Raw genomic sequence first — 72,089 nt, 5'->3', positions numbered from 1 at the left:
GCAGAGTTCCAAAGAATAGCATGGAGAGATAAGAAAGCCTTCCTCAGTGATCAGTGCAAAGAAATAGAGGAAAACAATAGAATGGGAGAGACTAGAGATCTCTTCAAGAAAATTAAAGATACCAAGGGAACATTTCATGCAAAGATAGGCTCAATAAAGGACAGAGATGGTATGGACCTAATAGAAGCAGAAGATACTAAGAAGAGCTGGCAAGAATACATGGAAGAACTATACAAAAAAGATCTTCATGACCCACTTCATGACCCAGATAACCACAATGGTGTGATCACTCACCTAGAGCCAGACATCCTGGAACTTGAAGTCAAGTGGGCCTTAGGAAGCATCACTACAAACAAAGCTAGTGGAGGTGATGGAATTCTGGTAGAGCTATTTCAAATCCTGAAAGATGATGCTGTGAAAGTGCTGCACTCAATAAGCCAGCTCATTTGGAAAACTCAGCAGTGGCCACAGGACTGGAAAAGGTCAGTTTTCATTCCAATCCCAAAGAAAGGCAATGCCAAAGAATGCTCAAACTACCACACAATTGCACTCATCTCACATGCTAGCAAAGTAATGCTCAAAATTCTCCAAGCCAGGCTTCAGCAATACGTGAACCATGAACTTCCAGATGGTCAAGCTGGTTTTAGAAAAGGCAGAGGAACCAGAGATTAAATTGCCAACATCCTCTGGATCATCAAAAAAGCAAGAGAGTTCCAGAAAAACATCTACTTCCACTTTACTGACTATGCCAAAGCCTTTGACTGTGTGGATTACAAAAACTGTGGAAAATTCTGAAAGAGATGGGAATACCAGACCACCTGACCTGCCTCTTGAGAAGCTTGTATGCAGGTCAGGAAGCAACAGTTAGAACTGGACATGGAACAACAGACTGGTTCCAAATAGGAAAAGGAGTACTTCAAGGCTATATATTGTCACCCTCTTATTTAACTTATATGCAGAGTACATCATGAGAAACGCTGGGCTCGATGAAGCACAAGCTGGAATCAAGATTGCTGGGAGAGATACCAATAACCTCAGATATGCAGATGACATCACCCTTATGGCAGAAAGTGAAGAAGAACTAAAGAGCCTCTTGACGAAAGTGAAAGAGGAGAGTGAAAAAGTTGGCTTAAAGCTCAACATTCAGAAAACTAAGATCATTGCATCTGCTCCCATCACTTCATGACAAATAGACGGAGAAACATTGGAAACAGTGGCTTACTTTATTTTTGGGGGGTCCAAAATCACTGCAGATGGTGACAGCAGCCATGAAATTAAAAGATGCTTACTCCTTGGAAGGAAAGTTATGACCAACCTAGACATCATATTAAAAAGCAGAGACATTACTTTGCCAACAAAGATCCATCTAGTCAACGCTGTTGTTTTTCCAGTGGTCATGTATGGATGTGAGAGTTGAACTATAAAGAAAGCTGAGCGTGGAAGAATTGATGCTTTTGAACTGTGGTGTTGGAGAAGACTCTTGAGAGTCCCTTGGACTGCCCTTGGAGATCCAACCAGTCATCCTAAAGGAAATCAGTCCTGAATATTCAGTGGAAGGACTGACGTTGAAGCTAGAACTCCAATACTTTGGCCACCTGATGTGAAGAGCTGACTCATTTGAAAAGACCCTGATGCTGGGCAAGATTGAAGACGTGAGGAGAAGGGGATGACAGTGGATCAGATGGTTGGATGGCATCACCGACCTAATGGACATTGAGTCTGAGTAAACTCCAGAAGTTGGTGATAGACAGGGAGGCTTGGCATGCTGTAGTCCATGGGGTCGCAAAGAGTCGGACACAACTGAGCAACTGAAATGAAACATATGAATCAGATAAATTGAAGCATATGACCACAGGCTATCACTCTACTTTCTCTATGATAAATTGCACTGTTTGAGGAATTCCTTTATGTTCAGAAGTTGCAGTAAATAAACATTATGCAATTTCATAAGAAGCTCTATATTGAATAATGGAAACAGATAACTTTAAAAGTAGTGCAAGTGATGAGGCCTAAATCCCATTTAACATGAATTCTACATTTCCCTCTACTGAATTTGTAGTCATTCTTCTTTCATTTAACTCTTTGGGGATTAGAGAACCCCAACCTGTCCTGGAAGAAGTCCCTGTTGCAGTGTGGAAGGCTTCTGTGCTCTCTATGTCTGTTTAGCTTTCAGCTGTCCTGAGATCCTGCCAAGTGTCAATCAGGGCTGATTGGACACCTGTGTCCAGGGACCAGGGCAGAGCAACTCACCTCATTCAGGTCATCAGACCATCTCCAGATGGCAAAGAACCCCTGAAGTTATGAACAAATTTGCTTATGATGCAAATTAGTGACCTTCACTTAGATGCTTCATTAATGCTCTGTCTCCCCTGAGCCACCAAGGTGTCAGAAGTTGCACTGTTTACTCTCACATTTTTTTTCTCTCTGTAATATATGTTAATAAACATTTATTCTCATAGAAATGGTTTCATCAATTACTAATGGCTGGGTAACAAACCATCAAAGCAGAGATGAAAATTAGATTCCATTTAGAAAAAAAAAATTACTTTTTCCTGTGGAAATGTGTGACAAAACTTCAGAAAATTCTGTTATCATATGAGGTCTTTGAAGAGACTGTGATTAAAAATAATGAAAGAGGAGAAATATGAGTTTCTATCTAGATCACTATTTTGTTTTTTTATCTAAAAGTGATGAGAAAAATTATGCGAATCCATGCATTTGACCTGAGTTATAATTGTATTATGTTAACCTCAGCTGACAATATTCTATACAGACTTTAGTTTACTTACAATTCTGTCTCTTGGGTTTAAAAACACATCTAAAATTGACTCAACTCATTTCTTTCTTGCTGAGATCACTTTATCAGTTACTCTCAACTACTGACCTTATTTTATGTGTTCCCTTTTTCCAATATTACATTCTCAAACTTTTGGCACCTGGGAATTTCTCTCTGTGATGATTTTATTACTGAAGTCAAGATTTGTAGTTATTATTAATTATTATGGCTAATAAGATGTTAAGATGAGTTGATAGGGTTTTGCTGCTGCTTTTGCTTAATATTGATGGAATGATACTGACTACTGTGGACAATGCCCAGGCATTTGCCAGTGAAGTGGGCCCATGAAGAATGAGTTGTCTTTTTCATGAATAACCTCAGCTGAGAAAACAATGCTTGACAGTTTCCTGTGGCTGTGGTCTTTGGATTTAGGTAGCTCGTACAGTAGAATGGATCTTAGCAATATTTGAGAAAGATACTTCCAGAATTTCACCACTAAAAAGAACAGGCACTAATAATAAATATATGGAAAGAGTAAATATTTGAGAATCTGTTTTATGTCCATGAGGATCATTTGCTTAGTTGTTTTGCTTTTCAGTAGGATGTGTTAGGTCATTTAGTGTCAGATTCTGAAACCATGGAGTGTATTTTCTTTTTTTTTTTATAGGTCAGTAAAAGATATATATTTGTAAACTTATGCATATTAACAATTTAAAAAAAAACAGGAAAACAATTTTTATTTATTTATTTAGTTTTTTTTTTTTAATTTATTTATTTTAGTTGGGGTCTAATTACTTTACAATATTGTAGTGGTTTTTGCCATACATTGACATGAATCAGCCATGGGTTTACATGTGTTCCCCTTCCTGGACCCCCCTCCCACCTCCCTCCCCATCCCATCCCTCTGGGTCATCCCATTGCCCCAGCCCTGGGCATTTGTCTCATGCATCGAACCTGGAATGGTGTTCTGTTTCACATATGATAATATACATGTTTCAATGCTGTTCTCTCAGAACGTCCCACCCTCACCTTCTCCCTCAGAGTCCATAAGACTTCAATGCATCTGTGTCTCTTATTCTGTCTCGCATAGGGTTATCGTTACCATCTTTCAAATTCCATATATATGCATTAGTATACTGTATTGGTGTTTTTCTTTCTGGCTTACTTCACTCTGTATAATGGGCTCCAGTTTCATCCATCTCAGTAGAACTGATTCAAATGCGTTCTTTTTAATGGCTGAGTAATATTCCATTGTGTATATGTACCACAGCTTCCTTATCCATTCGTCTGCTGATGGACATCTAGGTTGCTTCCGTGTCCTGGCTATTGTAAACAGTGCTGTGATGAACATTGGGGTACACGTGTCTCTTTCAATTCTGGTTTCCTTGGTGTGTATGCCCAGCAGTGGGATTGCTGGGTCGTATGGCAGTTCTATTCCCAGTTTTTTAAGGAATCCATGGAGTATATTTTCTATAAAAAATGGGAAGGTTCACTTTCTGTTCAAATTGACTGAATAAGTTACTTCCAGCAGATATTCGAGTCCTGTGGAATTATCCTTTATTGTATATCAGGTGGAGAAAAAAGAAAGGGTTCAGAGAAAAGAGGCATGAGTCATTATGTGAGTTTTGGGGAAATGTGCTGCTGCTGCTAAGTTGTTTTAGTCGTGTCTGACTCTGTGCAACCCCATAGACGGCAGCCCACCAGGCTCCCCCGTCCCTGGGATTCTCCAGGCAAGAACACTGGAGTGGGTTGCCATTTCCTTCTCCAATGCATGAAAGTGAAAAGTGAAAGGGAAGTCGCTCAGTCGTGTCTGACTCCTAGCGACCCCATGAACTGCAGCCTACCAGGCTCCTCCGTCCATGGGATTTTCCAGGCAAGAGTACTGGAGTGGGGTGCCATTGCCTTCTCCATTGGGGAAATGTGAATACTGGTTAATTCTTTATTCTAGTATGAGCAGTACTTTGAAAGATTAAGACTAATCCTCTTCAAAAGTTCATGATACCAGAGGCTTGGGGTTCTAATTCTATCAATGAAAAATCATTTTTGTGTAGTTCTAAAAATTGCCAATTTAGAATCTGAAAATTATGAAAACAACAGTTTAGCTAGTGTCCATGAATGAATTCAGCATGCTATTAGATACATGCTTCTTTTTAGTTTCTTGACTCACTAATCATAAGAGTCCTCTAATTGTTAGAGATGAGCTACTGAGTTATGATACCAGTGCAGTTTCTACAATTAGTTTGATAAAATGGATATATTAAGTTAAGTACAACTTCAGGTATATGGAAATATTAATTTGTTGACAGACATTTGAAAATTAAACTATTTCCTAAATGTCATTTGAATATTTAGTTTTATAAATTTCCTATTTAGCATGGAAGACTATGAGGGTTAGATTCTCTTGATCCCTGTACAGATCAGTGAAAATTAGATATAATAATGTATTAATTCAGTTGAAGAAAAGCTTTTACTGGAAGCTTAGAAGTCATTTGAGTTTTTAAATTTTGAAATAAATGTGTAGTTCTTATTAATTTTAAATTATATATACCCTAAGGAATTTCTACAAGTATAAATTTAAATTAGGAATAATTTAGCTTCACCTAAGTCAGAAAAAGTGGAGTTTTAAGAATAAAAATCGATGACATGGAAAATAACTATTACTTGAGCTGATGAGGTACAGTACATTTCAAAGCAAATGCTTTGCTGTAATCTTGATGCTACTGAATCAGTGTTAAAAACTTCAGCTGCTACCAGGTAAGAGGAGAAAATGGTGAGGCAATTTAATACACAAAGTACCTGCACAGAATGTCCTCTAAGGTAGCTTGTATTTTTGAAAGATGTGATGGAAGGCAGGACAAATACCTGAGAATGAACTTGGAAGAGCAATGCCATGGCCAAGTGGTAATTAACCACATAAGAAGATTTTTAAAAAGAACTGAAAATGATTTCTAGATGGTAGACTGAGAAAAATGACTTTCTAGGGAAAGTAAACATGGTTGGGAAGAGGGGAGTTGCCTCTTATTTACAGAGTCTCTATTATGCTTAAAGGCTTTAGTCTGTTTTTTCATTTAATCCTCAGAGCAATACACAAAAGGTGGGTATTTAATAGATAAGAAGGCAGAGGCTCAGAAAGATCAATAATTTGCCTCAGTTAATATAGTGAGGATCCAGATTCGTTTGGCTCTAAGCTCATGTTCTTATTCATGGTGCATAAGAGAGGTACATAACTGAAAACTATTGCTCCTAAACTTTTAAAAGTTTTATTTTGCTTGAATTATTTTTACATTATCTTCTCATTTAAGAATTATTTCTGAATTTTCCGTTGAGTTCAATTTTAGTAATTTTTTGATACATAATTTGTTTAAATAGTAGCATTGCTCACTGTAGGGTCTTATATCCCCAGATTTTTCATGATTGAGCTCTTTCTTTGATTCTTGGTCAGATGAGTGTGTCCTGGGTAAGTATTTCAAATAAAGGTACTTGGATAATATGTTTTGAATCTTTGCATATTTAATAATATATTTTTTGTTGTCTTCTCAAATAAATGACAGCCTGATGGAAATAGATTCTTTGGGAAATAATCTTTATTCCACTCCCCCAAGTCTGTAATCATTATCCCACTGCCTTCTAGGTTTTAATGTTGTTTAGAAGCCTGAGGAAAACCTGATTTCTGTTCCTTGCAAATAATCTTTCAATGTTCTTACTAATCTTCCTTGATATTTACATGTTTACCCCTGTATCCTTTGAATTAGAAAATGTCAGTATATGTTTGACATTTACTGTTTGACCCCCCACACCTAGTGACCTAGGAGAGATCAAACTGCAGATCCTGTGATTTTAATTTAAGTTTTAATCTATTAAGTTTTTGCCAATTGTATTTTTAATTATTCCTTTTACCTCATCTTTGCTTTCACTCCTGTATTAAAAAAATCTATATATTGGATTTGCTTTTTGAATTGCCTCTAAACTTTGCAAAAACAAAAATATTGGAAGAGGCATCAGAAAAACTGCAAATAATTTTCAAAAAGAAAAATTGACTGTAGAAATTATTAACTGATCAATTTAACATTGATAACTTTTTGCCAATCTGTTGGAGGGTTTGAAGAAACTGATTATTAAAGGAAAAACGGATTAATGACAAAGAAACTGGTTATTAAACATTTGCATTTAAGAAAGAATAGGTTGATGACTTCTATCTATCAACATGCTGCTGCTGCTGCTGCTAAGTCACTTCAGTCATGTCCGACTCTGTGCGACCCCATAGACGGCAGCCCACCAGGCTCCACCGTCTCTGGGATTCTCCAGGCAAGAACACTGGAGTGGGTTGCCGTTTCCTTCTCCAGTGCATGAATGGGAAAAGTGAAAGTGAAGTCGCTCAGTTGTGTCTGACTCTTAGCGATGCCATGGACTGTAGCCTACCAGGCTCCTCCTTCCATGGGATTTTCCAGACAAGAGCACTGGAGTGGGGTGCCATTGCCTTCTCTGATCTATCAACATGAGCCCGTGTTAATGTCACACCAAAATTACCTCATTTAAAAAATCAATTTACTAGAAAAGTTTAGTAGAATTTAAAATGGGGATTTTAATATACATTTTAAGGAAGTATAACATACCTGTAGAAAAGTGCAAAAGTTATATATCTTTGAATAGCCATGAGAGTATATATTCTTATCTAGAAATAGAAGGTTGGTGGTGACCCCTCTCTGTCACTGTCTTCATCTTCCACTCTCAAGTTAACTGTTCTTCTGACTTATATAGATTAATTTTGCTTGCTTTTGAGTTTCTAAAAGAAATGCTTGCATTACTTTGTACCAAGTTTCCTTCATTCAACATGGTGTTTATGGGATTCTTCTATGTTCTCATGTATAATAGAAAGTAATGAACTTTCATTTCTGGACACAATATTCTATTGTGTAACTCTATGATTTATCTTTTGGGTTTAATATTGGGTTTCTTCCATTTTAGGGTTATTATGAATAAAATTGACACAAACTTTCTTAAACACATCTCTTGGGGTTATGTATTTATATATATGCCTTCTGTTAATGTCCATTTGAGTTACGTATGTTCAACTGTAGTAGGTAAGGCCAAGTGGTCTGGCAGTATATGAGTTCCAGTTGCTCTGCACCTGCTGTGTGCTGAATGTCTGTGTCCTCCCCCATTTCAAATTCATGTATTGAAATCCTAATGTCCAAAGTGAGGGTGTTAGGTGGTAGGTTTTTGAGAGATTATGAGGGTGGAGCCCTCAGGAATGGGACCGGTGCTGTTATAAAGACTACACACAGCTCTCTCCATTCTTCTATCATGTGAGGATGCAGCTGGAAGACACAGGATATGAACAAGGAAGAGGGCCTCTTCCAAAGGTGACCATGTTGGCTCCGTGGTCTTGGAATGCCCAGCCTCCAGAATTTTGAGAAATAAATGTTTGTAGTTAATAAGTAATCTAGTCTGTAGTATTTTATTATAGCAGCCTATGTGGACTAAGACGACCTCCTTGCAAACACCTGGTATTGTCAATCATTTTAATATTAACAAATCTAGTGGGTATATAGTACTATCTCATTGTGGTTTTAATTTGAAGCACCCTAACAACTAATGAAATTTTCAGCTTTTTATATCATTTTTAGCTATTTGAATATCTTTTCTAAATACTGCTGACTATTTTTAAAAGTGGAGTATCTACTATTTTCTTATTAATATTTAAGAATTTTATTTGATAACTGTTGTTGTTGTTCAGTCACTAAGTTGTGTTTGACTTTGTGACCTCATGAACTGCAGCACACCAGGCTTTCCTGTCTTTTACTATCTCCCGGAGTTTGCTCAAACTCATGTCTATTGAGTTGGTGATGCCATCCAACCATCTCATCCTCTGCTGACCCCTTCTCTTCTTGCCTTCAATCTTTCCCATCATCAGGGTCTTTTCCAATGAGTCGGCTCTTCGCATCAGATGGTCAAAGTATTGGAACTGTATAATTTTCCAGATGTTTCCTCCCACTCTGTGGCTTGCATTTTCACCCATAATGGTGTTTTGCTTAAGCAGAAGTAGCTAATTTAATATAATCCAATATATTCATCTTTTTCTTTATAGTTTAACCTTTTTTCTCCCATTAAAAAATTTCATATTCTGGTGTCAAAAAAATATTACTCTGTTTTACATTACCTCCTAGAACATATTTAGATAAATAATTTACTTAGAAGTGATTTCTATGTTTAGTGTGTCGTTTCTTTCTTTCTCTCATTCTTTCTTTCTTCCTTTTTTTTTCTTGGTCTTCACCTAGTGAACTGAACTAGTACCGTTTATTTGAAGATCTTATCTACCGCCCACTACTCTGTAGTGCCACTTTTGTCACAAATCAAGCCTGTATATGTCTTTTCCTGTACTTTGTCTTTTGCTCTGTTTTTCTAATTGTGTATCTTATCACTTTTACCAAATTTTATGAACACTGTATCTTTATACTCACTCTTGATATACTGTGGTGTGAATTGTCTCATTCTGTTCTTCAAGATGCCTGGTTATTTTGTCTTTTTCTGTTTACATAGATTTTAGAATTAGCTAGTGAATTTCCATAAGACATCTGCCTGAGACATTGACTGGAATTGCATTGATATAAATCAATTTGGGAAAATTGATATTTTAAAAACGTTACACTTTCTAATTCATGTACCTGATATATGCCTCCATGCATTTAGATCACCTTCAATGTATTTATTCATTTTTATTATTTTAAATGAATAAACTTTATCTTTAATAGCAGTTTTTGGTTCACAGCAAAATTGAATGGAAAGTACAGAGAGTTTCATATATCCCCTGTCCTCCCACATATACAACCTCTCCCACTATCAACATCCTGGACCACAGTGGTACTTTTGTTGCAATACATGAACCAACATAGGCACAAAGAACCTAAAATCCATAGATTATGTTGGGGTTCACTCTTGGTGTTGTACATTCTATGAGTTTTGACAAATGTATAAAAACATGTATTCACCATTGTAGTATCATGCAGAATAATTTCTTTTGCTACCTTAAAATCCTCTTGTGTTCCTTCTATTCATCTCTTTCTTTCCCTAGCTCTTGGCAACCACTGATCTTTTCCTAACTCCATAATTTTGCCTTTTCTGGAATGTCATGTTGCTGGAATCACAGTCCATGAACTTTACAGTTTAGCTTCTTTCAGTTAGTAATATGCATTTAAGGTTTCACCATGTCTTTTCATGGCTTAATAGTTCATTTCTTTCTCTTTTTTAAGTTGAGGTATAGTTGATATAAAATATTATATGTTTCAGGTATACAGCATAGTGATTCAAAATTTTAAAAGATTTTATTCTGCTTATTATAAAATATTGGCTATATTGCCTGTGTTGTACTATATATCTTTGTAGTTTATTTTATAGATTGTAGTTTGTACCTCTTAATCCCCTACCCCTATCTTGCCTCTTCCTTTTTCCTGCTCCCCACTGGTAACCACTATATATTTGTTTGTTCTCTGTATCTGTGAGTCTGATGCTTTTTTGTTTTTGAATTTGTATTTTTGCTTTTTTTTTTTTTTCAGATAAATGCCCAGGAGTGGACTTGCTGGATAATATGGTAGTTCTATTTTCAGTTTTTTTGTGAAATCTGTATATTGTTTTCCACAGTGGCTCTACCAGTTTACATTGCCACTAGCAGTGTGTGAGGGTCCCTTTTTTCCACATCCTTATCAATATTTATTTGTGGTCTTTTTGATATTAGCCATTCTGAAAGATGTGAGATGATATCTGATTGTGGCTTTAATTTGCATTTCTCTGATGATAAATGGTATCAATCATCTTTTTATGTGCCTGTTGGCCATCTGTATGTCTTCTTTGGAAAAATATCTGTTCATGTCTTTTGCCCATTTTTTATTTGGGGTTTGTTTTCTTGATTTTGAGTTGTATGAGCTATATATATATTTTGGATTATTGTTGTTTAGTCACTAAAGTCACGTCCAATTCTCTGCAACCCCATGGACTGCAGCCCACCAGGCTCCTCTGTCCATAGCATTTCCCAGGCAAGAATACTTGAGTGGGTTGCCGTTTCTGGGTATCTTCTCAACCTAGGGATTGCACCTATGTCTCTTATGTCTCCTGCACTGGCAGGCATGTTCTTAACTACTCACGCCACTTGGGAAGTCCAATCTTAATTTAGGCAAGTAATTTAATATTGAATCTAATAATAGGCTCTTGAAAATGATATTAAAATATCTTAATACATAGTTAGATTTTTAAAAACTTACTGAAAGAGGACCTGTTAATAAATCACTTTGATTCAGTTGTGAGGTTTCCAATGTTGTCCCCTGCTTTTACTCCGCATTATTGATCATTTATTACCAGACATAAATGCCTCAAAACAAGAACTAATTAATGCATTGTGTTATAGAATCATTACAAAGAAATAGAGCAATGGTTTATGATGATTGGATAAAAGTAGCTGCCTAAAATTTAATGGCAATAAAAATAAAATCCTGATTTTCAGCAGTTGCCAACATTAGCGATATTTTATATGAAAAATTATGGACATTTTTTTCGCATACATAATTGTTATTTAGCAACAAGGGCCAATATTGTGAACCAGTTCTTGAATCTAGCTAATTAAACTTTATAGACAATGTGCTATTACTTCAATTATATTATCAAAGAGTTGAATTTCATTTGTCTTTTTATTCAGTTTTCTAAAAGTATTAATTAAACATGTACTAGGGACATGGTAGAGCTTTTAACTCAGTGGATGCTGTAAATACGTGTCAAATAGACTATCCTAAACAAAATTATATTCCAACAGGGGATATTGTCATTTACCCAAAATAACTAAAATATTAGGCTAATAAATATGTCTGTTGAAAGAGATGGAGACATAGCTAAATTTCTGTTGTGTTTTATATAAGAGAGAAGATACTCCCAGTCATATGCGTTAGAGAAGACTTCATCAAGGATACAGTATTGTGCCTGGTGATAAAAAATTTTAAAAATTTGACGTGAAGGGATGGGAGACAAAATATTCTACAAAGCATGGTGAAATGGATAAAGGATGTGTTTTAGTATCAGAAAGATCCCCATATTTAATTCTTGGTTTCACTAGTTATGAGTCATTATTTGACTCAGATTTTAAGAGCATGTCTTACATCCATGCTTTCTAATTCTTTTATATCACATCATTTTTTTCACACTCAAAGTCAATGAAAATCTTTAAAGGAAAGATGCATAAACTCTGAGTATAATATAGTATTTTAAGAAACTGTGAAAAACACTTTTTGTTTAAGTTTGATCCTGTGATCATTTTGTTTTCCATTTAGAAAAGCTAGAGACATAACTATCTTCTTTCTAGATTGCAATAACATATCATCTGTGGTTAAAAATTGCCAAGTAGTTGTCTTATTCTTGGAAAGGAATCAAGGTAATTAAAAAATTTATAAGGCTATCAAATTCTTTTAGTGAGAACCTATTCTTTATGTTTCTTGTGTTAATAAAAGATGATTATATATATTTCAGCAGAGATCAAAGAAATACTTTTTTTCTGCCCTATTAATTCTACATAGTTATGTTATGGTGACATAATAAATGTGTTAGAGGGTTTTACAGCTTCTTTTTTTTTATAAAGTTAGATTTTAATTCCAAACACTTTTTAACATTTACATTCCCATATCATCTTTTTCCCTAAACTAAGCTTTTTTGGGGAGGATGGTTTAATTTCCATTATGAAATCTCTCTGCCTTCAATGTTAGATTTTTCACAATAAACAAATATTCTTTATATCCAGGTTGGCTTGGTGAAGCATGAGTTACATTGATGGCAAAACATTCTAAAATATGAATCCTAGTGTTTGTGCTCATTTATAAATTTGAATTTAAAGTATCTTTGGAATATATTTTCTTTGACTTAATCAGGGAGGAGGAAGAAGAGAGAGGGTAAAACTCAGTGCTGTCCATGCATGAAATTGGCTTTGGTAATTGGCTTTGGCAGTACTAAGGTTCTAAACTACATAGCTTCACAAAATGTGAGTCTGGGAATAGAAGGGTATGTAGTAATTAGTCAGTCACTTTGACTTTCGACTTGGCTTAGCATATTACCATTTCCCTCATTGCTCTGACCTGAATCAATGACCTTTAAACTGGAATATATTTCATTGTGTCTCCTTATACCCCCTCCCTTTTCCATCTCTATTACTCCAAAAAGAAAAATGATTCAAGTATGGAAGATACCTACCCATCCATGGAAGAATGGCTATTTTTAACTCCACTGAAACATTGAGAAGTAGTCATTATGACCAAAAAATATGGCTCATTTAACTTAAGAAGTAAAAACTGGGCCATTTATGATCAAAGTGAGAAGTATTACTTCATTTCTTATAAGTTTTGTTAGATATAATTTCTTCTTAAACCAGTATTTTTTGAGATAAACAAATCAAAAGAAAAATAGGAACTTTGAGGGGAAAGGAAAAAAAAAAGATTCTTCCAGTATAAATTACCTTTTTCTCCCATTTTGCGAAAAGGCATGTAGGTTTGGAATTAGTTAATTTTTAAAAAGTAGTCACTACATATGAGGTTCAATTTATAGTCATTTAAAAACTAATTTTATACTATTGTTCTACCCCCGCCAATGATTTAATACTAGACTTACACAATCAGAATCTTTGAAAATTAGGGCCCTGACTCTCACATTTTTAACATGATCCCCAGGTTGCTAAAAAAAGAAACCAATTATGAAAAATCACAGATTTATTTTTAAATTAATTTTTATTGGAGTATAGTTTTTTTTGCAATGTTGTGTTAGTCTTTACTATACAGCAAAATGAATCAGCCATGCATATACATATATCCCCTCCCTTTTGGTCTTTCACCATCAATTAATTTTGCAATTCTTGAACTTCTTAGGATCATGCATTATGACTTCTTTTCTATACTGCTTTTTGCATATGGTGGTTTTTCTTGTGTGTATGTTTGTAGTATCTCATGTCACAGTTGTGTTATTTTTTAAATCAGCACAGAGTTAGTTTACAATTTTGTTTTAGTTTCAACAACTCAGTCAGCAAAATAATTCAGTTGTATATAGATACAGATATTGAGTATAGTTCCATGTGCTATACAGTAGGTCCTTGGTTTGGTGGTTTAGTTGCTAGGTGGTGTAGGACACTTTCAACCTTATGGGCTGTGGCCTGCCAAGCTCCTCTGTCCATGGGATTCTCCAGGCAAGAATACTGGAGTGAGTTGCCATTTCCTTCTCCAGGGGAATCTTCCCCACAGTAGGTCCCTGTTGTTTGCCTATTTTATATGTAGTAGTGTGTTTCTGGGGGCTTCCCAGGTCGCACTAGTGGTAAAGAATCTGCCTGACAGTGTAGGAGACATAAGAGACACAGGTTCAATCCCTGGGTTGGGAAGATCCCCTGGAGAAGGGCATGGCAACCCATTCCAGTATTCTTGCCTTGAGAATCCCCATGGATAGAGGAGCCTGGCGGGCTACAGTCCATGGGGTCACAAAGAGTCAGACGTGACTGAATTGACTTAGCATTCACACAGTGTGTATAGGTTAATCACAAACTCTAATTTATTTCTGCCCTGCTGGCCCTCACTATCCCCTTTGGTAATCATAAATTTGTTTTCTATGTCTGCGGGTCTATTTATGTTTTGTAAATAAGTTCATTTGTATCAGTTTTTTAGGTTACACATGTAAGTGATATCATATGATATTTGTCTCTGTCTAATTTACTTACTTCACTTAATATGATAATCTCTAAGCATACCCTGTGCTGTGTGCACTCATTCATGTCCAACTTCCCCGGGGCTTCCCTGATACCTCTGTTGGTAAAAGAATCTGCTTGCAATGCAGGAGACCCCGGTTCAATTCCTAGGTCGGGAAGATCTGCTGGAGAAGGGATAGGCTACCCACTCCAGTATTCTCAGGCTTCCCTTGTGGCTTAGCTGGTAAAGAATCCGTCTGCAATACAGGAACCTGGGTTCAATCCCTGGGTTGGGAAGATCCCTTGGAGAAGGGAAAGGCTACTCACTCCTGTATTCTGGCCTGGAGAATTCCGTGAACTGTATAGTCCACGGGGTCTCAAAGAGAGGACATGACTGAGTGACTTTCACTTTCATTCTGACTGGCATGAGGTAATACCTCATTGTAGAGAACTACATTTCTCTAATAATTAGCAATATTGAGAATCTTTTCATGTACCTGTTAGCCCTCTGTATGTCTTTTCTCAAGAAATGTCAGTTTAGGTCTTCACTCATTCTTTAGATTGGGTTGTTGTTTTTTTTATTATTAAGTGGTATGAGCTGTTTGTATACTTTGGAAATTAATCCCTTGTTAATAGTATCATTTGCAAATATTTTATCCTAGTCCATAAATTATCTTTTTGTTTTGCTTATGGTTTCCTTTCCTGTGTAAAGGCTTTAAGATTAATTGGGTCCCATTTGTTATTTTTTGCTTTTATTTCCATCTAGGAGATGGATCCAAAAAATATACTGCAATTTATGTCAAAAGGTGTTCTATGTTTTCCTCTAGTAGTTTTACAGTATCTGGTCTTATATTTAAGTCTTTAATTCATTTTGAGTTTACTTTTGTATATGGTGTTAAAGAATGTTCTAATTTCATTATTTTGCATATAGCTGTCCAGTTTTCCCAGCACCACTTATTGAAGAGACCGTCTTTTCTTCATTGCGTATTCTTGCCTCTTTTGTTGTATATTAATTGACCACAAGTGCATGAGTTTATTTCTGAGCTTTTTATCCTGTTTCATATTTATATAAATATGTCTGTTTTTGTACCAGTACAATACTGTTTTGATTATTGTGCAGTAATGTCATGGCTTATGCATTCATTTTACTACTGATAGTTATTTTGTTTGTTTCTAGTATTTGGTTATAATAAATAAAAGAATTATGAACATTCTTGAGCATGTCTTTTGGTGTTCAAATACATTCATTTTTCTCAGATACATACCTCAGAGTGGAATTGTTGGGTTATAAGATTGGCAGTGCAAGGTTTTCCAAAGTAGTTTCACCAGTTTACACTCCAGTGTTCAACATACGAGAATTTTAGTTGCTCTGTATCTTTATCAATACTTGGTATGATAATGCATTTGGAATTTTAGCTATTGTGGTTGATGTGTAAAAATATTTCACTGTTTTAATTTCAGTTTCCTTGGTGACCAATTGTGTATCTTTCCATATATGTGCATAGCCATTTAATCTCTTTTCTTGTGGATACCTCTTTAAGAATTGTGCCCTTTAAAAAAAAAAATGGAATGTTTGTGTCTTTCTTAATGATTCTTAGGAGTTCTTTATGTTTTCTGGATGTGAGCCCGTTTATCAATTATATTTTCTTCCTCTCTGTGGCTTGCATGTTCTCTTTTTAATTATGCTTTTGGATAGCTAGAATATCTTAATTTTAAAGAAACTCAGTTTCTGAAACTTTTGGAAAAAATGGTTAACACTTTCTTTGTTCTTAAGAAAGTTTTGCCTAATTCAAGGTCATGATGATGTTTTCCTGTTTTTCACTGGAAGATTTATTGCTTAACATTCAGGTTTGTGATCCATATCAAATTAATTTGTATATGGCATGAAGTAGCCAGGTTCATTCTTTCATATTTGTATATCCAGTTGCTCTAATACCATTTATTTGAAAGACTATCCTTCCTGGATTGGAAGGTACAGTTCAGCTCAGTTGCTCAGTCGTGTCCAACTCTTTGTGACCCTATGAATTGCAGCAGGCCTCCCTGTCCATCACCAACTCCCGGAGTTTATTCAAACTCATGTCAATTGAGTCGGTGATGCCATCCAACCATCTCATCCTCTGTCGGCCTCTTCTCCCTCCTTCAATCTTTCCCAGCATCAGGGTCTTTTCAAATGAGTCAGCTCTTCACATCAGGTGGCCAAAGTATTGGAGTTTCAGCTTCAGCATCAGTCCTTCCAATGAATATTCAGGACTGATTTCCTGTAGAATGGACTGGTTGGATCTCCTTGCAGTCCAAGGGACTCTCAAGAGTCTTCTCCAACACCACAGTTCAAAAGCATTAATTCTTTGGCGCTCAGCTTTCTTTATAGTCCAACTCTTACATCCATACATGACTACTGGAAAAACCATAGCCTTGACTAGGTGGACCTTTGTTGGAAAGTAATGTCTGTGCTTTTTAATATGCTGTCTAGGTTGGTCATAACTTTCCTTCCAAGGAGTAAGTGTCTTTTAATTTCACGGCTGCAGATATCATCTGCAGTGACTTTGGAGCCCCCCAAAATAAAGTCAGCCATTGTTTCCACTGTTTCCCCATCTATTTCCAATGAAGTGATGGGACCAGATGCCATGATCTTTGTTTTCTGAATGTTGAGCTTTGAGCCAACGTTTTCACTTTTCTCTTTCACTTTCAAGAGGCTCTTTAGTTCTTCACTTTCTGCCATAAGGGTGGTGTCATCTGCATATCTGAGGTTATGGATATTTCTCCCGGCAATCTTGATTCCAGCTTGTGCTTCTTCCAACCCAGTGTTTCTCATGATGTACTCTGCATATAAGGTAAATAAGCAGGGTGACAATATACAGCCTGACGTACTCCTTTTCCTATTTGGAACCAGCCTGTTGTTCCATGTCCAGTTCTATCTGTTGCTTCCTGACCTGCACACAGGTTTCTCAAGAGGCAGGTCAGATGGTCTGGTATTCCCATCTCTTTCAGAATTTTCCACAGTTGATTGTAATCCACACAGTCAAAGGCTTTGGCCTAGTCAATAAAGCAGAAGTAGATGTTTTTCTGGAACTCTCTTGCTTTTTCAATGATCCAGCGGATGTTGGCAATTGATCTCTGGTTCCTCTGCCTTTTGTAAAACTAGCTTGACCATCTGGACGTTCATGGTTCACATATTGTTGAAGCCTGGCTTGGAGAATTTTGAAGGTATAGGTACCTTTAAAGTAAATAATGTGGTAATTAATGTGTGAATCTGTTCTTGAATTTTATCGAATCTCTTCCATTGGTTTATTTGTGTGTGTGTGTATCCTTTTGCCAATACTGCATTATCTTTTAAAAATATTTATTTAATTAATTTGTTTATTTGACTGTGGTGAGTCTCAGCTGCAGCATGCAGAATCTTTATTTGTGGCATGTGAACTCTCAGTTGCAGCGTGTGGGATCTAGTTCCCTGACCAGCGATGAAACAGCTTAAGATTTCAGATTCTGTCTTGACTATTTTCGGTTCCTTTAATTTTTATACAAATTTTCAAATTTGCCATTTCTCTCTCACACAATAAACATGTTGGTATTTTAGGGTTGCATTGACACTGTAGATCAATTTGAAGAGAATTAATATTTTAATGTTCAGCTTTTAATCCATGAATATTGCATATTTCTGTATTTATTTAATGTTTTAAAAAAATCCTCTCAACATGTTTTATTGTTTTCCCTTGTAGAGTTCTTGTATAGATTTTATGAAATTTATTCCTATATATTTGATGTTTTGATACTATGTAAATGGTGTTCTTTTAAAAGTTACATTTTCCATTTGTTCCTTGAAAATGTATAAAATATTTTGTATATTGAATTCATAAACTATTTATTAACTATGTATGCTTATTAATTTACTTACTAATCCTAATAGTTTATATTTTCTTTTTATTTTCTATGTATATAATCATATCATTTATGAATATTGACATTATAACTTCTTCCTTTCCAATTTTAAAATTTTGTTTTCATTTTTCTTACAATATTAGAAGCATAATGTTGAATAGAAGTGGTGATGTGGATATCCTTATCAGTTACTTAACTAAAGAGAAAAGTGGTCAATATTTTACCATTTAGAAGGATGCTAATTGTAGAATTTTTATGGCTAACTTTATTAGACTTTGATAGCTCTCTTTTATTATTAGTATACCAAAGAGTTTTATCATTAACAGATTTTAGATTTTAGCAAGTGATTTTTATGCATATAGAGAGATAATTTTTATGTCTGTTAAAATGGTGATAGATTTTCACTGTTGATCCAACATTGTACTCTTTTGTTGGTGATATATTTTATATATTGTTGAATCCATTCACTAATACCTTGTTTAGGATTTTTGCATTTGTTTTTATAAGATGTATTGGTTTGAAATTTTCCTTTTATGTGATGTCCTTGCTATTTTTGGTATCAGGGATACACTAATATCAGGAAAAATGGGAAGTATTTTCTCCTTTTGTGGTCTTTGGAAGAGTTTACATGAATTTTCTTGTCTTTTTTGAGATTCAACCCATTTATTGCACAATAACTATAATTCTTTATTTTATACTGTTGTATAGTATTCCATTCTATGACATAATTTATTTGTCCTTTTTTAAAAAATGAAACAAAGGTGAGTATTTTTAATGATAAAAGGTACGATTCACAAAGAAGATAGACATCATAAACCATGAGACACCTAATAACAAATATACATAAAGCAAAAATCAGAAGAAATATAAGGGAGAAGAAAAATATATGTAATCATAGTGAGACATATTAACATTTCTCTGGGAATATTTTATCAAGTATGAAAACATAAGAATAGGAGCATCTTGAGGGGAGGGGGCTAAGATGGCGGAGGAATAGGACCGAGAGACCACTCTCTCCACAAATTTATCGAGGGAACATCTGAACGCTGAGCAGACTTCACAAAACTACTTCTGAACGCTGGCAGAGGACGTCAGGCATCCAGAGAGACAGCGCATTGTCTTCGAAAGCAGGTAGGAGAAATTGTGGAAGATAAAAAGAGAGACAAAAGAGTTGGGGACGGAGACCCGTCCCAGGGAGGGAGTCGAAAAAGAGGAGAAATTTCCAAGCACCAGGAAACCCTCTCACCGGCAGGTTTGGGGGAAGATTTCGAATCGCGGAAGGCAACATAACTGGGAGAAAAAATAAATAAAACCCACAGATTGCGTGCCTAGGGGCAACTCCCAGCAAGGAACCCCAGACGTTCGCGTCCGCCACCAGCAAGTGGGGGCTGAACGGAGAGGGGCGGGTGGCGCTGCTTGGGGTGAGGACTGGGCCTGAACGCCCTGAGGGCAATCTGAGGGAGCTGACGTGAGGTAGTGGCTGGACTGTGGGACAGCCAGAGAGAGAGAACTGTCCCGCGAAGGGCGCAAATCTAGGGCACTGCCGGCCCACTCACAGAACAAAGGACTGAGCGATACCAGAGGAGAGCTAGCCGGCTGAGGACTGCCCCATCCCCCGCAGGACATAGCAGGCAGGCGGGGTCCGCCAGAGCCGGAAAGGGGCAAACTCGGCCCCAGAGAGGGCACCCCCTACCAATCTGCAAACAGGCTCCCAGTTTCTAAGCAAAGACTGCCTGAGATCCCGGAGGGTCGACAGCCGCTGGTAGGGTCGTAGCCAGAGACCAGCTCCCCAGAACCGACACAAAGCACACCGGAGCCGCTCGCCAAACTCCTGGCCGCCTGAGCTGCTCCGACCGGGAACGGCACAAACCGTGGGCGCAACCGAGTCTGCGCCTTTGTGGAGTTCCCGGGAACCTGAACCTGAGCGGCTTAGACCCGGGAAGTGCACGCATCTCAGGGCTCACTCCCCGGCCGAGAAACCTGAAGCCTGAGCAGGGTAGACGGGGAAAGCACACACGCCGTGAGCGGGGGCGAACCCAGTGCGGCCGACACACCGTGAGCTCTCCACACACACGCCAGTGATATTGGTTTGCACTGTTCCTCCCTCCCCACAGCACGACTGAACAAGCGAACCTAAAGAGACCGCCTCCGCCCCTTTGTGGCAGGGTGGAAATTAGATACTGGAGACCTCCAAACAGAAGCCAAATAAACAGAGGGAAGTGCGTTGGAAGTGACAGGCCAACAGATTAAAATCCCTGTAGTTAACACCAACTGCGTTGAAAGGGGCCTATAGATCTTGAAAATATAAGCAGGAACAAGGATCTACCTGAAACTGAACAGACCCCACACTGCTCACAACAGCTCCAGAGAAAGTCCGGGATATATATTTTTACTATTATAATTTTTTTTTTAACTTTAATTTTTTTTCTTTCTTTTTTCTTTAAGTCCTCTATTACACCTTTAATTTTTATATTCATAACCCACTATTACCTTGCAAAAAAAATACAACCCTATTTTTAAAGCAAACTGCATACATGTATCTTATACCTTTTGTGTTTTCTTTTTTTTACTGTTTTTTTCCTGTTTTACTTTTTTTAACTGTTTCTTTTTTTTTTTTTACTGTTTTACTGTTTTTTTTTCTTTTTACGCTGTTTTCTTTTTTTTATATTGTATGTTTGATAAGAGTCTAACTTCTACTCTAGATTTTTAATCTTTGTTTTACATATTTGATAACAATTTTGTACATTTAAGAACCCAATCTTTAGTACCCATTTCTACTCAGGAGTGTGTTTACTGGCTTGATTACTCTCTCCCTCTATTGACGCTCTTTCTTCTCCCCCAGGGAACCTCTATCTCCCACCCTCCTCCTTCTCTTCTCAGCCCAATTCTGTGACTCTCTGAGGGTGTTCTGGGTACCGGAGAACACTTCGGGAACAGAATACTGCCCAGATCTCTCTCTCCCCTCTTGATTCCTCCCTTTCTACTCATGCTCACCTCTACTACCTTCCTCCCCCATCTCTATGTATCTCTGTGAACCGCTCTGAGGGTTCCAGACTGTGGAGAGCACAGAGGGAAGTGCTTACTGGCTAGACTGCTCTCTCCACGTCTGAGTCCCCCTCTTCTCCTCCTGGTCACCTCAACCCCCCCTCCCCCACTTCACCTCTCCATGTAACTCAGTGAACCTTGCTGGGTATCCCTCACTGTGGAGAATCTTATCACCATTAACCTAAAAGTTTTATTATTGATGCTGTATGGATGGAGAAGTCTTGAGACTACTGCAAGAATAAGACTGAAAGCCAGGGGAAACATTAATAAGAGATCATCCAATAGCCTCCACATATACACTGAAACCAAGCTTCACCCAAGAGCCAATAAGTTCCAGAGCAAGACATACCACGCAAATTCTCCAGCAATGCAGGAACATAGTCCTGAGCATCAATATACAGGCTGCCCAGAGGCACACCAAATCCACAGACATCTCAAAACTCAATACGGGACACTCCATTGCACTCTAGAGAGAAGAAATCCAGCTCCACCCACTAGAACACCGACACAAGCTCCCCCAAACAGGAAACCTTGACAAGCCACCCATCCAACCCCACCAACAGTGAGGAACCTCCACAATAAAGAGGAACTTCAAACTACCAGAATACAGAAATGCCACACCTAACACAGCAATCTAAACAAGATGAAAAGGCAGAGAAATACTCAGCAAGTAAAGGAAAATGAGAAATGCCCACCAAGCCAAACAAAAGAGGAGGAGATAGGGAATCTATCTGAAAAAGAATTTAGAATAATGATAATAAAAATGATCCAAAATCTTGAAAGCAAAATGGAGTTAAAGAAAAATAGCCTGGAGACAAGGATTGAGAAGATGCAAGAAATGTTTATCAAGGACCTAGAAGAAATAAAAAGGAGTCAATATATAATGAATAATGAAATAAAGGAGATAAAAAACACTCTGGAGGGAACCAACAGTAGAATAACGGAGGCAGAAGATAGGATAAGTGAGGTAGAAGATAGAATGGTGGAAATAAACGAAGCAGAGAGGAAAAAAGAAAAAAGAATCAAAAGAAACGAGGAAAACCTCAGGGACCTCTGGGACAATATGAAACGCCCCAACATTCGAATCATAGGAGTCCCAGAAGAAGAAGATAAAAGGAAAGGCCATGAAAAAATACTCGAGGAGATAATAGTTGAAAATTTCCCTAAAATGAGGAAGGAAATAGTCACAGAAGTCCAAGAAACCCAGAGAGTCCCAAACAGGATAAACCCAAGGCGAAACACCCCAAGACACATATTAATCAAATTAACAAAGATCAAACACAAAGAACAAATATTAAAAGTAGCAAGGGAAAAACAACAAATAACACACAAGGGGATCCCCATAAGGATAACAGCTGATCTTTCAATAGAAACTCTTCAGGCTAGAAGGGAATGGCAGGACATACTTAAAGTAATGAAAGAGAATAATCTACAACCCAGATTACTGTACCCAGCAAGGATCTCATTCAGATATGAAGGAGAATTCAAAAGCTTTACAGACAAGCAAGAGCTGAGGGAATTCAGCACCACCAAACCAGCTCTGCAACAAATGCTAAAGGATCTTCTCTAAACAGGAAACACAGAAAGGAGGTTTCAACACGAACTCAAAACAACAAAGTAAATGGCAACAGGATCATACTTATCAATAATTACCTTAAATGTAAATGGGTTGAATGCCCCAACCAAAAGACAAAGGCTTGCTGAATGGATACAAAAACAAGACCCCTATATATGCTGTCTACAAGAGACCCACCTCAAAACTAGGGACACACACAGGCTGAAAGTGAGGGGATGGAAAAACATATTTCATGCAAACGGAGACCAAAAGAAAGCAGGAGTCGCAATACTCATTTCAGATAAAATAGACTTTAAAATAAAGGCTGTGAAAAGGGACAAAGAAGGACACTACATAATGATCAAAGGATCAATCCAAGAAGAAGATGTAACAATTATAAATATATATGCACCCAACATAGGAGCACCACAATATATAAGGCCAATACTAAGAAGTATGAAAGGGGAAATTAACAATAACACAATAATAGTGGGAGGCTTTAATACTCCACTCACACATATGGATAGATCAACTAAACAGAAAATTAACAAGGAAAAACAAACTTTAAATGATACAATAGACAAATTAGATTTAATTGATATTTACAGGACTTTCCACCCCAAAACAATCAATTTCACCTTTTTCTCAAGTGCACACGGAACTTTCTCCAGGATAGATCACATCCTGGGCCATAAATCTAGCCTTGGTAAATTCCAAAAAATTGAAATCATCCCAGCCATCTTCTCTGACCACAACGCAGTAAGATTAGACCTCAATTACAGGAAAAAAACTATTACAAATTCCAACATATGGAGGCTAAACAACACGCTTCTGAATAACCAACAAATCACAGAAGAAATAAAAAACAAAATCAAATTATGCATAGAAATGAATGAAAATGAAAACACAACAACCCAAAACCTATGGGACACTGTAAAAGCAATGCTAAGGGGAAGGTTCATAGCAATACAGGCGTACCTCAAGAAACAAGAAAAAAATCAAATAAATCAACTAACTCTACACCTAAAGCAACTAGAGAAGGAAGAAATGAAAAACCCCAGGGTCAGTAGAAGGAAAGAGATCTTAAAAAATAGGGCAGAAATAAATGCAAAAGAAACAAAAGAGACCGTAGCAAAAATCAATAAAACTAAAAGCTGGTTTTTCGAGAAGATAAACAAAATTGACAAGCCATTAGCCAGACTCATCAAGAAACAACGGGAGAAGAATCAGATCAACAAAATTAGAAATGAAAATGGAGAGATCACAACAGACTCCACAGAAATACAAAGGATCATAAGAGACTACTACCAACAGCTATATGCCAATAAAATGGACAACTTGGAAGAAATGGACAAATTCTTAGAAAAGTATAACTTTCCAGAACTGAACCAGGAAGAAATAGAAGATCTTAACAGACCCATCACAAGCACGGAAATCGAAACTGTAATCAGAAATCTTCCAGCAAACAAAAGCCCAGGACCAGACGGCTTCACAGCGGAATTCTACCAAAAATTTAGAGAAGAGCTAACACGTATCCTACTCAAACTCTTCCAGAAAATTGCAGAAGATGGTAAACTTCCAAACTCATTTTATGAGGCCACCATCACCCTAATTGCAAAAACAGACAAAGATGCCACAAAAAAAGAAAACTACAGGCCAATATCACTGATGAACATAGATGCAAAAATCCTTAATAAAATTCTAGCAAACAGAATCCAACATCATATTAAAAAGATCATACATCAAGACCAAGTGGGCTTTATCCCAGGAATGCAAGGTTTCTTTAACATCCGCAAATCAATCAGTGTAATACACCACATTAACAAATTGAAAGAAAAAAACCATATGGTTATCTCAATAGATGCAGAAAAAGCCTTTGACAAAATTCAGCATCCATTTATGATAAAAACCCTCCAGAAAGCAGGAATAGAAGGAACATACCTCAACATAATAAAAGCTATATATGACAAACCCACAGCAAACATTATCCTCAATGGTGAAAAATTGAAAGCATTTCCCCTAAAGTCAGGAACAAGGCAAGGATGCCCACTCTCACCACTACTATTCAACATAGTTTTGGAAGTTTTGGCCACAGCAATCAAGCCCAGAGATAAACCCACGCACATATGGACACCTTATCTTCGACAAAGGAGGCAAGAATATACAATGGAGAAAAGACAATCTCTTTAACAAGTGGTGCTGGGAAAACTGATCAACCACTTGTAAAAGAATGAAACTAGAACACTTCCTAACACCGTACACAAAAATAAACTCAAAATGGATTAAAGATCTAAACGTAAGACCAAAACTATAAAACTCCTAGAGGAAAACATAGGCAAAACACTCTCTGACATAAATCACAGCAGGATCCTCCATGACCCACCTCCCAGAATATTGGAAATAAAAGCAAAAATAAACAAATGGGACCTAATTAAAATTAAAAGCTTTTGCACAACAAAGGAAACTACAAAAAGCAAGGTGAAAAGACAGCCTTCAGAATGGGAGAAAATAATAGCAAACGAAGCAACAGACAAACAATTAATCTCAAAAATATACAAGCAACTCCTGCAGCTGAATTCCAGAAAAATAAACGACCCAATCAAAAAATGGGCCAAAGAACTCAACAGACATTTCTCCAAAGAAGACATACAGATGGCTAACAAACACATGAAAAGATGCTCAACATCACTCATTATTAGAGAAATGCAAATCAAAACCACAATGAGGTACCATTTCACACCAGTCAGAATGGCTGCTATCCAAAAGTCTACAAGCAATAAATGCTGGAGAGGGTGTGGAGAAAAGGGAACCCTCTTACACTGTTGGTAGGAATGCAAACTAGTACAGCCACTATGGAGAACAGTGTGGAGATTCCTTAAAAAACTGGGAATAGAACTGCCATATGACCCAGCAATCCCACTGCTGGGCATACACACTGAGGAAACCAGAATTGAAAGAGACGCATGTACCCCAATGTTCATCGCAGCACTGTTTACAATAGCCAGGACATGGAAGCAACCTAGATGTCCATCAGCAGACGAATGGATAAGGAAGCTGTTGTACATATACACAATGGAATATTACTCAGCCATTAAAAAAAAAAAATACATTTGAATCAGTTCTATTGAGATGGATGAAACTGGAGCCCATTATAGAGTGAAGTAAGCCAGAAAGAAAAACACCAATACAGTATACTAATGCATATATATGGAATTTGAAAAATGGCAACTATAACCCTATATGTGAGACAGAATAAGAGACACAGATGCATAGAACAGTCTTATGGACTCTGAGGGAGAAGGTGAGGGTGGGACGTTCTGGGAGAATAGCATTGAAACATGTATATTGTCATGTGTGAAACAGAACACCATTCCATGTTCGATGCATGAGACAAATGCTCAGGACTGGGGCAATGGGATGGCCCAGAGGGATGGGACGGTGAGGGAGGTGGGAGGGGGGTACAGGAAGGGGAACACATGTAAACCCATGGCTGATTCATGTCAATGTATGGCAAAAACTACTACAATATTGTAAAATAATTAGCCCCCAACTAAAATAAATAAATTTATTTAATAAAAAAAAACCCCGAAAAACTGTATTAGTCAAAGAGCTCAAAGACAAGAACTGAGAGTTAAAAGCCTGGGAGAAAGAGAAAAGAAAAAACATCAACAGACACATGAAGAACAGATCTAGAAATTAGAACAATAATAACAACACTTGGCACTCTTAAATGAAATTAAAAGAAATTTGGACTACAAAGACCTCAAAGAACTATTTTCTCTTAAAGAATCCTTGGGATTTGTGTCTCTGTAGAGTTTTATCTGGTTACTATCTCTCAGATGGAATTAAAGAAATAAATCTGCTTAAAAAAAAAGAATAGGAGCATCTTGAATGATGTCATTAATAATTTAAATATAATAGATTTCATTTAATTAATTTATATTTATCTTATTTCCTACACAAATACATTTAAAATTTTGTATCTCATACATGTTATTAGATGTCCATAGGACATTCAGAAAACCTGACAAAAAGGTAAACATTACTAAATTTCAAAAAGTAGAATTCTTTTATTGTGTGTGTGATTCAGTTATACATATGTTATTACATATGTTATATAGACGTTATTTTTGAAATTATTTTCTATTTTAGTTTATTCCAAGATATTGGCTATAGTTCCCTGTCCTATACAGTAAGCCTTTGTTACTTGTTGCATATCTATTTTTTTAAGTTAGAAATCTAGAATTCTATTCATACTAAGTCAAACAAGTAGAATCAAAATGTCATACATTTTTAAGTTAGGTAACAATTCATAATTTCTAAAATACATATATTGTACATATTATATATACTTATAAAAAGCATTTATACTATGCTTGATAAAGGCTTGAGAAAACGTAAAAAAAGAGATGGAGAAATTGGAAAACATAAGTGAAATGAAATGGGAGCGCTGAATATGATGTAGCAAAGTGAAACAAACTACATAAAAGTAAAAGATCCTCATATAGTCCAGTTATTTTCAAACATGGCTACTCATTAGAAACATAACTGGAGCTCTTGGGCACTTGTATTTTTCAAAAAATTCTGAGATAATCCTGATATGCATCTAGATTTTAAAAAGAGATTACAAGCTTTTCTGTTAAATGGTAGTTTTGGTGATATACAATTCTATTATTTTTCTGTCTACCAATCATGATACAATGGTATTAAGTGAGTAATAGTTACATAATCACAATAATAAAAGATGTTTATCAATTTTCACAATCAATAACCAGCCAAAAAATAAAAGATAATTACAATTACAAGCCATAATGGGAACATGATTAACCTAACAATATAAAGTAATTATGTGCAATTTGAGTGGTCAAGCAGAGTGATACAGTAAGTGGAAGTGCATACGTGCACATGTTTTCATCTGCTCCTCAGGTTTGTGTCTTTTGCTTGGTGCATTTAATCCATTTACAGTTAAGGTAATTACAGATATGTATAATCCTATTACTGTTTTCTTAATTGTTTTGGGTTTATTTTCTGTAGGTTTCTTTTCCTTCTCTTGTTTCCTGCCTGGAGAAGCTCCTTTACAATTTGTTGTAAAGCTGATTTGGTGGTACTGAATTCTCTTAACTTTTGCTTTTCTGGAAAGCTTTTGATTTCTCCATTAAACCTGAAGGAGAGTCTTGCTGGGTAGAGTATTCTTGGTTGTAGGTTCTTCCCTTTCATCTTTTTAAATATATCATGCCATTCTTTTCTGGCTTGTAAAGCTTCTACTGAGAAATCAAATGATAGCCTGATGGGAGTTCCCTTGTATGTTATTTGTCATTTTTCTCTTGCTACTTTTAATATTTTATCTCTGTCTTTAATTTTTGTCAGTTTGATTAATATGTGTCTTGGTGTGTTCCTCTTTGGGTTTATCCTGCCTGGGACTCCTTGTGCTTCCTGGACTTGGTTGATTATTTCCTTTCCCATATTAGGAATGTTTTCAGCTATTATCTCTTCAAATATTTTCTCAGATCCTTTTTCTTTCTTCTCTTCTTCTGGGACCCCTATAGTGTGAGTGTTGGTGCATTTAATGTTGTTCCAGAGGTGTCTTAGGCTGTCTTCATTTGTTTTCATTCTTTTTTCTATATTCTATTCTGTGGCAGTGATTTCCACCATTCTGTCCTCCAGGTCATTTATCTGTTCTGCCTCAGTTATTCTGCTATGGATTCCTTATAGTGTACTATTCATCTCTTTTTGTTTGTTCTTTAGTTCTTCTAGGTCTTTGGTTAACATTTCTTGCATCTTCTCAATCTCTGCCTTCGTTCTTTTTCTGAGATCCTGAATCATCTTCATTATCATTATTATGAATTCTTTTTCTGGAAGTTTGCCTATCTCCACTTCATTTAGTTGTGTTTATGGGTTTTACTTTGTCCCTCATCTGGGATATAACTTTGTGCTTTTCCGTGCTGATTAACTTTCTGTAATGTGATTTGGTTTTAGTTGCTGTGGGATTGTGGTTCTTCTTGCTTCTTTCAGTTTCCCTGGTGGCTCAGATGGTAGAGTCTGCTGCAATATGAGAGACCCAGGTTTGATCCCTGGGTCGGAAGATTCCCTGGAGAAGGAAATGGCAGCCCACTCTAGTATTCTTGCCTGGAAAATCCCATGGATGGAGGAGCCTGGCAGGCTACAGTCCATGGGGTCACAAAGAGTGAGACATGACTAAACGACTAACACTTCTTTCTTGCTTTTTTTGTCTGCCCTCTGATGGAGAAGGCTTAGAGGCTTGTGTAAGCTTCCTAATGGGAGGGACTGGTATTGGGAAAAACTGGGTCTTGCTGTGCCTTGCTCAGTAAAGCTTTAATCTAATTGTCTCCTAAGAATCCCATGGATAGTGAGCATGGTGGGCTACAGTCCATAGGGTTGCGAAAAGTTGGATATAACTGAAGTGACTTAATATACACTGAGTAAGTCTGTTTTAGGACAGAGACCAAATCTTATCCATTTTTATATTACTTATATCTAGTACCATGTACTAGCTTTTGTGCTTATTGGATAAAGATAAATATAGGTAATATTATATAATTTTTGAATTATAGCATAATAGTGTATTTGACAATATGGATGACTTTTGTTCAGGTAAAAATATTGTGTGCATAGGTAGAAAATATTAAATGCACTTTCTATCATCCCCATTCTTGTGTCCTTGTAACACATCACTCATCACTTAAGGAACTCCTGCCCCCTAAACTTGAATATACCCAACAGTTATCTCTTTAACCATGGAGTTCACTACCAAATTATGCTAGTCAATCTATTCCTAGAGTATAACTTACTACTTCTGGTATAGTAGTAAGCACACTGGACTAGATATCTGGAAACATGGGGCAAAGCCTGTCTTTGAAGCATGTTAGGTACATGACTTGGAGCTTATTATATAAATTTTTGTCCTTCATTGCTTTATTTGTAAAATAAGGATCATAGTAACTCTTTTTTTGTTTGTTTGTTTTGTTTTGTTTTTTTTTTTTGTTTTTGTTTTTGTTTTTCTTTTTTTTTTTTTTTTTCATAGTAACTCTTATTTAGAGGACCAATGAAGAACAGAAAGGCATGCTGGATGCTGAAAAGAGCTTAGAAATAAGGGAATTGGGTCACAGTCTTGGATCAGGCTCTTATAAATTAGATAAACTTGAACAAAAATGAAAACCCCATGATGACAACATCTGCATATATTTTGTTTTCCTTCCTATCCACAGGCAGCACAGCATCTACTTAGAAAGTATGCAAATGGTATTTATTGACTTAAATGATTTGTCAAATAAGGGGATTTTAGAAAATTTTTCCTGATATCCCTTTTTACCAGAGAAGGCAATGGCACCCAACTCCAGTATTCTTGCCTGGAAAATCCCATGGATGGAGGAGCCTGGTAGACTGCAGTCCATGGGGTCGCTGAGAGTCAGACACGACTGAGCGACTTCACTTTCACTTTTCACTCTCATACATTGGAGAAGGAAATGGCAACCCACTCCAGTGTTCTTGCCTGGAGAATCCCAGGGACGGTGGAACCTGGTGGGCTGCTGTCTATGGGTTCGCACAGAGTTGGACACGACTGAAGCGACTTAGCAGCAGCAGCACCATCCCTTTTTGTTCATACATTCTATAATTTTGGTAATGGATGTATAAGTACTTTGAAGATTAAAAGGTGTATTTATAAGGGACTCTTTAAATTTTGGCTACATTATTACTTTGAAGCTGCTAAAGGAGAAGGAAGGGACTTGATATTAAGGCTAGATAACTAGTGTTAGGGTTAGATTTTTCAATCAGTTCAGTTCAGTTGCTCAGTCGTGTCCGACTCTTTGCGACCCCATGGACTGTAGTACGCCAGGCTTCCCTGTCCATCACCAACTTTTGGAGCTTACTCAAACTCATGTCCATCAAGTCAGTGATGCCATCCAACCATTTCATCCTCTGTCATCCCCTTCTCCTCCTGCCCTCAATCTTTCCCAGCATCAGCGTCTTTTCCAATGAGTCAGTTCTTCCCATCAGGTGGCCGAAGTATTGGAGTTTCAGCTTCAGCACCTGGCTTCCAATGAATGTTCAGAACTGATTTCCTTTAGGATGGACTGGTTGGATCTCCTTGCAGTCCAAGGGACTCTCAAGAGTCTTCTCCAATGCCACAGTTCAAAAGCATCAATTCTTTGGCACTCAGCTTTCTTTATAGTTCAACTCTCACATCCATACATGACTACTGGAAAAGCTATAGCTTTGACTAGACAGACCTTTGTTGGCAAAGTAATGTCTCCACTTTTTAATATGCTATCTAGGTTGGTCATAGCTTTCCTTCCAAGGAGTAAGTGTCTTTTAATTTCACGGCTGCAGTCATCATCTGCAGTGACTTTGGAGCCCCCCAAAATAAAGTCTGTCACTGTTTCTACTGTTTCCCCATCTATTTGCCATGAAGTGATGGCTAAGGCCATACCATCCTGAATGCGCCCAATCTCGTCTGATCTCAGAAGCTAAACAGGGTCAGGCCTGGTTAGTACTTGGATGGAAGACTGCCTAGGAATACCAGGTGCTGTAGGCTGTTGGGGGCTTTTCCAATAGCTCAGTTGGTAAAGAATCTGCCTGCAATGCAGGAGACCCCAGTTTGATTCCTGGGTTGAGAAGATCCCCTGGAGAAGGGATAGGCTACACACTCCAGTATCCTTGGGCTTCTCTTGTGGCTCAGCTGGTAAAGAATCTGCCTGCAATGTGGGAGACCTGGGTTTGATCCCTGGGTTGGGAAGATCTGCTGGATAAGGGAAAAGCTGGTCTGGAGAATTCCATGGACTACAGTCCATGGGGTTGCAGAGTCAGACACGACTGAGAGACTTTCACTTCACTTCAGATTTTTCAATAGGGAGGCAAAATCTAGAGTAAGGACTACAAAATTCTTCTGGGCTGTTATTTATATAGTTTTACATATTTATTTGCATGTCAATATTGCCGAGACTACCTGCATCTAATTTTTACAAAATACTTCCCTGATAATTCTGATATATATATATATAGCATGTTTGTTTGACAGTAATTCATTGCACCCACTCCAGTGTTCTTGCCTGGAGAATCCCAGGGACGGGGGAGCCTGGTGGGCTGCTGTCTATGGGGTCTCACAGAGTCGGACATGACTGAAGTGACTTAGCAGCAGCAGCAGCAGCATTGCACTTTACCCACCCCTTTTTCCTTTTGGAAATTGGTAAGACAATACTTGGTTCTTATCTGGCAAGAAATACTCTTTTGTTGCTACTTTGTAGGAATGATTTGGCTAGAATTGGTATACAATAGATATTGGTATACAACTGTACGCCTCTGGATGCAGGCAATGAAAATCTTAACACACTTTTCATTTTTTCCCCCTAGAACATTGTGGTTTAAACCTGTTGTAAATAGATTAAGTTAATTTTCAGGCTTGTTTATTTTCTCAAAAGTTAGGCCACTGAGTAGAGTACTTTTTGACATGTACATTCTGCTGTCACATTGAATCTTACATCTGCATCTAAAAAAATCAGCATAATAATGATACTAGTAAACTTGAGCAATTTTATAGCTTTTCTTCTGCTAATGGAGGATATTACCTGCTTTCTTTTGACTGTGGAAGACTCAGGTCAGCAAAGATATAGCAGGATGCATATCACTGCAGATTTCCTTCATTGTCCCCTGTTGCTGGCAATATGGCCAGGTGTGAAAAAGAAAATGACTGCTTCTTTTAATTTCCTTTTCCTATCTTTTAAAATAAGTTATCTGTGTGTGTGTTCACGCCAAAACATCATTTATGGTGTGTGCGTGTGTGTGTGTGTGTGTGTGTGTGTAAGAGGCACAAAGGAGGGAGGAACCTGGATGGAAGGTACATTTAACTCTTTTCTTAGGCAAAACTGTTTTCCTATTTGGCTTTCATATTAAAGGCAAGTTGTCAATCATGACTTTTGGGTCAATACATTTTCTAACAGAATATATACTGTAACTTCCTGTTTATTTGTATTGAATTATAGTTGCCTTGAGGCTTCTTGGGTGGTGCTACTAGTGAAGAACCTGCTTGCCAATGCAGGAGACATAAGAGACACAGGTTCAATCCCTGGGTCAGGAAGATCCACTGGAGAAGGAAATGGCAACCCACTCCAGTATTCTTGCTTGGAGAATCCCATGGACAGAGGAGCCTGATGGGCTGCAATCCATGAAGTCACAAAGAGTTGGACATGACTGAGCAACTTAGCATGCATGCATAGTTGCTTTACACTGCTGTACAACAAAGTGAATCAGGCATACATATACATATATCCCCTCTTTTATGGAGGATATTTCTTTCTTTCTTTCTTTTTTTCTTTTCTCTCTGTGCCACATGAGATGTGGGATCTAAGTTTCTCAGCCAGGGATCAAACCTGAGCCCTTGCATTGCAAGTGCAGAGTCTTAACATTTAGACCACCAGGGAAGTCTGATAACTTCTTGTTTGGAATGTTCTGATTTTATGGACTAATGTCTCTGTCTTTCTGTCCTCAGGAATTTCTGGACTTGTAAACTTGTGGACATGTCATAGCTCTGTTATATTCAAAACTTATAGATGCCTTTGTCCATGTATTAAATTACAATTTCTCTGTATAACTACACAATAAATACACAGTCTTTGTTGTTTAGAAAGTAGCAGCATTTGTTCTTTCCAAAATTGAGCTTTGAGTTTCATGTATTGGTAGACTATCAGGTTTCAGTCATGTCTGACTCTTTGCGACCCCTGAACTGTAGCCTGCCAGGCTCCTCTGTCCATGGAATTTTCTCCAGGTCAGAATACTGTAGTGGGTAGCTGTTCCCTTCCCCAGGGGATCTTCCTAGCCCAGGGATAGAACCCAGGACTCCTGCATTGGCAGGCGGATTCATTACTGTCTGAGCCACCTGGGAAGCCCAGACTATCAGGGTTACAACAACTTCCAAGATAGTTTAGCATTTCTGTTTTTCAGATGAGGGAATTGTGGGTGAGAGCGAGCAAGTGACTGTGTCCAAGGTCTCACTGCTCTAGCAGTGACAAGGCTGCTGTGACACACTAGATCTCAAGTTTCATAGTCCTTTCTGTTTTCTGTTGTATCACATGCAACATAAATATGTCAAAAAACAAGCCTTAGTTCCCCCCATTCCCTTACTTTCCAACTCCCATGGAAATAGGATTGTAGCTTAGAGATTGCCTGAATTTGATAGTTTAAAATATCTCTCTTCTCCCTCCATGATGCAGTGGAAAGAGCATTGATATGGAGTCAATTTTGAACAATATTGACTGAATACCTTCTCTGTACCAAGTTTGAGACCAGGACCTGGAAATACAGAAGTGAATGAGGCACATAATCCTAGTGTTTACAGTCAGCTCAGACTTCTGGTCCAGCCTCTAACTACTTATCTATCTTTAGGCAAATCATTTTACCTCTCTGGAACTCAATTTTCTGATCTTTAAAATAATGGCAAATTCTATTTTTGAAAGTTGTGAAGATTAATTAAACTTTAATAAAAGTAAATCTTATAGCACATTTCTGACAAACAGTAGGCATGTACTCAACAAATGTTAACATCTTCCTTCTTACATCTAAGGGTCACTGTGAAAATCAAATAAGAGAATGCACATGAAAATGTTTTATGAATTGAACACAAAATTCCATGGACAGAGGAGCCTGGCGTGGTACAGTTGATGGGGTTGCACAGAGTCGGAATAACTTAGTGACAATAGCAACAACAAGTTATAGACAAAGTTGAAGTTACACATATTGCCTTTCTTCACCTTGTAAGTTTGAGTCAAATGAAAAGAGGCAAGCATCTCAAGATAAAGTAGCAACTTAATTACAGATTAAGGCTGTGTTCCAGATTGTAGTTTTGATGTGCTTCCCAACACTTTACTCTAGAATTAAATTTACCCACTCAGGTAGGCACAGAGCAGTGTGTGTAGATACAGTCTTACCATTGGGGCAGTAATTTTGCAATGCAGAATGTAAACAAAATGAATACTTCCTGAATGGAAGCAGAGAACCCTGGAAGAGCAGAGCTGCACATGGACAAATTGTTTTTAAACTCACTAATTATTCCATATCAGTAGATAAATCACTCCATCTTGCATGAAAAAGAAATGGGAAGTGGTATTTAGGAAGGAAGCCTTTCTCCATGGAAAGAAAACAAGAGGACGGAAAATACAGGTTTCTCTAACAGACACATATACGTTGCTATGAAGAAATTAAAATTCAACCCTCTTCCCCCAACCCCCCATTCTTATATGAACTGCTATTTCATGTATGAAAATATCCTTATGTTGTCTTCAAAGCTATTTAAACCTCTTTCCCCAGCATATGATATGTTCAGTGAAAAATACAGATTAGAAAATTCTGCTGTATTACATTGTATATTCCGTATACACAGTATATACAGTCTGTATGGTATGTGTGTGTGTCCTAAAGGAAAGCATATTTATTAGAGGAAGTGGAGAGGGAAATTATATTAAAGTGCTCAGTGTGTCCATCTTCAAGTATGATTATGAGTGATTTTTATTATGCATTTCATACTTTTCAGAATTTGTTAATGATGTATTTTTTAAAAGTTGGCAATCTCCTTCCTGCCAAAATGCAACTTTAAAAAAGCACAAACAATAACAAAATCTAGCCATATTGTTTCTTCTTCTCCAATGTGGGCAAAATTTTCCATTTTTCCCTTTTCATTTATGTTCAGTACAAGTGGTCTAACAAATTCACTTGTGCAGTCAACAGTGGTGGAAAGTCACCTGAAGACTAAACATTATCGTGTGTGAGTGCATGCTGTCACTTTTATCATGTCTGATTCTTTGCAATCCTCTAGACTATAGCCCACCAGGCTCGCTATTCTAGGGATTCTCCAGGCAAGAATACTGGAATGGGCAGCCATTTCCTTCACCAGGGGATCTTCTTGACCCAGGGATCAAACCCACGTCTCCAGCATTGCAGGCAGATTCTTTACCACTGAGCCACTGGGGAAACGCCAATCAAACATCAAATTGCAAATATAGCAGACATGGTCATTTCTAAATACCCATCTTTTAATTATTTGTGAATAATGATAAATCCTGGAGTTAAGTTCAACAATTTAAATTCCTTTTCCTTAATCAGAATCTTTCCACATTTCTAAGAGCCATCTTAAGAAAGAGTATTTACTTTCTCATTTTGTTATTTTTGTTGTAATTATTGATGTGAGGGATTTTTGGTCATATAAATTTTCTTGTTTAAAATTAGGTCCAATTAATCCATCTTTTCTACTTTCTCTGTTTTTTCATACTTAGAAAAGCTTCGAATCCTAGGTTATGAAAGTTTTTTCACACATTTTCTTCTGAACTTGTTTCATTTTCCATTTAAGTATTAATATTTTGAAATGTTTACTGAAATAAAGTGTTAGTATGGATGCAATTTCCCCCCCAAATAGCTATCCAACTTTACAACATCCTTTATGGAATAACGTCATTGCCTCAACTTTATCATATACTAAATTTTTGTAAGCATGTGTATTTCTTGACTTCTACTTTGTTTTCAAAGCTCTGTTTTGTTTTTTTTTTTTTCAGGAGAGTACTGTGGTTGAAAAATTATGTTGTTGTAGTATATATTTAATTTATTTATTTTTGTTGTTTAAACTTAATTTTTATTGAAGTATTAGACACCCTTAACACTAAAAATAAGGTTTGAGCATGGCCTCCCAGGGTATGTATATCACTTAAAAATTTGTATATATAAAAGAATGAATACTATTATGTCCACTGTAAAATTGCTAAAACATGTATTTGAAAGCTAAAGTTAAAATAAACAATATTTAAATTTTAAGCAATAAATTAAAAATAATAAATAATAAAATTTTACAATATACTGCTGTCACTAATATTGTGAACAATATATCATTATCTTTTTTAACTTTTTATTTTATATTGGGATATAGTCAATTAACAATGTTGTAATAGTTTCAGGTGAATAGCAAAGGGACTCAGCCTTACATACACGTGTATCCATTCTTCCCTAAACTCCCCTCCCATTCAGGCTGCCATATAACATTGAGCAGAGTTCCATGTGCTTGTAGTGTGTATTTTAAAAATATGGCTAGTTAAATTCTGTCTCTTTTTTTCTCAGAATATAGTAAGCTAAAACTACTAAAGTTAATTCAAGAGTTGATGTTTAGCTGGAAAGATCACACATAGATCTATCATCTTTTATTTTAACAACCTCAGCAGTTTATTTGCTTTGATTTGTAACATAGCTTTTGCCATCTTGTAATGTGCCATTTGAAAAGATATTTAGTCAAGCCTGTGAAGCAATTGATTTTTCAGTTATTAGCAAATTGGAATGTGGCTGGATTTCAAGTAGAAGGAAAAGTTAGAGATAGGGAGTTCCTTAGGTAAAACTAGTTGTTACCATAAGGAGGCAGGTTCAGGACAAGGAATTTAGGAAAAACGTGTGTTCTTGTTCTTTATCTTTTGCTAAGACAACTTTTCAGTATCTCTTTGGCCTGAGAAATATTTTCTTTTTGTCAGTTAGGAAAGCATAAGAATTGTGCCATCTTAGGCACTTGAAAGATGCATGTAGGGGTGTGTCAAGCCAAGTACTTAAAATCGATCATTCCAAATAATACAGGAGCTCAAAAATCTATTCCACTGGCTAAAGAACCAAACTTTATGACTCTTCTCATCAGATTTAAGAAATAATTTCAATCTACTTGAATATAATAGTAATTTACAGTACGTCAGTACTTTCATCCCACGCTAATTTTAGCACTACTTATGTAGGATCTTTGAGAATGTTGTAATTACAGCTAGAAAAATATATCTCCAAAAAGTTACTAGAGTTCTCTAATTCAGTGTGTGTCTTCAGCCTTCATTTTATATGATTTACCATGACTTAAGAATTCATCTTCTAGACATTTATCTTAACAAAATAATGCAAACTATAGAAAAATATACACGCATAATTTTTTTTTATTGCAATGCTACTTAACCAAATTAGAACAATTGAAATGTTCCCATTTAGGGTAATGATTATGTAACTTATGGTATTTACAGGTATGGCATATTCATTGTAAAATAACTTTTACAAAGAGGTTTTCCAGACATAGGATAAGGCCAATGATAGATGGTTAAGTAGTAAAAATAGGGATATAGAAATTAGTATCAGTTATTAACATTAAATTATAATTGTTAAAATGATACTAGTGGTACTCTGAGTGTTGGGATTATGGGCTGTCAATATTTTTAGCTAATTTTTATGTTTTTTTCTAAATTGTTTTTACAATGAACGCAAAATGCAGCATCTTACACTTTCTTTTTTTTTTTTTTTTGAAAGCACTTAAGTTGTACTCTCTTAGCAAATTTAAATGATACAGTGTTATCATCTGTGGTTACCATGTCATATACTAGATCCTCAGACTTTATTCATCTTGTAACTAAAAGTTGGTAACCTTTACCAAACTCTCCCTATTTTCCCCAACTCCAGTTCTTGGCAATCATAGTTTTATTCTCTGTTTCTATGAGTATACTTTTTTTTTTTAAAGATTCTACATATAAGTGATACCACGCAGTATTTGTTTTTCTTTACTTGCCTGACTTATTTCACTTAGCATAATTCCCTCTAGGCTCATCCATGTCATCACTGATGACAGAATTTTCTTCTTTTTCAAGGCTGAATAAAATTCTGTTTTGTATATATACCACATTTTCTTGTTCCATTCATCCATTGGCAAACAGGCTGTTTCCGTACTGTGACTATTGTGAATAATGCTGCATCAAATATGGGAGTCCATATATCTCTTCAAGATAACAGTTTCCTTTAAATATATACCGAGAAGTGGAATTGTTGGATCATATGGATATTCTTTTCATACTGTCATGGGGTGAAAGAGGAGAGTGAAAAAGGTGGCATAAAACTCAACATTCAAAAAACTAAGATAATGGCATCTGATCTCATCATTTCATGCTGAATAGAATGAAAAACAGTGGAAATAATGACAGATTTTATTTTCTGGACTACAAAATCACTGCAGACAGTGAATGTAGCCATGAAATTAAAAGACGCTTGCTCCTTGGAAAGAAAGCTATGACAAACCTAGATAGTGTATTAAATAGCAGAGACATCACTTTGCCAACAAAGGTCCGAATAATCAAAGTGATGATTCTTCCAGTAGTCATGTATGGATGTGAGAGTTGGACTATAAAAAAAGCTGAGCATGGAATAACTGATGCTTTTGAACTGTGGTGCTGGAAATGACTCTTGAGAGTCCCCTGGACAGCAAGGAGATCAAAACAGTCAATCCTAAAGGAAAGCAAGCCTGAGTATTCATTGGAAAGACTGATGCTGAAACTGAAGCTCCAGTACTTCGGCCACTAGATGTAAAGAGCCAACTCATTGGAAAAGACCCCAATGCTGGGAAAAATTAAGGGCAAGAGGAGAAGGGGGTGACGGAGGAGGAGATAGTTGGACAGCATTACTGACTCAATAGGCATGAGTTTGAGCAACCTCTGGGAGATAGTAGGGTCACAAAGAGCTGGACACAACTGAGCGACTTTCACTTTCACTTCACTGGGAGATAGTGAAGGACAGGGAAGCCTGGTGTGTGGCAGTCCATGGGGTTGCAGAGTTGGGCACGACTTAGTGAGTGAACAGCAACAACATGGCAATTCTACTTTTAATTTTTTGAGGCAATTCCGTACTGTTTTCCACAGTGGCTGTACTAGTTACATTCTCACCAACAAGGCACTAGGATTCCCTTTTCTTCACATTCCCACCAGCATGTATCCCTTGTCTTTTTTTTTTTTTTTTAATTTGACTGCTTCGCATCTTCTTGCAGCAGGCAGGATCTTTTGCTGTGGCGTACAGACTCTCTAGTTGTGGCACAAGGACTCAGTAGTGGTAGCTCGTGGTCTCAGTTAATCTAGGGCATATGGGATCTTATTTCCTTAACCAGGAATTGAACCTATATCCCCTGAATTGCAAGATTGATTCTTAACCACTGGACCACCATGGAAGTCCCTATCCATTATTTCTTGATGATTGATGCCATTCTAACAGGCATAAAGGGATACCTCAAGGATATTTTGATTCATATTTCCCTGATGATTAGTGATGCTGTGCATCTTTTTGTGTACCTGTTGGCCATATTGTATATGTTTTTTGGAAAAATGTCTATTGAGGTCCTCTGTCCATTTTCCATTTGTATTATTATTATCATTGCTATTAATTTGTATTATTTCCTTATATACTTTATATATTAACATCTTAGTAGATAATATAGTTCAGAAATGTTTTCTCCCATTCCATAGGTTTCCTTTGGTTTTGTTGATGGTTTCCTTTGGTGAGCAAAAGCTTTTTAGCTTTATGTATTTCCACTTGCTTATTTTTGCTTTTGTTGCCTTTATTTTTTTGCGTCATATCCAAGAAAAATTGTTGCCCAGACTAATATCAAGGAGCATTTCTTCTATTTTTTTTCTAGGAGTTTTACAGTTTTAGGTTTTACATTTAATTCTTTAATCTATTTCCAGTTAATTTTTTGTGAGTGATGTCAGATAGAGGTTGAATTTCATTTTTTTGCATATGAATGAATATCCAGTTTTCCCAATACTGTTACCTGACATAGATCCTACTTGGCCATTTAATTTTCTAATGCTTTGTAATTTTTGCAACTATGTTCATGAGAGTTATTGATCTATAGGTTTTTTCGTTCTGGTAATATTTTTATTTGGCTTTGGTTTTAGGGTGATGCTGTTCTCACAGAATGGGTGAGGAAGCTGCTGTTACTTAATTCTTAATCTTCACTCTTTGTTCCACCTCCTGTGCACACTCCTCTGACACTACCTGGATACCACTCTTTCACTATCAAGATAAGATTTTTTAAGGCTTTACACTTAGCAAATTTTATGCAAGATTTGGTATCCAAGAAGGGGAATAATGTGCAGTGCAGCAAAGCACAGCATATAATTCAAGTTTATATTAGACATCCTTTCTCTTAAACACCCCTTTGCCACTTCAAATAATGTGAACTCACTAATTGTTCCACTTCATCTATCCCTGTCCTTTAGTTATACTGCAGGACTCTACCTTCTTATCTATTCTTAACTTTCATTTTAAAAACTCATTTGGTTTTATAATGTAAACAATTCAGTTTTCTTCAGTAAGTTTTAGACGAATGTTTGTGTGTGAACCAGGGTGGGTGGATATCAGCTGATATTTTTATTTTTTATTTAATATTCAAGTCGTTGTTGGCCTTGGGTCCACAAGGAGGCTTTTCTCCATGCAGTCATCAGGGCACCAGTCTTCTTTTATGTAGTGACTCTACCATCTCCTTGGACAAGGGAGAGAAAGAACTTGAAGGGTGGCCCAAGGGACTTTAGGGCCAGGCATGAAAGTATTATTTATCACTTCTTCCCACATTCTACTGCTCAGAATTCATTCACATGTCCCCACCTGATTGCAAAATGTTGTCTGACTATGTGCTTCAGAGAAAATGAAATGTTCTTTGATGAACATGTAAAATTCTTCCTGTCACACTTTAAAAAAAAAATTAGGGTGATACGCTAAGTAGAAGTCTAATCTGGGTCTCCATTCCTTTACTAGCATTTTAGTGAAAATTTCTTTCTTTTACATGAGCTCATTGTCTTGAGGAGACCTTCTTGTCTGACACAATACTCTCAAATCCCTTAGAAAAAAGAGGCTCCCATCAATTTTATTTGTTGCATTGCCTATTGATTTGAGTGTCTCAAACTCCTCCTTTTTATTGCTGTATACTTAGCCTAGTTTATGCAGTATGCATATATAATTTGGTACCCTTACATTTTTCACTAGTGATACTTGATGGATTTTTTTTCTTATGGATTGATGCTATCTAATCAATATCAGAAATGATATTAGCTGCATCTAGTTCTGATTTTAACTAATAAACTCATTATTAATATCTCGAGATTTTTGATTGTAGCTGAAAGTCTGTTCCTACATTTTGTTAAAGCCCACTTTTCTTCATTGTTCCCTAAGGATTCCCCAGTTACCTTTTCAGTTTGTCAGCTGCTTTCTTTATTTTTATTCCTTATCTGTTTCCAAGTTATTCCCTTTAGCTGCCTTGGTTTCTTGATCTTTCATTTTTTTTTTTTTTAACTTTGATTGCTCCTTGTGTTCCCATAATCAACTAGATGTTGTTTGTCACTGCTTATATATTCAGTCCCCCACAGTGAAAGAAGTTAAAGAGTATTTCAGTTATTCCTATTTGCTTTCCATTCCCTGACCTTCCTGTTAATTTCAGATTTGACCAGTATGTTTTATATATTAGACCTGTATCTGGTACAATTTTGTTTTTCAGAATTTTAATATGTGAATCAGTTGGACCTTGAATTCATCTTTTATGAACTAACTTGTGACAGTCCTTATTAAGTGCTTTTGAGGTCACTGCTGCTATGCTAATAAAGATTGTTTAAACTGAGCTCAGAAAAGGTTTTCTGTGCATCTGGTGTGTGTCGAAGAGATTATAATTCCAATAATCTAAAATAAGCAATTAAGTGTTTGTTCATATTTGGATTTTTAAAATAAAAATATCTCTCAACTGCAACCATTTTTGTGCATACATCTGTTAAGAATCATGCTACTAGGTTGTTGCTTTTGTGGTGAGATTGTCACTTTTTTAAAACTAATGGGTTGAATATAATCAGTAAATTTAGTAGAACTACCAATACCACAAAATGATTTAAACTAAGGTTTTAAAAAGAAATCTTTCTTGGTGGTGGAAATCATTTTATGAGGGGTAATTTCTTTGAATGATTAAATAAAGAACTGTTTCTTGCCCAGTGAGTTGATAGAAGAGTAAACATTCTTATTTCCTTAATAGCAGTAGGTATGTGGTTTATTGGCAAGCTTCCCTTTCACTAGTGTTCACCACCCACCCCCCCAACCCCCTGCCACAGTGAGCTATGAGCACATTACCAAGGCAAGGCCAATTAGTCTGGCTATTTTGATTGTCTTAGAGATGACCCAAGTATGGCCAATGAGAGCTCCACCAAAAGTGTTTGCTGGAACTTTAAGGAAAAGTACTTTCTTACCCCTTAGTTACTAGGTTGTATTATAAGTTGGAGCCTCTGGCAGCTCTTGTTACCATCACATGGAGAGAGCTCAGTCTATGGATAAAACAATGAGGAAAACAGAATTGAGAGGGAGAATATTTCTAATGGCATTTCTAAAACCCTAGATCTAATTGTGTTTGAAGTCAGTCACCTCTTAGATTTCTCAGGAGTCATTAAGTTACCTTTTAACTCAAGCTAGTTTTGGTTGAGTTTCACTGACAACTAGAACTGTACCATCAAAATCACTATGTAGAATTGTTTTCCAGATATGCCACCAAATTAGAATATTCAGTTTAGGAAGGTAAAGAAGACCCTTACCTACACTGATGACCATTCGCTTTCTATCACACATCACAGTAACTGGCACAGAGACATGTTTAATAATATTTATGGAATGAATAAATGATTCATCTAATTAGATTAATTTATTTTAATAATTTAGTTCAAATTGTTAGGCATCTATTTTGTTCAAGGTCTTATCATAGGGAATAGTAAGATAATAAAAGGAATAAAAGGAACAGAGGCCCTCCTGCATTTTCTGAGTTTGTGCAGGCAACGAGTTATAATAATAACTTAAGGCAAACTCACAGAAGGGTCTAAAGGAGTGAAAGCTGTATGTTAAAAATAGCTAAGTCATCAAAAAGCTCTCAATTTAGACTACTTAGACTTGAATCCATGTTCTATGCTTGTTAACTGAATAAATTTGGGTACATTATTTAAACTCAGTCTTCTTATCTGTAAAATGGGAATAATATTTGTATTCCCTTTATAGATATTCCATGAGGGCAAATAGAGATTTTTATTTAAAATAATTAAAATACCTAGGATATATTAAGTACTCAGTAACTTTTAACTGTCTTGTTTAGCAAGCAGAGATGGATGGTACAGGATTTAAATATAGAAGAAGATAGAATTGGAAATGAAGTCACTCTTGGGAAGCTGCATATTTATTATATTGCAACTAAGTGTCAGTCATTAAGAAAACTCTGTGTACAGAGTTTGTAATACAAAATCATCCAGTAAAATCATACTTTAGTATTACGTGGGTTAGATTTATACTGTGATAGATTTATTTTAGAGAAAATGAGTTAAGATATGCATCCTTGTAAATGGGGTAAAAAAGGGTCCTGTATCTTATATTTTTATGAATTTTAACAGGAAACCATTGAGCATTTTAAACTCAGATTGATAACAGTGTCAAATTTTTACTAGATATTCTGTGAGAGGAAAGGAAAAAAAAGGATTTTCAAAAATAGTGTCTTTAATTGTCTGCAATAAGGTAGATAAGCAGAAGATTAAGTATTATATATTATATAGCCTTCTGGATTCATTAATATATAATACAATGCTTAAAGCTCATAAAATTTGATGAAATTTTATAAGGTCTCATTCAGAAATAATTGTCCTATGTCATGAGATGCTTTTTATAATTTTTAATTTTCCTTTAATCTGCAACTCATGGCAAAGTAGTAGTTTCCCAGGGGTTTCTGGATAGAAAGGGAAATGGAGTGCCATTAATGGAAAAGAGTAGTTCAAATATTCTTAATATTGCTGGCCTACATGTTCCAGAAGCATGGGGGCATTTCCACTTGATTCAGGGGTCAGTGGAGAGAATGAAACAGCATAGTATAGCAGTGGAAAGAACACAGACTTTGGAAATCTTGACAAAAATAAATTAAAATTGCCTCATTTTGGACAAAATAACCTTATTGAGCCCAGGGTTCACCATGAGAAGACAGCAACATTAGCTTCATAGTGTTTTTGTGATGATAAAGGGTGATCTTTATAGGGTGATACTCATGTTGTTTGGCACATGGAAGGTGATCAGTGTATGACTACTATTCTTCTTATAAATTATAATTTCCAGTTAGTAACAAAACATGTCAATGAGATTCTATTTCATATGTTATGAGTATTGGGAAATATATATCTATCAAAATCAAAATAAAAGAATGGATAATTGCTGGAAATCCTAAGGCAGAAATATGAATAAATAAAACTAAAGAGAGAAGTGTTAAGCATCAACCTCCAAGATTTTGATAGATGTTGACTGAGTCTTAGCTGATATCCTAGTTAATGAATAACCAAGTTCAGCACTGTAGTTTAACTGCACTGCTCCAGCCTGCTCCAAAGATAAAATGGATGTGGAGGTGTTCTATGCAGAGATGATGATGGAACAGCTGTTCTCCACTTTCTCTTCCTCTCAAGTTGTTTGCCCTTTTCATTTAGCCTGTAAAGTAAGCATAAGTCTAGTTTCTATCAGGAACCAGAGTTCCTGTCTTAGCGTTTTCTATCCAGTTTTCCAGTCTTTGTCCGTACGATCTTTTCTGGCCTCCTCTCTTGACCTGTCACCTTGTCCAATTCTCTTTCTTGTTTGCTTAATGAAAAGTCCACTTTTCTTCTCAAAACTAGGCTCCTCAGGGGCGTCCTCAAGCCACCTCATGCTGTGGAAGGACACATTCCTCCTTAAGAATTATAAAATACACATTGAGATGGTAAAAGCAGTTACTTTCTGGCTTAAGGACTCTTCACTGGGTTAAATTTAAACTAATTAAATCCCTAGATTTACATTTTAATATATATATATATAAATAGCTTTATCCGCTGGCCTCAGGTTATCTAAAGAGTTGTAAGTTTTCCTTCTTTTGTTTTTAATGAGCATTTTGTGAATTCTATGAATTCTTTGCAAATTCATCCTTGTGTAGGGACCATGCTGGTCTTCTCTGTATCATTCCAATTTTAGCATATGTGTTGCTGAAGCAAGCACTCTTTCCTCCCTCCTTTTCTCCTCCCCCTCTTCTTCTCTCTCTTTCTCTCCGTCTCTTTTTCTGAGACGGTGCTCTCTGGCATATATACATATGCCGTCTGCTTGCTACAGTTTAAAACTTATTTTTACTTTAGGCAAGTATAAATTTTCTCCCTCTGTTTTTTCTTTTTCTTCCCCTAGAAAAAATCTTGCAACTGAGTCTGACATATTAAAAAATATAAATTAAGCTTTTTTTATTGGGGAAAGACCCTGATGCTAGGAAAGATTGAAAGCAGGAGGAGAAGGGGATGACAGAGGATTAGATGATTGGATGGCATCACTGACTCGATGGACATGAGTTTGAGCAATCTCCGGGAGTTGGTGATGGACAGGGAAGCCTGGCATGCTGCAGACCATGGGGTCGCAAAGAGTCAGACATGCTCAGTGACTGAACTGAACTGAAGCGGGATCAGACCTCTCCTCCTTCATCTCTATTATTTTCACGGCCCCTGCAGTATCTCTGAGGAGCCCTAGGCCCAGAGAAACACTATTAAAAAGCCTTGAGCTAATAAAAAGAGTTATTAACTGAAATTCTGAAGACTGGAGTTTTAGCTTTAGCTCTAACATCAAATTTATATGTGTCATTGATAAGGGTAATTGTCTTATCTGTAAAACAAAGGTTTGAACAGTGGTTCTCAATTTTGGCTGTGCGTTAGAATCACCTGGGGAGCTTTTAAAAATACTGATGCTCAGGCCTTATACCAATTAAATTAGAATCTCTGGGGCGTGACCGAGACAACAGCATATTTTAGAGCTCCCTGGGTGATTCCAATATGCAACCAAGTTTTAAAACTGCCAAAGAGTTTTTGAGCAATAATGTTTCACAAATCCATAGGTCTTTGCAGCTTGCTTTGGTAGATGTAGTTAAAATGTGCAGAGTCTATTAATTTATAGATAGTACTTAGTGAAGAGTGGGGATGAACGTGGGCATAAAGATTGAAACCTAGGAAAAAAGTTTTTTGATTATCTTAATAGCTCAGTGTGTTGGGCAAAACACTTAACTTTGTTATATCCCTGATGGGAGTAATTTTAACTTCCTCTAAAATGAGGCTCTCAACGGAGAAATCATATTTAAATGTAGTGTTATTAGTTTTATACCGATAATGACACCATTTGTTAGTATGATCTGCTAAGAATTACATCTAGCTATTTCATTCACAAAATAAATAGAATGGGCAGATTGACTACTGAAATGTAAAATATGGTTAATATTACTCAGTTGGTGGTATAGCTAGAAGACAGATTAAAGTAACATGTTAACAATGGAAATTTCTGATACTGAGATGCTGCATTAAAAGTGCCTCCATCAAAAGGACAAAGAGGGGGAAAAAAAAAACCCAGGATTACTGCTGTGTGCTTGTCAATGAAAAACTATTGTTTCAGCTGAGTTTTCAAAGTAGGAATAAAGCTCATAGTATTGGTGAGCAATTGATCCTCAAAGATATATAAATTGTATGACAATATTCAGTCTATAATCTCCAAAGGTCAAATGAATTTCTTATGATTGGACAAGTTACAATGAATACCAAATAGTGTAAAAGTGATGGTAGAATTAGAGCAAAAATGATTGATTCTAAATATGTTAGATGTAAAACTAAACAGAAATGCCTTTTCATTTTCTTGTTACCAAGGCCATTTATACACTTTCTCTCATATTTGGGCAGCTAACAGGTATTCAAATTCATGTGCTTTAATCTCCTTTTACCAATGTAGTTCTTTGCTAGAAGTTTGTAACCTTTAAATAAAAGAAAGTGCAGTTATCACTTGTGGCATGACGATATGTTAATAATTTTATTCCATTGTTCTTATAATTATTTTGCTGGAATAGATTTACCAACAACAGAATAAAAAATCGTATTTTAAAAAATTTTTCCTGTCCTTTCTGGACAGGAAGATCAGCTTTGTGTTTTCATGTGTTGTAGGCCTCCTTATCCTAGAGGAAATTTTACCCTAGGTTTCTTTGTGAAAGTACCCAAGAAGTTGGGCAGTGAGCCCAATGTTGACTTGGCAGGCTAGGAGAAAGTCCACAGAAACAATTTGACAACATGGATTTGAACCAATAGCAACATTTTCCACCTCTGAATGAACTGTGTTAACAAGGACAATGAGTGCTTTACAATGGCCAAGAGTGACCATTGGTTAGGAATCTCCTCTATTTTTTCTTGGCCTTTGTAAGATCTGATATCTCGACACAGTATAAAATAAATGAATGAGAAAAATGGGGTTTGGGGAAAGAGAGAAAGAGAGAGAGGTGTATAGGGGAATGAAATGTAGTGGTAAATTACAAAATAATTATTGATGTTGTTATTTTCACCAGACTTGGCCTACAGAGACTGGAAGCTAAATATAGTTTGGTTTGGATAAATTTAAAAGCATAGAATGTTTTCTGTACTTCATTTGTTATATAGAAATTCTTAATTTTCACATATCTTCGAAAATGTATGCATGTGTGCTAAGTTGCTTCAGTAATGTCCGACTCTTTGCGACCCTATGGATTGTAGCCCACATGGCTTCTCTGTCCATGGAATTCTCCAGGCAAGAATGCTGGAGTGGGTTTCCATGCCCTTCTTCAGGGGACCTTTCTGACCCAGGGATCAAACCAGCATCTCTCATGTCTCCTGCATTGGCAGGCAGATTCTTTACCACTATAGCATTACCTGGGAAGCCCTGGTAGAAATAAATCTCAGTATTTGGTTGTTAAAAGTAAAGTTAGTTGCTCAGTGGTGTCTGACTCTTTGTGACCACATAGACTGTAGCCCGCCAGGCTTCTATGTCCATGGAATTTTCCAGGCAAGAATACCAGAGTGGGCTGCCATTTCCTTCTCCAGGGGATCTTCCCTACCCACAGATTGAACTCAGGTCTGCAGCATTGCAGGCAGACTCTTTACCCTCTGAGCCACCAGGAAAGCCGTTAGTTACCTCTTTTTAGAGGACATATCTCTAGAACAACTCCATGAAGCCATCTTTAGTTTGCCTAGTTCCATAGTGATCCCCTATAGTCTAAAATTATCTCCTATGCATACTATTTATTTCATGACTCACTGATACACTGCTTAGTGACTTTTAGTTCTTTGGGTGTTTCTTATTTCACTCACATCTTAATGATACATCTAGATTTTAAACTTCTGCTGTGACAGAATTGCTTTAAAAAAGAAGCTGAAAAAGTGAATATATGAAAATTGCTCTAGACTGAGTTGTCTAAGAGCAGAGATTAATGATACCATTTATACATGTGGTGTCAACAAACAGTACAGTACAGGCACATAGGAAGTACTCAGTACTTGTTTGTTGAAGTACTGTGTGAGTAGATGAATGGACTAACATTGAATGAGGAACAAATGTGTATATCTACTTGAGGAGTTGATTCATTCATATCCTATGAAGGATTAGTCTGTTGCCCCCAGATATGAATTTCTAATCCAGGGCAGTGCATGCTCTTTACTAATATATTCTGGCAATCAGTCTGATTAATGCCAGTAATAGAGGGAACTTTGGATCTTACATGTTATAAGGTCCCTTCTTCATTTCTCAATCAAGTCTCATAGTTTATACTTGTTTATTTTTCTCTTTTCAGTGAAAATGAAGATAGCAACCCCCTTACCAAAGCTCACTCAATTTTCTCTCAAGCTTCAACCCTCAAGCTCTGTCACTTTTCTCTGAGACTTTGTATTTCAAGTTGCTCCAAATCATTCTATCATGCCACTTCACTTTATTTCAGATGAATCAGAGAGAGGAAATCTAGAAGTTCTTTTGGTGGAGAAAATGTTGAAATATTTATAAAGTATTTCCATGGCAGCTTAAATTTTTGACCATTGTTTCATTGAGATACGGGATCTATGTCCACTCCCCTTGTATCTGGATGAGGTTGTGACTGCTGGAACCAAGAATATATAGTTTAAGTGATGTTTGGAGACTTTTGAGACCAGATCATAAAAGGCCTTGGGTGTTCTGACTTATTTGTTGAGACAATGGTCAGCAGTATGAGAAGTCTGACTGTGGAAAGCCCATATGTGGATGTGCTCAGCCAATTATCTCACCTGACACCAGCTTTCCAGCCATCCATTTCAAGGTGCCACACATGTATGTAAAGAAGCCATCTAGGAAGTGGGTCCCTAGCCTCAGCTCTTTGAGTCTCCTTCAGCTAAGACCAAAATATCAAAGGGCAGAAACAAACCATACTCTACATGAATGCATGACCCACAGTTTCTGTGGTCATTCTAAAAATGATAATTTTATGCTACTAAGCTTTGTAGTGATTTTTTAATGCAGTAATAATGACTGGGACAATTTCACGATCAAATTTTATATACCTAAGGATATATTTTAGAGAGCTGTCATAGCTCAGTCAGTAAAGAATATGCCTACAATGCAGGAGACCCAGTTTCAATCCCAGGATTGGGAAGATCCCCTGGAGAAGGAAATAGCAATCCACTCCAGTATTCTTGCCTGGAAAATCCCATGGACAGAGGAGCCTGGTGGGCTACAGTCCATGGGGTCACAAGAGTCAGTCACGACTTAGCGACTGAATCGCCAAGGACATATCTTATTTTAAAAGTTATAATCAAATGATTTTTGTAAATAACATAGGCCTGTTGTTAACCAGCACTCTTTTCCCCAGCTCCATTCCTCCTACTTGGATCCAGGCTTTTCTTCAGACTGTCCAACAGAAGCACAAAAAGAGTTGTTAGAAGTAGGCGTGTTTAACATGATGATTAAATACATCTGCTGTTACTTGTATCATTCAACTCTCTTGATGTTTCAAATAATAATAGAGGTTGTAAGCATGGATATCAACAGTTGGGAGCTTCAAGTCTGGGAGAGCAGTAGGGTGACAATGAGGACAGTGAGGTAGCACCTTGGTATCTCAGGCGAGTTAGGGAATGGTATATTCTGGTCAACCAAGTTTCCAGTTGCATCAGTTTGACAGTGAAACTGATATTAGAGCAAGGTGAGAGGATTGAAATGTAGAACTCTCTGGATTGATTTTTCAAGTGGTGTATGCATTTTTTAGAAAAGCAGTACTTTTAACAGCTTCAAATCCTTAATAGAATTGCTAGACCATCAACTGACCTTGAAAAAGTCTTCCTAAAATGCAAAGGTAAGTTCTGTCAGCTGTTGTTAGCAAAGCAAAATAAGTTCATAGGAATAAGGAAATATTTCTTCTAAATATCCTAGCATTATAAAATACAGTTCTTCAAAAGTCCTTGAGGAAGTGTTTCAGATATGAGGTCTGGATGAAATGTAAGAGATTGAAAAAGCAATACAGTAAATGAAAGGACTTCTCTCAAGATTTAAATAGGAAGTGATAAATGTAAAGGGAAGCTTCATTTAATAATGAGAAAAAAATCCCTCTATTACTTTAAGCTGAATCAACTGTGGATTCCATAGGGTGAAAGCAAAAAGAAAGATAATACTTCACAGGCTTGGGGAAATAAAAGTTACATTGTTAATACGAACTTAAATTAACCCAGAACTGCTTTATTTAGATAGTTTCTGACACGCAAAGCACTCTTTGTAAGTTAAGGATAGTTGCATCAAAAAAAAGTTAGAGATCTTTTTACTTCAAGATTTCTGAGGCTTTAATATACTAACGTGCATTGTGAATCATTCCAATGTGCATCTATTATACAGTGTGTTTCCATAATTCACTTGACTATGTAATTTTTTTTTTTAAAGAGATGATCTTTTTGGGGACTTGGGTTCCAAGGAGGCAAACTTTGGGAAACACTGACTTAGCCCTTCTTTTTGATAAGATCTTCCTGACCTTATTATGAAACTAGAAGATGCACGTGATCTGTAGGTTTCTCATTGTTTCCACTCTTTGTACTGATAGCTGTAGTTATCACATGTATTTTAGGTAGAATTTGTGCCTTTCCCTGGTTTCCTTCTTTCTTCCATGAAGAAGCAATATTCTACTTGTTGGAGTGTTGGCAATGCCCTATTCTTGACCTGTGTGATGATTACATAAGAGTTTGTACTTATACTAGCAATTATAAACTGTGTAATAACTATGTGTTCTATGTACTGTTCTGCATACGTATTTCATTAAAACTAAAAAATTAAAAGGAAAGTCATGTATTTTATATGCCTTTAGACTAACAGTGGCTTTCAACTTATTGAGAACATTTGTGTACATTTTAAAATTTCCAATTCTTAGAAATCTATGAAAATTTCAGGATGTGGAACTTTCTATTTCTATTACTCTTTATTTATGAATGAGCCTCTAATAGTGCTCATAAGCGATTTATTTAACTTAAAATAGATTTTGATTAAACATGTATTTAATTATATAAAGAACATAAAGAGTAAGACTTGCATTTTATTTTATTTTATTTTTTTCTGGCATAAGTAACTAAGTAAATTTTTGTAAAATTTCTCAAGTGCAAGGTAACAAATACTTTCAAGTGCTTTGCTTCCAATGTATGTAGTTTATACATAGAGACATACAATAAAGAACTTTATATAGCCTTTGGTGAATGAAGCACATCTTTGCAAACTTTTGTTCTTTTATTCCTTTGAACAAATATACAGATTATTGTATATTTACGAACAGAATGTAATTTTGTTTGGGTCATTTTGTCAACAGAAGAGAAAAAGCGTGGGTTTTTGTTATCAAGTTTAATTGAAGATTTATTTCTTTCTAGGTATTCATGGGTTCCAAATCCTACTATGAAGTGTTTATTTTCAGGAGAAAAAACTAATAGTTTAAATGAAGAAATTTAAAAATTACTAAGATATCATTATATCATATATTATTGATAATATCCAGTACTAAGGTAACATGCCATTTTTACTCATATTGTTTTATATCCTATTTGACAGAGTATTTTTGCCCAAATATAGCCCTACCTACAAATAAAATGTTGAGTTCTGGTCATTGTAACTTTAGATTCTGGAAAGATTTCCCACAAATTAAAAAAAAAAATAATTTCCTTGGGAAAAAGAAAGTAAAGATGATAAAAAAGTTAAAAAAATTTGGTGTAGAATGTAATATTTTGATCATATATAACACAGTAAATATTGCTTCTTTCTTGCAGAATAATTAAACTTTAGCTCAAATCACAAAACAGACCCAAAAGGCAGGATAACAGTATCTGTTGAGCTAATCCTGGGAGTAAGTCAGTCAGTTGGGAATGAACTCCCACTTGTGAAAATGTAAATTGGAGGAACATACTCACTCTAATGCTTGATGACAAAAGTAAGAGGATAAAACTTATACAAAGAATGAATTCTGACTGTATTGTTGGAACTTCATTTGTGTGTGTTGCTTTGAGATTCAAGCAACTTCTTGTCTTCCTCGTTTACAAGTATTGAACTTAGGAGCTACTAACATTCCTCCAAGTGCTCTTTCCACTCCACCAAATTTTCTTTCATTGCTCTATTACTTGGACTCTGTGTATGGACTGGCACAGATATTTAAATTTAGACAAAGACAAGGAGGACACTTTAATAATTGTTGATAAACTTATTCTTTAAATTGCCTGATATTTAATTGGTACTCGATTGGCTCAGATAGTAAAGAATCCACCTGCAACACAGGAGACCTGGGTTTGACCCCTAGGTCGGGAAGATCCTCTGGAGAAGGAAATAGCTACCTACATTCCAGTGTTCTTGCCTGGAGAATCCCATGGACAGAGAATAGTCCCATGGACAGGTAGGCTAGAATAGTCCATGGGGTTGCAAAAAGTCATGCATGACTGAGTGACTAAGAACAAACAATGTTTATATTCGACTGATTCAATATCAAGTTGTAGTCACAGAAAGCTATGAATCAAGAGATACTTTTTTTCCTGGTTCTGGTCTTTGCCACTTTAGGTCGTTTATCCTAAGGTTCAGTTCTTAGACTTCTTCTATTCTATGCCTAAACTGACTGTCCTGTCTCATGGCTTTATATGCAATCTATATCCTGACTTACCATATGCACAGCTCTAGTCTAGAATTCTCCCATGAATTCCAAATTCTTTTACATACTATTTCTAGTTTCTGTTGGATATATTATAGTTATTTCAAACAAGCAGCCTACAAGGTTCCTCTGTCCATTGGGTTCTCCAGGCAAGAATACTGGAGAGGGTTGCTGTGCCCTCTTCCAGGAGATCTTCTCAACCCACATCTTTTACATCTCCTGCATTGACACATGGGTTCTTTACCACTAGCGCCACCTGGGAAATGTGGATATATTATAGTCATTTCAAACATAACATGTCTAAAACTGAATTCCTCAGTTTATTCCTACCAAAGATTCCCCATCTCATCAAATGCTACCTGAATTCCCCTAGTTGTTCAAATTAAACACCTTGGAGTCATCATTGATTCTGTTCTTTCTTTTATACCCCACACCCAGTTAATTAGGATATTTGGTGCATTTATATTCAAAAGATTCAGAATCAGACCATTTCTCTTGAATTCCATTGCTGCCACTTTATTTTAACAACTCTCCTTTAAAAACTGGGGCATAAGGATTATTTGAACAACTATGAGCTTCTGACAGTGGTGGGCTGAAGGTGGCTTGCACAATCAACTACAATTTCTCACCAGGGTTATGGTAATACCTTCCCACACAGCCTCTCTATTTACATAATTCATTCAGTTTGCACAGAAACAATCCATTCTCTGCACATGAACTAGAGTGATCTTATTAAAATGCATATCAAAAGCTATGACAAACCTAGTCAATCAGTTCAGTCGCTCAGCTGTGTTCGACTCTTTGTGACCCTATGGACTTCAGCACTCCAGGCTTCCCTGTCCATCACCAACTCCGGGAGCTTATTCAAACTCATGTCCATTGAGTCGGTGATGCCATCCAACAATCTCATCCTCTATCATCCCCTTCTCCTCCCACCTTCAATCTTTCCCAGCATCACAGTCTTTTCCAATGAGTCAGTTCTTCACATCAGGTGGCCAAAGAATTGGAGTTTCAGCTTCAGCATCAGTACTTTCAATTAATATTTAGGATTGATTTCCTAAAGGATGGACTGTTTGGATCTCCTTGCAGTCCAAGGGACTCTCAGGAGTCTCCTCTGACAACAAAGTTCAAAAGCATCAATTCTTCAGCACTAAGCTTTCTTTATAGTCCAATTCTCACATCCATACATGATGACTGGAAAAACCGTAACTTTGACTAGATGGATCTTTGATGGCAAAGCAATGTCTCTGCTTTTAAATATGCTGTCTAGGTTGGTCATCACTTTTCTTCCAAGGAGTAAGCGTCTTCTAATTTCATGGCTGCAGTCACCATTGGCAGTGATTTTGTAGCCCCAAAAGATAAAGTCTGTCACTGTTTCCACTGTTTCCCTATCTATTTGCCATGAAGCAATGGGACCAGATGCCATGATCTTAGTTTTTGAACGTTGAGTTTTAAGCCAATTTTTCACTCTCTTCTTTCGCTTTCATCAAGAGGCTCTTTAGTTCTTCTTTGCTTTCTGCCATAAGGGTGGTGTCATCTTCATATCTGAAGTTATTGATATTTCTCCCGGCAATTTTGATTCCAGCTTGTGCTTCATCCGGTCCAGAATTTCTCATGATGTACTCTGCATATAAGTTAAATAAGCAGGGTGACAATATACAGCCTTAACGTACTCCTTTCCCAATTTGGAACCAGCCTGTTGTTCCATGTCCAGTTCTAACTGTTGCTTCTTGACCTGCATACAGATTTCTCAGGAGGCAGCTCAGGTGGTTTGGTATCCACAGTTTGTTGTGATCCACACAGTCGAAGACTTGACTATTGGCATTGTCAATAAAGCAGAAATAGATGTTGTTCTGGAATTCTCGCTTTTTCGATGATCCGATGGATGTTGGCAATTTGATGTCTGGTTCCTCTGCCTTTTCTAAATTCAGCTTGAACATCAGGAGATTCTTGATTCATGAACTGTTGAAGCTTGGGTTGGAGAATTTTGAGCATTACTTTGCTAGCGTGTGAGATGAGTGCAATTGTGAAGTAGTTTGAGCATTCTTTGGGATTGGAAGGAACACTGAACTTTTCCAATACTGTGGCCACTGCTGAGTTTTCCAAATTTGCTGACATATTGAGTGCAGCACTATCACAGCATCATCATTTAGGATTTGAAATAGCTCAACTGGAATTCCATCACCTCCACTAGCTGTGTTTGTAGTGATACTTCCTAAGCCTACTGGACTTCACATACCAGGATGTCTGGCTCTAGGTGAGTGATCACACCATTGTGGTTATCTGGGTCATGAAGATGTTTTTTGTATAGTTCTGTGTATTTTTGCTACTTCTTCTTAATATCTTCTGCTTCTGTTAGGTTCATACCATTTCTGTCCTGTATTGGGCCCATCTTTGCATGAAATATTCCCTTGGTATCACTAATTTTCTTGAAGTGATCTCTAGTCTTTCCCATTCTATTGTTTTCCTCTATTTCTTTGCACTGATCATTGAGGAAGGCTTTCTTATCTCTCCTTGCTATTCTTTGGAACTCTGCATTCAAATGGGTATATCTTACCTTTTCTCCTTTGCCTTTCACTTCTCTTCTTTTCTCAGGTATTTGTAAGGCCTTCTCAGACAACTATTTTGCTTTTTTGCATTTCTTTTTCTTGGGGATGGTCTTGATCCCTGCCTCCTGTACAATGTCACGAACCTCCATCCATATTTCCTCAGGCACTCTATCAGATCTAATCCCTTGAATTTGTCACTTCTACTGTATAATCATAAGGGATTTGATTTCGGTCATACCTGAATGGTCTAGTGTTTTTTCTTACTTTCTTCAATTTCAGTCTTTATTTGTCAATAAGGAGTTCATGATCTGAGCCACAGTCAGCTCCCAGTCTTGTTTTTGCTGACTGTCAAGAACTTCTCCATCTTTGACTGCAAAGAATATAGTCAATCCGATTCAGTATTGACCATCTAGTGACTCTACACATGATGTCCATGTGTTGTCTTCTCTTGTGTTGTTAAAGAGGGTGTTTGCTATGACCAGTGTGTTCTCTTGGCAAAACTCTGTTAGCTTTTGCACTAGTTTATTCTGTACTCCAAGGCCAAATTTGCCTGATACTCCAGGTATTTCTTGACTCCTCATTTTTGCATACCAGTCCTCTAAAATGAAAAGGACATCTTTTTTCGGTGTAGTTCTAGAAGGTCTTGTAGGTCTTCAGAGAACCTTTCAACTTCAGCTTCTTCAGCATTACTGGTCGGGGCATAGACTTGGATTACTGTGATATTGAATGATTTGCCGTGGAAATGAACAGAGATCATTCTGTCTTTTTGAGATTGCATCCAAGTACTGCATTTCGGACTCTTTTGTTGACTATGATGGCTACTCCATTTCTTCTAAGGGATTCTTGTCCACAGTAGTAGATATAATGGTCATCTGAGTTAAATTCACCCATTCCAGTCCATTTTAGTTCACTGATACCTAACATGTTGATGTTCACTCTTGCCATCTCCTGTTTGACCACTTCCAATTTGCCTGATTTCATGGACCTAACATTCCAGGTTGCTATGCACTACTGCTCTTCACAGCACTGGACTTTACTTCCATCATCAGTCACATCCACAACTGGGTATTGTTTTTATTGTGGCTCTGTCTCTTCATTCTTTCTGGAGTTATTTCTTCACTGATCTCTAGTAGCATGCTGGGCACCTATCGTCCTGGGGAGTTCATCTTTCGGTGTCCTATCTTTTTGCCTTTTCATACTATTCATGGGGTTCTCCAGGCCAGAATACTGAAGTGGTTTGCCATTCCTTTCTCCAGTGGACCACATTTTGTCAGAGCTCTCCACCATGACATGTCCATCTTGGGTGGCTCTACAAGGCATGGCTCATGATTTCATTGAGTTAGACAAGGCGTAGTCCATGTGATCAGATTGGTTAGTTTTCTGTGATTGTTGTTTTTAGTCTGTCTGCCCTCTAATGGAGAAGGGTAAGAGGCTTATGGAAGCTTCCTGATGGGAGAGACTGACTGAAGGGGAAATTGGGTCTTGTTCTGATGGGCAGGGCCATGCTCAGTAAATCTTTAATCCAATTTGCTATTGATGGGCGGGGCTGTGTTCCCTCCCTGTTATTTGACCTGAGGCCAAACTATGGTGGAGGTAATGAAGATAATGACAAACCTAGACAGCATATTAAAAAGCAGAGACATCATTTTGCTGACAAAAGTCCATATATTCAAAGCTATGGTTTTTCCATTAGTCAGGCATGTACAGATGTGAAAGTTGGACCATAAAGAAGGCTGAGCACCACCAAAGAATTAACACTTTCAAATTGTGCTTCTAGAGAAGATGCTTTCAAATTGTGGTGCTGGAGAATACTGAAGAGTCTCTTGAACAGCAAGGAGATCAAACCAGTCAATGCTAAATGAAACCAATTCTAAATACTCATTGGAAGGACTGATGCTGAAGCTCCAATACTTTGTCCCCCTGATGTGAAGAGCTGACTCATTGGAAAGGACCCTGATGCTGGAAAGATTGAGGGCAGGAGGAAAAGGGGGCAACAGAGGATGAGATGGTTGGATGGCATCACTGACTCAATGGACATGAGTTTCTGCAAACTCCAGGCAATAGTGAAGGATAAGGAAGCCTGGTGTACTGCAGACCATAGGGTCACAAATAGTTGGAAATGATTTAGCGACTGAATAGCAGAAGCATCAAATCATGTTACTCCTTTGCTTTTTATATCTCACTGTAGAAAGACTGAAAGCCCTACATGATCTGTTGTCTCCATTCTCATATGTCATCTCTTTGCTGTGACTTGGGAGCTTTAAGTAACTTCAAGTAACTTCCTGCCTCAGGACCTTTGTACTTGATGTTGCCTGTCCTTGAAAAATTCTTCCCTCACTTCCTTCAGGCCTGTACTTTAATATCTGCTTCTCAGACTCTCTGACCACATCTATTAAAATTGAGAGTGTGCATATTCATTCCCTTTAATTTTTCTGCATACCACTTACCACCATGTAACATACATATTTTACTGATCTGTTATGCCTATGATCTGTCCTTTATAATGGAAGCACCATGAGGCTGTGAATTTTTCTGTTATTCCCTTTTCTGTCATGGTGTCTATAACTACCTGGTAGCTAGTAGATACACAATACTTTTTTTTTGTTGAAAAATGAATAGTATACATTTACCAGGCTTCTTTTCCTAAGCCAGGGATGGAATACATTCTGTAGCATGGGGTCTTGGGAAGACTAATAATTTAACACCTATTATTTTTGTTTGTGTGAGTGTTAGTCTTTTAGTCATGTCTAACTCTTTGCAACCTCATGGACTGTAGCCCACCAGGCTCCTCTGTTCCTGGAATTCTCCAGACAAGATTACTGGAGTGGGTTGCTATTTTCTACTCCAGAGTGTCTTCCCAACCTAGGGATCAAAACTGCATCTCTTGCATTGGCAAGTGGTGTTTTTTTTTTATACCGCTGAGCCACTGGGGAAGCACTTTTATTTAGCAAGTCTGGGGAAAGGCCTGAGAAGATGTATGTCTAACAAGATTTTAGGAAACACTGATACTGTAAGTCTGGAATTCTCACCTTGAGAACTGCTTATTGAAAGGAAAAGCCAGAGTCAGATAGGGAGTGTAGAGCCTGAGAAATCCGACTGGCAGCACTTCGTCATTCTAATATGGTTTTGAGCAAGACAGCCACTGTTCCAGACTTATTCACGTCAAAGTCCTACAGTTAGCAAGATCCTTACTCTTCACAAGGCAATTTACCTTCTTCAGTGGTCTTATCTGTTCTTCTTTCTAGGGTGTCTCATTCCTACCAATGGAATACAATATTCTTCTTGATAGAGTTCTGATTAGCCAGTTTTCTCATTGTATTTCCAGTAAGAATCATGACTCATAATATTTTTTGTCCTTTGCTGGAAAATCTCTCTCAGTCTAGCTCTGCGTTCAGTCACATGATGATGAGACACTACAGTGTCAGTGATGATTAAGATGCTGGTTCTCATCCCCAGCCCAGTGGATATCACGTATATGGTAAATAAGACTAATTCTAGGCTCGCTAGTTAGGGAGTTGAGGTGATGACATGTCTACCTTTTCAAAGATTGTGTGATTGTGTGTGTATGTGTATGTGTGTGTGTGTGTGTAACAGTAAGAGGAAGAGAGAGAGGGGAAGTTGGGATGAGAAATGAGACATGGGATTAATGTGACTGAACCTACAGATAGAAGGAAATATCAGAAATTGTAGTTGGGAAGAATTAGGAAATGTAGGAGCCACTGCAAATGTTATATTTGTCCCTATTGCAAGGTCATGTTATCTAATCATTAATGAAAATGTATTAACATCTTCTATGCACATGATATACTGATACAACCTACTTTCTAATTACATATATTTAAAAATATCTATTCATCGAAAGAAATATCTTAAGGACTTCTGCAACTCTTACTCAATGAATAAAAGATTGGTTGAACTTGTAAGGCTTTGTTTGGATAAAAATGGTATTTTGAGACAGAGAATTACATGTCTTTCAAAAGTATTCTAACGTGTTGAATTTCCATTAATTTAAATAGACTTTTCCAATTAGTCCAAATTGTGGAATTTCCTCTCTTCACTAATCCTTTGGTCTTCTAAGCTCTACTAGGTGAGATAATAATTAGAAGTTTAGTGGAAAACTAAACTTGCACATAGGAAGAAGTGTAAAGTTTAGAAAGATGTTTGCATCACAGCCTGGAGCATGCCTAGCTTTCAGTTGTTAGCTCTTGGCTTCCCAGTTTATTATTATGTAAGCAGATTTGCACTCCATTAGTGGTTCTCTACCCTAACCACATATTAGAAGCACCCTTTGAGAATAGGAATTTCTCAGTTCCACCTTAGATCTTCTAGTTTAATTGGTCTAGGATGGGACTGGGAATTGGAAATTTTTTAAAAGCTCCCTAGATGATTTTAATGTGCAGCCATGCTGAGGACCACTGCACTTGAGAACAGCAAAAACCATGATAGCTTAGACTAACTAAACAAATGCCTTTTGACAAGTTTTCAAGACCAGTGCCCAAATCTGATGATTCTATATTGATTTATGATTCACTTCAGTTCTTTAATATAAATATGCTATTTCAACCCACTTGCTATTTTGTGACATGAGTAAGGGAGATGATGCTATATTCATTTTATAGAAGAAAATGCTGAGATTTTATACTCATTTTGTAAATTACATTAGGTGCTTAAGTCAGTAATTTTCAGAAGATTTGCATTGGGTTATATGTTGCCAAACATCTAACTGAAAAGTTTGTTTCACAGCACGAAGATGCCACATTCAATTTCACAGCATGAGGATAGTACATCTACATCTTTTATTAAATGCTTTCCTTTTCATGGGCTTCCCTGATAGTTCAGTTGGTAAAGAATCTGCCTGCAATGTAGGATACCCTGGATTGATTCCTGGGTTGGGAAGATCCACTGGAGAAGGGATAGGCTACCCACTCCAATACTCTTGGGCTTCCCTTGTGGCTCAGCTGGTAAAGAAACCACCTGCAATGTGGGAGACCTGGGTTTAATCCCTGGGTTGGGAAGATCCCCTGGAGAAGGGAAAGGCTACCCACTCCAATGTTCTGGCCTGGAGAATTCCATGGACTGTATAGTCCACGGGGTTGCAAAGAGTTGGACATGACTGAGCGACTTTAACTTTCACTTTCCTTTTCACACTTAAATTTGACCCTTGGTAAATACAATCTTAGCTTATATTTTCCCCTTTTTATTGCTAGTATTAGCTGTAAAGAATTTTAGGCACACTTTGTTTTTATCATCCTTGTTTACTTAGACTTATTCATCACACTCAGGATGTTTACCATACATTCCTAATTTGGGGGCCATTATTAAGCTGAGGGGTGACATTAACCTTCCAAAAGAGAATTGTTGACACAGGAAGGCCGACAGCCTGATCCTCTAATATGAAATCACAGGTTTGAAAGGTGAGGAAATTGACCTTGGAATCTTCCTTTTGCCGCCTACCAGACTCTGAACAGTCAAAGTCATTCTGACTAAAGGGCAAGCTGGGCCACTTGCTCTTTGCTTTTCACTGTGCTTTTTGTATCAGACCAAACCTCCATTAGAAGACTAATGAAAAATGCAATAAGCACAGCTACAAGAAAGATTTCTTTGTGTTAGCACAAAACACAATAGTTTCCAGATGTGTTTGAATGCCATGGTGAGTGTGTTCATAGGCAGCTCACATCTTCAGAACATAAGTGTGTTGGGAGTCGGGATTTGAACTCAAAGTTACTGACTTGTGCTCAGACCAGCAGGTCTTGCTGCTACTTAGGTGTCTCCTATTGTAGAACTGGACTGAACAGCAAAGAGAAAGAAAATATAGCCTCTGAAATGACCTGGTTGGTTTACCAGGTGCAAATATGTGGATTGGCAGCTTAATGCTTCTGAAAATGATAAATGAATTAAAGGAGAATCATCTGTGGCCATTTTAATAAGTACATTGGTGAAAGAATGGAACCATGGAAACAATGCAATAGCATATTTATTCAAGTATATTTTGTCCAGACTGTCAACTGACAGGATAAGAAATATTTTTTTCAGAAGCCATAGTTGGAAACTTCAGAATACCAGATGGAGAGAAACTAAAGCTGTGTCTCAAGGGAGAATTCTTGTGGGCTAGCCCTGATTTAGAAGAAGAGGAACCAGAGATCAAATTGCCAACATTCGCTGGATCATACAGAAAGCTAGGGAATTTAAAAAAAAAAAAAAAAAAGCCCCAAACCTTCTACCTCTGTTTCATTGATTATACCAAAGCCTTTGACCATGTGGATCATAATAAACTTTGGAAAGCTCTTAGAGAGATGGGAATACCAGACCATCTTATCTGTCTCCTTAGAAACCTGTATGTGGGTCAAGAAGCAACAGCTAGAACTCTGTATAGAACAACTGGTTGATTCAAGATTGAGGAAGGAGTAGGGCAGGGCTGTCTGCTGTCACTGTTTGTTTAATCTATAGCTGAGGACATAATGAGAAAAAATGGGCTGGATGAGTTACAGGCTGGAATCAAGATAGGTGGGAAAAACATCAACAACCTCAGATATGTGAATGATACCACTTTAATAGCAGAAAGTGAAGAGGAACTGAAGAGCCTCTTCATGAGGGTGAAGGAGGAGAGTGAAAGAACTGGCTTAAAACTAAATGTTAAAAAAACTAAGATCATGGCATCTGGCCCCATTACTTCATGACATATAGAGGGGGAAAAGGTGGAAGCAGTGACAGATTTCCTCTTCTTGGGCTCTAAAATCACTGTGGATGGTGACTGAAGCCATGAAATCAGAAGACATTTGGTTTTTGACAAGAAAACTATGACAAACCTAGACGGTGTTTTGAAAAGCACAGACATTACTTTGCCAACAAAGGTCCATATAGTCAAGAGTATGGTCTTCCCAGTGGTCATGTATGGTTGTGAGAGCTGGACCATAAAGCAGGTGGAGCACCAAAGAATTGATGCCTTTGAACTAAGGTGCTGGAGAAGACTCCTGAGGGTCCTTTGGACAGCAAGGAGATCAGATCAGTCAATCTTAAGGGAAATCAACCCTGAATACTCATTGGAAGGACTGATGCTGAAGTTGGAATTCCAATATTTTGGTTATCTGATGTGGACAGCTGACTCACTGGAAAAGTCCCTGATGCTGGGAAAGATTGAGGGCAGAAGGAGAAGAGGGCATCAGAGGGTGAGACGGCTGGATGGCATCATTGATGCAATGGACTTGAACTTGGGCAAACTTCAGGAGATGGTGAGGGACAGAGAGGCCTGGTGTGCTGCAGTCCAAGGAGTTGCAAAGAGTCAGACATGACTGGGAGACTGAACAACAACAACACCAGCACCAACAGCCCTGTGGAAACACCTGTGTTCCTTTCATTCCCACCAGCACGAATGGATACTTGGCAGAGAAGGAAGAGGCTCTCATTTTATGTGGGTCTGGTTAATCCCTATATCCACTGCAAGTATAACCAGGGGTAGCATTAGTTAAACATGGATCCCAGTTTAACCAATCCAAGTATAATGTGGGCTCCGCCCTTCAATGCATAATCCCCATAATGCATAATCTCCCATTATATCAGTGTTGAAAGCCAGTTAGACAATTGTTGTTAACCCTACTCATAAAAAAAGCAAAGTTAATAATATAAAAACTTCAGAGCATCTGAAAAACTATGTGTGTGTGTTAACATTTTCTGTAATTTACCCTATAAATTCATTTGTTCTGGTTCTCTTGTTATTGTGGTTTAGTCACTACGGCATGTTTGATTCTTTGTGACCCCCATGGACTGTAGCCCACCAGGCTCCTCTGTCTATGGAATTTTCCAGGCAAGAATACTGGAGTGGGTTGCTGTTTCCTCTTCCAGGGAATATTCCCTACCATGCCTTTTTTTTTTTTTTTTTTCTTTTTCTTTTTTTTTTTTATAAATTTATTTATTTTACTTGGGGGCTAATTACTTTACAATATTGTAATAGTTTTTGCCATACATTGACAAGACCTTTTTAAAGAGAGTACAGTTCTGTACAGGATTACTTTCCCAGAATTTGGGGGACTTCTTGGAGGATGCCTATACAGTATACAAATTTGTTCTTGGGTTAATGCTTCATGGTACTTATGAACCAAGTCTTTTCCATTTGCAATTTCTAGATGAGAAGTTTCCCTCAGGCTAATATGTTTTCTACATATAAGGACATAGATGTGTGCATGCGTACTAAGTCACTTCAGTTGTGTCCAACTCTTTGCAGCCCTGTGGACAGTCTCCTCTGTCCATGGGATTCTCCAGGCAAGAATACTGGAATGGGTTATTATGCCCTCCTCCAGTGGATCTTAGTGACCCAGGGATGAAACCTGTATCTCTCTTGTCTCCTGCATTGGCAGACGGGTTCTTTACCGTGATCACTACCTGGGAAACCCAGGGACAAAGATATTTCTATTAACTTTTTTTCACTTATAGCTGCAATTAAGTTAAACAAAAAGTTAAAGAAATATTAGGGGAAACGTAATAAAACTATTATTTACAGCTTATGTATCATATGTATATGCACGTGTATGTTGTTGTTAGTTGGTGTATATGAATGTACTTAATAACTCCTCCACTACTTTAATTCTAGATCCTTTGGGACATTGTTTCACTCAGGGATTGACTCTGAGGGAATTTCTATTGGTAGTGAGGCTAACATTTTGAAGAAGAGAAGGAGGAGCTTATGATTATAGAATAAGAAAGCTACACTATTTAAGAACAGCCCTGCCACAAACCCAGCATCTCCTTAAGGCACATCGTTACTTTGCTGTTTGAAAAAGAGCTGAATATACTGATATATATTGAGCTGAATATTCAAGTGAGTATACTATTTGGATAGAGATGCATGACTCTAATATGATTTGGCATTTGTTGGTAAGATGCCACTTAGAATCATAGAATACTGTTGCTGGAAACCATAGATAGCTTGTAGTGCAAACCTTCTCTATACAGGTGAGAGGACAGAGGCCAGCTCCCTTCTGGAGCAATGAGCAAGGTTGTAGACCAGAGAGGACTAGAAACCAGAGATCTCCTTAGCCAGTATGTCTTGCTTACTGTCTCTAAAATGTGTGGGCACATTAGGGAGCTGTTGATGAAAAATGGCACCCCAAATTAAATCTGTTGGTAAATTGCATATAAAACCTAAGGACATCTATAAAGAAAACAGAGTATCTATAGACCCAGGGTCTAGAAGTGATCATGGGCTTCTCATTAGTAATATTCTCCCATTTTCCTTTCATTCTTCTTTCCGTACTTTACTGGTTCATCCCAATCCCCAGATGAGGAGCTCATGCTCACTTCTAGACTCTGGGTCTATAGATACTCTATTGTCTTAGACTGACTCAGGCTTAATTACCATTTTGGCTGTGTCCCAAGATTCATCTTTTTGGTTACTCTTGAGTCACAAATACTATCTTTGCTTTTTTTTTTTTTTTTTTTTTTTTTTTTTTTTATAAATTTATTTATTTTAGTTGGGGGCTAATTACTTTACAATATTGTAATAGTTTTTGCCATACATTGACAAGAATCAGCCATGGGTTTACATGTGTTCCCCTTCCCGAACCCCCCACCCACCTCCCTCCCCCTCCCATCCCTCTGGATCATCCCACTGCCCCGGCCCCGAGCCCTTGTCACATGCATCGAACATGGAATGGTGCTCTGTTTCACATATGACAATACACATGTCTCAATGCCATTCTCCCAGAACGTCCCACCCTCACCTTCTCCCTCAGAGTCCATAAAATTGTTCCATGCATCTGTGTCTCTCATTCTGTCCCGCATATAGGGTTATCGTTACCATCTTTCAGATTCCATATATATGCATTAGTATACTGTATTGTTGTTTTTCTTTCTGGCTTACTTCACTCTGTATAATGGGCTCCAGTTTCATCCATCTCAGTAGAACCGGTTCAAATGTATTTTTTTTAATGGCTGAGTAATATTCCATTGTGTATATGTACCACAGCTTCCTTATCCATTCATCTGCTGATGGACATCTAGGTTGCTTCCATGTCCTGGCTATTGTAAACAGTGCTGCGATGAACATTGGGGTACACGCGTCTCTTTCAATTCTGGTTTCCTCGGTGTATATGCCCAGCAGTGGGATTGCTGGGTCATATGGCAGTTCTATTCCCAGTTTTTTAAGGAATCTCCACACTGTTCTCCATAGTGGCTGTACTAGTTTGCATTCCCACCAACAGTGTAAGAGGGTTCCCTTTTCTCCACACCCTCTCCAGCATTTATTGCTTGTAGACTTTTGGATAGCAGCCATTCTGACTGGTGTGAAATGATACCTCATTGTGGTTTTGATTTGCATTTCTCTAATATCTTTGCTTTTTGTAAGTTATTCTGGATCCCTCTCCTCTTCTCAAGATAGCTTGAAAATATTCTAGGTAGTAAAGACAAAGAACCTATTCACAAATCCCAGGGAAATATATGTATAATACGTAATACGTCTCTGTATAAACATTTATAAATATCTCAAAGTTTAATGTGCATGTAGGTCACCTTATTAAAATGCAGATCTCAGGGTGGGGCATGAGATTCTATATGTCTAAGTTTTCCCTCAGGTGGTGCTGATGCAGTTAGTCTGTTGGTCACACTGAGCAGCAAGGCAATTACTACAATAGTAAAAATGTTTGCATTTTAACAAAAAGCATCAATATTTTAACCTAAAAAGTGACTCAACGTGGGAATTTCAAGCAAGTCTATTTTTGACAATTTTTTACATTACAACATGTAGTCAGGGAGCCTCTGTCTTTATCAGGTCTATTCTGGTAAGCCCCTTTGAGATCATTATATGAAAGAGAGTACAGAAGAGCAGACAAATGTTCTTCACTGGTTGCAAATTTCAACTATGAGCAGATGACTTTCTATTCCTCTTGGATTCCTTCCTTCTCTTCCCACACCCCATCTCCCGCCCCCAGTTCAGAAATGCATGTTAAAAACTTCTCCTGTACAAGATGCTGGTTTTGTTGGATCTGCCTTTGAAATAAATAAAAACACAACAGGTATTTTATTGAATGTTCTTTATTTCTTAACTGATAGGAACAATGGGTTTTAATTTTAATTTGGGAGGAGCTTAGTTTTATCTTTCTCTCCCCAGTCCCCATTGCAATCTATTTCTATAGCACATATCTTTTTTTTGTTTTTGTTTCCCCTGTAATTGTCTTTTTAAAACCAGAGTTAGAATTTTTCTTCTTCCCTCAACAATATGGAATGCATCTAGGAGCATGACTTAATTTTGCCTCAGCCTCTATTAAGGTGCTTTGTGTATTAATGTGCACAATAATGTCTCAATGAATAAATGTACAATTAATATATATTCATAGTATTTAATTATCCTGATCCTTCAAGGTAGCTCTTTTCCATGCTGGTTTACAGAGACGTAAGGACAGTACTTGAGGATTTTTGGTTTTCTCCTTCTAGACTGTAGTAATGCAGTTATTCTCGGTTCTGTATATATCTATATACTTTTCAATCAGAACAGCAACACTATTTTTTCAAATAATATCTCTAATCCTACCAGTTCTACCTGTGAAGTTGCACATGTGTCCTCTTTGGCATGCCTGATATAGAATAATCTTATATACATACTCCTATATATCACTGTATTCTGATGCAAGTAGGAAAGAAAAGTAGGTGTTTCTGATTGATCATTCTTTCTGAATTGGAGTCTCTCTTGTTTGAATAACCTAGTGGAGAGAATGTAGATAATAAAGTTACCAGGCCAGAAGGCAGATCTTTTGTGTGTTTGTAATCTAGGTGATAATATTAATTATGAATCATTCATTCATTCACTCAGCTCTCATTGAGCACTCCCATATACTGGGCATAATTAGCAATAAACTCCCTGCCTTCTTACAGTCAAATTCTGTTTGTGTGTGTGTGTGTATTTCATAAAGTTAAAAAATAAATTTAGAACATAATTTCTATTGGTGATAAGAATGGTAAAACTATATAAAGCAGGTTAAGAAGATAAAGAAGAATGAGAATAACACAGGCCCTAGAAAAGGTTTGTATGAGAAGACATTTGAGCAGAGAACTGAGGTGAAGTGTGGAGTGAGACATGTGGATGTTGGGGAAAATGGTCTACAGGCTGGGTGAACAGCAGATGCAGAATTGAGAACAAGTCTTGCATGCTGGATGAAGAGTAAGACTTCCGGGAGTAATGGAGTGATTGCAGTAACTGAGGAGGTGAGTTTGACAGATGGGCTGGCCCATTGTTGTGGCTGTGGTAGCTGCTTAGTAAGTGGACACTGTGCTACTCTTATGCTTAAACCTTTCAGTGGCTTTTACTGCTCTTACGAAGAAGATGCAAGAGTTTGATTGAAAGCTTAGTCTTCCAGCCTCATCAGGCATGCCGTCCTCTCCTAAATTCCCTCTGCTCCAGGCACAACCCACCACCACCTCCACACTCCACCTTCTTTTAGTGCTTCTCTCTTCCTGTTCTTCTCACCACAGGGCCTTAGTATGTGCCAGTCCCACTACCTAGAGGACTCTCCACCTATACCCTCAAGCCTTTGCCCCTTCACATCTCAACTTCATTATCAATTCTTTAGAGATTTTCCTGGCCCTCCAATAATCCCTGTTATTCTTCTGTCAGAGTATCATGTACCCCTTCTTCATTACTCTTACCAGCATTTCAACTTTACATTTGTGTGGTTCTTTGTCTTTTTCTACTACCAAATTATAAGCTCCATGAGGTCAGGAACCAGACTGTGTTTTTCCCACTACTTTGCCTCTGATACCTGGAGCAAGGTCTGTCACACAATAGTGGCTCAATAAGTACTTGAATGGGCTTCCCAGATGGCTCAGTGGTAAAGGTTCTGCCTGCCAGTTCAGGAGATGCAAGAGATGTGGGTGTGAATCCTGGGTCAGGAAGACCCTCTGGAGGGAGAAATGGCAACCCACTCCAGTATTCTTGCCTGGGGAAATCCCATGGACAGAGGAGCCTGGTGGACTACAGTCCATGGGGTCAAAAAAGAGTTGGAAACAACTTAGTGAATAAACAGTAGCAACAACATGTACTTGAATAGTTGATTAAAAAAATTCTCTTAGCTTTTTTCCACATTTTATTTCTCTTCTTCTGAAAATTCATATTTCTCCTTTTTCCTTTGTTCTCTATCTCTCATTTCTTCCTTCTCTCATCTTGCCTGGTGAAGACTCACTGCTGAGTTTAAGATTCTGTATGTAAGTGAACATTTTCTAAAGACTAAAGGAAAAAGGTAGAAAAGAGTTGGTGGCATTTAATAGCATGTTGCCAGTGTATGTGAAATCAAAGATAGCCCTTCATAAGAGAACATGGCTATTATATCTTCCTTAAAATGAAAACCTACATCAAACACTGCGGCAGGGGTGTTTTTGCATTTCATTTCTTTTGTTCTGCTTGTGGCTTTGCTGAATCCATCTATCATTAACATTTATAATTTAGCACTGTCTTCTGGCACAGTGTGATGCTATCTGTATTGCTGACAGATTTGTCTCAGTCTTGGTCTTAGGTCTTTCAGCTGTCTGGTTTCCCAAATTTTGCTTATCCAAGCATTTCATTTGTCACACTACCTGCCATTGTCACCACGTTTTTCTTTATCCTCAGTCATTAGTTTTCTATGCTCTGTCTTAATCCCATTACAGGGCTTGTTCTTGCTATTTTTATTTGTCACGGTATCTATTTTAGTAACAGATGTAGTTGTCAGAACATCTCCTTTACTCTCATTACCGGTGTCACTTGTGTATTTGGTGTTAGAGTTTGTCTTGTATGCTATTCTGGGTCTTTCTGTGTACACATGTTAGTCCACTTCATTGTTTTAATTGTATAAGATTTTTCTTTCTATGGTGATACATAACCATAGTTTATTTCTACTTGCCATTCTGAATATTGTTGACTTGCTGTCTCTAAGGAAGGCATTTTGGGGAGGCCAGATCAATGGAGTAACAGATGAGAATGCAAATTGATGAGTGTTTGCTCTTAACATGTTTGTGTTCAGAGAGCTGAGCTACAGTGTGTGCTTTTGATCATGTTAGGATAGCATGTTCATCGACTGAGTTTGATTTTCAGTATACGCTCTTCACATTCGGTTTAATATCATATTCGATGGGATGTTCTTTTATTTTTTTTTAATGTTTGAAGTTACTGTATTTCTACGGTAAATGATTTTTTGAAGGAAATACACTTTGTCTCTCCTACTCTTGCATGATGAGTTAACAAAGCAAAGCATAACAGATTTATTCTAAAATGAATTGATTACTTGAAGAAAAGCTTACTAAGCAGCGTTTAGTGAAAAAATATAAGATGAGGAGAAACATGGAGGAGTGCAGATAATAAAAATACATAAAATTTGTCTTGAGGATGGGTACAAATAGTATTAGCTTCTCTGAATTAGCCCTCTAACATTTACAATTTATTCTTAAATAATTTAAAATAACTAAGGGTATGTGAGAGAACTTCAGCTTACTAAAAGATAGAAGAAAAACTCATTCCTTAGGGTTGTGGGTACTCTCTCAGTGAGATTAGCTATAGCTTCTCTAAGGTTAGGTCTAAGGCAATTTGTGAAATAAAGGAGAATGTGTAAACAGGTTTAACCCTTGAAATCTTGCAAATGTATAAAATATTTTATGCTCAATCAACTGACTTGGAATCAGACCATGATAAAATTCACATTCTTCCTCTGTCCCATGATTATATGATTGCTTTTCAGTTGATATTTGAACTGCTTTGTTAGCTTAATTCCTCTAAACTGAGAAAATCAGAGTATCAGCCACTTGTGGGAAAAATTCAGTTTCATTATCGAGTCTTAGTAGTCAAGGAATTTAAGGGATAGTGGATATTTGAAAGTTATGAAATACAACAGTGTAGTCCCCACTTGTCAGTATCTGCCTCCCATTTCTAATTTTTATAAGATATAAGCTAGCAGGGAAATTCTCTAACCATTAAATGGTAAGAAAATGGGGTTTTGTAGGGAAAAAAAGAGATGTTCATGGGAGTCTGGGTTTTCTATGACTAAATGACACTCAGCATTTATGAATTTGAAAGGCCTATGTATTGCTCTTCAAGTGAACAGGAGAATGTGTACATGTGTATAAAGCCGCTTCAGTCATATACGACTCTTTGCAACCCTATGGAACATAGCCCACCAGGGTCTTCTGTCCATGGGATTCTCCATATTGGAGTGAGTTGCCACGCCCTCCTTTAGAGGATCTTCCTAACCCAGGGATCGAACCAGCATCCCTTTAAGTCTCTACATTGGCAGTCAGTTTCTTTACCACTAGCACCACCTGGAAGCCCGTACAGAATAGCCTCCACATTTTTCCTGTGAAGGAATAAAAATACACAATAGCAATTTGTGCAGAAGAATATTTCATGTATATATTTAAATATCATTTCAGAAATCTCCTTACCTGTATTTTTATGGCATTTTCTCTCCTTCGTACCTCTGTGGTGGTTGGTGTTCAGCTCTTACGTAAGACTTTTCATTGCATCCTGATTGCATATCTTCTACCACCCTGGCTATGAGCGCTTTGAATGTGAAGCTTACTTCAGTTCAGTTCAATTCAGTCACTCAGTCGTGTCCGACTCTGCGACCCCATGAACCGCAGCACTCCAGGCTTCCCTGTCCATCACCAACTCCTGGAATCTACCCAAACTCATGTCCATCGAGTCAGTGATGCCATCCAACCATCTCATCCTCTGTCGTCCCCTTCTTCTCCTGCCCTCAATCTTTCCCAGCATCAGGGTCTTTTCCAATGAGTCAGCTCTTTGCAACAGGTGGCCAAAGTATTGGAGTTTCAGCTTCAACATCAGTCCTTCCAATGAACACCCAGGA

General features: G+C 37.2%; 1 non-coding gene and 1 pseudogene across 1 annotated transcript; one reads left to right on the top strand and one right to left on the bottom strand.

Moving 5' to 3' along the window:
• The first annotated feature begins 31,379 nt into the window (after positions 1–31,379).
• LOC145522052 (5S ribosomal RNA) lies at positions 31,380–31,498 on the top strand (annotated as a pseudogene).
• A 14,175-nt stretch (positions 31,499–45,673) lies between these two features.
• Positions 45,674–45,783, bottom strand: LOC145521707 (U6 spliceosomal RNA). The gene has a single exon (XR_014065607.1). It is a non-coding gene; the product is annotated as a U6 spliceosomal RNA (small nuclear RNA).
• Between the last annotated feature and the right edge of the window lie 26,306 nt (positions 45,784–72,089).

Source organism: Giraffa tippelskirchi, chromosome 1 (assembly GCF_054371585.1).
Source record: "Giraffa tippelskirchi isolate mGirTip1 chromosome 1, T2T-mGirTip1v1.2.pri, whole genome shotgun sequence".
NCBI classification, from domain to species: domain Eukaryota; kingdom Metazoa; phylum Chordata; class Mammalia; order Artiodactyla; family Giraffidae; genus Giraffa; species Giraffa tippelskirchi.
The sequence above is the reverse complement of the archived record's forward strand: the minus strand, read 5'-3'. Positions and strand labels throughout refer to the sequence as shown.